We start from the raw sequence: 72089 nt of genomic DNA, 5'->3' as shown, positions 1-72089 counted from the left end.
GCACAATATTCTAAGACACACAGAGAAGCTGTTAACAAAATATGACCCTAACAAGATAGTGAAGGCAGAAGATCATCTAGAAATGTTATACCTACATTTGCAGACACTCGAGGTACAATTTGAAGATGTTGCATTTAGACTGTTTCCATGTACCTTGGATGGAAGATCAATCATATGGTACCACAACCTTCTTGTGAACTCCGTTTAGAACTAGGGGTGTTCAAAAGAATTTTCCATGAGAAGTTTGCTACCATGTTTCTAAAAGAGTTGGGTAGTCTCAAGACGAAGCAGAGACAAAAAGTCAAATATTTTGACTAGAGGTCTAACCCTATCTTGAAAAAGTTCACAATAGACACCAAACATCATGACTCCATCACTTTTGACTACTACATCTCTGTACTTCTAACCAGCATTGTGTAGTTCATCAAGCGAGCTGCGAAACCAACACTACTTGAAAATTTCCAAGAGAAAACTTTTGTGGAAAAAGACATGCATGCTATTGGAGTCATTGTAGATGAATCTACTAAGGACTTGAAAGACACAGGAACGAGGTCTTACACTACTGTGAGTAAGCCAAAGGAAAAGAATGTAAATGAAATCGAGAGCTTTACTTGTCTCGTCTAGTCCTCGACAATCGAAGTTTCCAAAATCAAAAAAAGGATGACCAAGACAACCATGAACATTAGACCTCCTAGGTTTCCACAGAACAAGAACACAAACTCAAGTAGCAGCAATAACCACCCTACCAAATCTACGCACAACTCAAATCTTGTACTCAACATGGATGTGATTCTGACAGATCATTACTGCAAGTTTTGTAGCAAACGACATTTAGAAAAGACTTTCCCATGATGGAACCAAGGAATGAGAGATATAGCTACACGGTTGATCGGCCAATTCTCAGCCAGTCAAAAGGCTCAGCGCAAGGATGAAGATGAAGAAGAATTTGTTGCATCGAATGAAGCTCCAAGCATTGGGCATGTAATCAACACGTATCAATGTGCTCGCACTACCTAGATGACAACCACCGAGAAGGAGCCTCTAAGTAATCATCTGACCCCAAAGAAAATTAATTGATATAAATTAAGAAGTTCATCAGGCCCCAAAGTGTCTTAGATACAAAAGAAAATTTAGACAATATTTGGTCAGATTGGTTTATCTATTGACCAACTCAACACAGAAAATGAGTCAGAGAAATTCTGGGAAAACTGCTACAGAAAAAAGTACGTGCATGAACAACAAAGAGAAGAGCATCCCACTACACAAGACGAACACCAAGTCTACACCCAGATATCTCAGTGAGTCTTCCTGCTCTGGACTAGAACATTGTTGAATACATGAAAAAGACCCATGCGAACATCTCTCTGTATGAATTAACTAAGATCACAGGTCAGCAAGGTATTCTATTTCACGCATTGGGGCAAACCTACACATATAGTGTTGCCTCTTCTAGCAAGGGACCAAGCAAGTCTCCTGACTCACTCGCATCCGTGCTCAACATGCTTCTCATGGAGGAAGAAAACTCGCTTTGCCCATCGTTTATGTTGTCATTAGAAATACTTAACTTGAATGTCCACAACCATTTAGTTGATTTTGGTGCATTAGTCAATGTCATGCCACTCTCCATTTCTAAGAGGATAAATTCCCAATGGAGTAGCACAACTGCGTAGAACATCCAACTTGATAGAATATGTGTGACAACCATTGGTGAACTCCTGGATGTGATCATCTGATTATCGTCCGGCAAAAGAGTTCATCAATGCACTAACATTGTGATTGTGGACATCCCTCAAGCATATGGCTCACTTCTTAGTAGAGATTTTTCCAACAAGCTGCAAGGATACTTTTCTATGGATTGGTCACTTATGGCTTCCACAAAAGGGCAGAAACAACCAGATATGGGTGTTTTCAGAAGTTACGTGAAACATAGCTTTACTCCCTTGAATGGTGAAAGTGAAACATTGGCTTTCACAAAGCTTATGTTTGACAATTTCTTTCTGGAAACATAGTTGGGGTTTTACCTGACAAAGCTAGCCCCATCCCCACCAGACACACAGTTGGGTCTTCTTCCTTGCCCAACTGGAGAAAATGAAACCTGTACCATAGATTGTAACAATAATAGCAGTAGTGAAAATAGTACATGCACGCCAAGCAATCCTTGTTAAGATAATATGTCGACCTTATACTTTGACGGATCCAGGGCACAAGAGGGTTCTATAGCTTGTTGTGTGTTAACAGACCCATTGCAAAGGAAGCACTTAGTCTTAAACTGCTTGGAGTTCAGGTGTACAGATAACACCATCAAGTATGAAGCACTCGTTTTGGGCTTATAGAAAGCCATCAACCTCAATGTCGTTGTGCTTAAACTGGTAGGTGATTCAGATATTGTGGTGCGTCAGGTACATAACGCCATACACTGTGTTTCACCCCATCTTAAGAGTTACCAACAAAAGGTATGGGGACTTATATCTAACTTCCAATCTTTCAATATTATTTTTGTACTATGAATGCATAATGCAGCTGCAGATGCTAGGCAAATGCAGTTGCTAGGATGACACCACAAAGGGATAGATTTTATGTTGAAATTTTGTATAAGAAATCTATCCCTGATAACATCACTAACTTACATGTTTTTGATGATGATCAATGGATAATGCATTTCATGGCTAACACTAGCATCTTCAATGTCACAGTAATAGATGAAGATGAGGACGAGAAGCCTCTACAGAGCACAGCTAATGACAGTAAAGGCAACCTCATCCCTAAGGGTGTGGTATCACTTGAAAATATGTATGACCCATAGAACTACTTTCAGGGGCTAGTCAATGCGAAAACCCACAGTTCTAGAATGTTGTACAAACAAATCAAATTCAGAACTGAAAAACATCTAAAGTTTGTTAATCTCGGTACATGTTGCACAAAAGAAGAGTGACAATATTTTTTCTGCCTGTTCAAACAATACCATGATATGTTTGCATGGACATATGATGACTTGAAAACATATGAAATGTGATTAATCCAGCACATCATTCCAATCAAGGAAGGGGCCAAGCCTTTTCAGTAGAAGCTAAGGAAATTTCATCCATCACTTGAGCTTCTCATACAAAAAGAATTAACTAAGCTTCTCGATGCTCGAAGCATTTACCAGGTTCACCATTCCATGAGGGTTTTAAATCTAGCCCTTGTCAAAAAGAAGTTTGGGGAAATCCACATGCACATTGATTTCAAAAATCTTAACCATGCCTTGGATAAAGATAACTACTTACTACCGTCTACGGAGCACATATTACAAATAGTCTCTAGAGCAAAGATGTTCTCTTTCCTACAGGATTTCTCAAGATACACTCAGGTTTTGGTAGTAGAGCCTGACAAACTGAAAACAACATTCCTTACGAAGTGGGGTACGTTTTCTTACTGTACAATTCCATTGCGGCTGGTAAATTTAGGAGCTACATTTCATTGCAAAATGTACATCACTTTTCATGGGCTCATTGAACAAAGCATAGTGGTCTACCTCCATGATTTGACAGTCTTCTCTAGACACTGAACAGACCACCTGCACCATATTAAAAAAATCTTTGAGCGATGTTGGAAGTATAGGATATCCTTGAATCCCAAGAAGAGTGTCTTCGAAATGTCTAAGGGTAACCTCCTTGGCAACATCATTGCCAAGAGTGGGATCAAGGCAGATCCATACAGAGTCTGGGCCATCACACAAATTCCTTATCCTGTGAACAAGAAATCTATGCAATCCTTCTTGGGGAAGATCAACTTCCTCAAAACGTTCATCTCTTATTATGCACAGATTGTTAAACCCATTCAAGAGATGGCCAAGAAGTACACATTGTACAGTTGAGGAAAAAAGGAAAACGAAGTGTTTTTCTGGATTAAGCAAGCTATAGTAGAAGCACCTGCACTATACAATCCAGACTTCAACAAAGATTTCTTGCTTTACACATTTGATTCCGACACTTCACTCGCTACTATGCTCACTCATAAAGACAAGTTGAACAATGAACAACACATCTCTTTCATGAGTGTGATCTTGAAAGGACCTGAACTAAACTATCCTACCATACACAAACAAGCATATGTAGTATACAAGGTGATTAAACACTTCAGACCCTACCTCTTGAAAAATCATTCCATTGTCTTTGTACTGTACCAACCAGTCAGATCACTTCTTGTTCAGTGAGAGCTAGGTGAAAGACAAGTGAACCAGATGATAGGACTACAACAATATGATCTTGACATGATGCCATTTCAGACCATAAAGGGTCACGGTCTTTGCAGATTAGCAACTGAAGCAATACATGCACAAGAGGAAGAGGCCATTAGGGGAATTTTGAGGTCTAAAATGGGCCTCCTAAGAAAAATTTACAACGAAAATAAACATTACAAGAACCAATTGGATTCAATACGATTATGTCAACCATGGGGGTTTATTCACCGTTTTTGGAGTAAAAGTGTAAAAAGATTAAAAAATAATGAAATAATAAAACTACTTTTTCAAATCATATTTTCAACTTATCTCCCTAAGGTTTTACTCAAATTTCAAGCAGGACTACTCGTTGGATGCAAAACTTAATTCCTCATCCAAATAGTACCCATGTTACTTACTTTCAATGGACCCTGCTACATGAGAAATGAGAAATTCATTATAAAACATGAGCGCAATCACACTTTCCATGTATTTATTATTTCTTGTGTAGCAGGGTCCATCGAAAGTATGAAAAATTGGTAGTCCTTGGATGAGGAATCAAATTATGCATCCAACGAATGCTTTATCTTCAATGTTGAGTAAACCCATAGGGAGATAAGTTGAAAACACGAGTTGAAAAATTAGTTTTTTCTTTTTTCCCTATAAATTCTGATGATGTGTTCTAATGTTATTTTATTATTTCCACTATTATTTTATAATTTCCTTAGGAGGCCCATTTCAGACCTAAAAACTACCCTAATGAGAGCTCATTAGCTGGGAGCAAGAAATTGAAATGTATAATGTTGAGTGAGCCCCCTCCACTTCACACAAAAAGTCTGTACATAGGTGTGCGTCAGTACCTTGAGCATGGCACCATTCCCTCTCACTTGTCTATGCTGAAGAAGATGGCAGTATGACTGAAATATTTATCTTACCAATGAGTGCATGGAATTCTTTATAGAAAACATCCAATGATGTTTTTCTCAAGTTCTTGGACGCATAGGATTTAGAAAGTGTGTTACGTGATCTCCATGACGGACCAGACAGGGGTTACCTCGCGGGACACACAGTAGTTAACAAGTTCATGCAAGATGGTTTCTACTCGCCTACATTATTCAACGATGCACACCCCTATGCCCACAAGTGTTCGGTCTTTTAAAGATTCGCTGGTAGAAAACAAAGGTCAGAAGCCCCACTACAACCTGTTGCAGTGGACGAACCATTCCAATAGTGGGGCTTCTACATCATTGGGGATATTTTCCCACATTCATCAAAGCAACACCCCTTCATATTAAATGCTACACAGTACTTCATGCGGTGAACATAAGTAGTTCTGCTAAAATAAGTGATTGACTAGGAAGTCATCAGCTTCCTAAGACAAAACATCATCTCGAGGTTTGACATTCCTGTATTACTTGTTTCTTACAATGAAATGTACTTCTCTTCGTTAAAGCTTTATGACTTTTCATCGTAAAATGGTATTGTGTTAAAGTATTCTAATAACTACTACCTACAGGGAAATGGTCTTGCAGAGTCCACAAACAAAAACCAGATCTACCCCATAAAAAAAACCATTTACTCTAAACAGTGAAACTGGCACTCCAGTCTAGTGAATGCTTTATGGGCTGAATGAGTCACACCCAAACCATCTCTAAATAGCCCCCCACCCACACTTCTTAGTATACGGAAAGGAAGCCATCCTCCCATTGAGTATCTACTTTCGTGCTCTCTAGTTGTCCCAAGAATCCCAAGGCAAGTCATGTGTATTAGTTCAGCATAGGATGGAGACATTACACAAGCTACATGAATAAAGGGTGAAAGAAAAAGAAAATTTTACAATTCACCAGAGTTGTATCAGGATATGGCTTGACAGCAAATCTCCAGTGAGTACCAACTTCACTATGGATGACTTAGTATTGAAGTGAGATAAACCCCATGAACACAAATGCAAACACACAAAGTTTCAGTCCCTGTCAATTGGCCCATTCACTGTTCATGAGAAGCTTGGTCAACACACATATCATTTACAATCGCTTGATGGAAAGATTGACACTCTCCCTTCAATTGTGAATACTTAAAATATTGTTTTCAATGATTTGGAGCCGTGCCCCACACTATGTACGTACTTCTTTCATTGTTTTTATGTCATTTCCTTTGCCTTTTCTCCTTTGCTTTATAGTTTTGTTCTTTTCTTTGATGATTTTCTCTAATTTGTTGTTTAGTTATTTTTTTTTGTAAATAAACGTTGGCGTCTGAACGTGCATGTTGTTGAACTTCAAAGAGTCTTGTGACACTGCAGCGCTTGGCCAGTCCTGTGTCCATCTTCTTTGTGCTTGGTTGTAAATTTTGCCTCATTAAGTCTTGACAGAAAAGATGATCTGTTTGTAAGGAAAGCTTTGGTCAAACCATGAACCTGTGTCTAGTCTAGGAAACCTCATGCTTGTACTCAATTTTCGGCTCTATGTGTTAAAGCTTATCCAACTAGTTGAAACAAAGAAGGGGAAAATCTAAACAAGAAAGCCTGAATCAAAGGGTCTTTACATGATTCTTTGAAGGAAAAACCTCTTCTACTCTCAATAAGTCAAGATCCCTTTTCCGCCCCAAAAATAAATAAGTTCCTATGCATGGTCATCTTTTAAAAAAAATAACAAAGGCAAAAGAAGAGAAAGGCTTCTTGCGTAGAGAGGTGAAGTGAGAAAATCCATTGGGGTGTTGTCCAGGCTCACTGGTAGTGGAGAAATGTTTGTGTTCCTGTGTGACTCCACTGGGGTACTGTCTAGGCTTGCTGGCAGCAGAGCAACACCAGAGATGAAAAATTATACTCTAAAAATCTTAATCTCGCAAGCCAAATTACCCTTCCTGCTTTGAAACATTCCGATTTAGCTAAGTTTTGTGTTGTGTTAAAATGAGTCTATATAAGGAGAATAATTTCTATCCGCAGGGGAGTGGGAAGCTGAAGTGATCTGCACAACGTATCAATACTCCGCAAAAGGCCAAGGTCGAGCATTGAAAACTTACCAAAATAACGAATTTGGTATCTAACCAGTGTGTCACCAAGTGTTGTAATAGCTGCAACACACTCCAAAATTTTGGCTTGCATCTAAACTTTAGAGCCTTCCTTTGTTTTCCTTTTGATGGTTACAAACACTCGAGCTCACCTCATTATCTCTTGTGAAGTCTTTTCACCATTTTTCTTGTTTGAAGAATAGTTGTCTTTCAGAATGTTGATTGTTTTTTCTTGCTTGTGATCTTATTTTAGTGAGTTTGAAGATTTGTATTTGTGTGTTTGGGTTGTCTTTGCTATGTGAACACCCATCACAGTCACACACAAAGTTGTAAGAACTGTCATACAAGTGTCATCACAGTCGTCTGAAGGTCTATCAAAAGTGTCGCACTTGTCGCTCTCAACTCCAAGATAGTTTCACTGAGGGAATGTTTTGTATTATTTTCATGGTGGTGTATTTTATCTCATCATCAAGTATGATAAGTGTATGACCACAGTCGCAGCCTTCACAAGTTCACTTGCTTTGGACACACAGTTATTTTCCTAAAAATATGCCTGACTAGACAACCCTGTTCTACTAGACCCCAATAGAGCTACACTGCGCGGTATCATCCCTCAGTGACCCTGATCCACTACCAAGAACTGCACAGTGCTTGAGGTTGTCCTCTAGGTCAGCTGCGTTACACAATATCAGAGGTGATAAGCCTATCTATCTCCCAGAATTATAGAGAAACTACCTCCATGTCCAACTATACTGTGTATTTCTCAAGCATACTCATCAACCCTCCTTATTGCCTGTCAAAAGCCTACACTGCCCTAAGACATGGGTCTACACTTTTCCCCAAAAATGTGTGGACATGACCAACTACTCCTCCCTTTCCTTTCTATGCATTGTTCTAAGAAATTGCACAAAACTGCCCATATTACCCTTGCTACATTTCTCAACACTACCCGTAGAAATTGCTACCTGTCTTGAATTGATCCGAGAAATTGGGCAATCATGCTCATCAGGACCCTTTGCATCCGTTATCTGTCTTCCCTCTAGAAATTGTGCAGTCATGACCAGTAGTCCTTCTCCAGCCCTACTCTATCCTTCCTTTGGAATCTGTGCAAAACTTCCCAACCATCCACATGAAACTCTGCTTTGTCCTCCCTCTAGAAACTGCACAGAAACTGCACCCCCTGAGGGTCCCACCTTGTAGTTGACATTGGTGGCTTTCACTGCCCAGTTCTACCTCCCAATGATCACTGGGCCTTTTTTCTCGACAGTGCATGTTGTTTTCTCGGCATGCCTCATTTGAGCCTGAGTTGTGCTCTATGCTCCCTTAGTGAGTTGTCCTCCCTCCCTATCACCCAGAACACGATAATAATGCATGATGCTAGACTAGGATGTTTTGGATATAATGTCATGTCATCATGACTAAATTAAAGTAACAGGTACATAGGTAGATGATGGCGAGACGACGAATGGGATGAAGAAGGAGCACACATGCTAGAAGACATGCTTGTAGCTGGACGGACGTACCAAGAATATCAAGCATCAAGCAAAATGAACACAAGCATTGAATCATCAAGTAAGACCAAGACCATCAAAGACCCCACAACACTATGCCATGTGGAGGAGACAATAAAGCACACCAAAAGTACATTGATCTCTCAGCAATGCAACATCATGACATGGACACCACGGTTAGCTAGTACATGTTAGCAGTGTCACCTCGAGTTGTCTCATGAGTTGTCTCGACCACATCACCATTATGGGCCATATCCATTGTAATTTAATGTAATTTAAAGTGAAATCCAATGGATGCACACAGAAGTAAAAAATTCATGGGAAGTTGAACTGTCACTAGGGTGCTCCAAGAGTCACAAGGGTCAAGCATCACCCTTGGCTATATATACCCCTCCCATTATATGAGCAAAGGAATTTTTCATCTTGGCTCCTCCCACATAGCCTTGACAGTCTATAATCTATTCTTTTAGGAGCGAGGAGTGGCTCCAATGTCCCACTATTGGGACTAGTGATGTATGGGGTAGAGGTGTGTCTTGGGACTTTTTCTTAATTTAGAAGCCTCTTTAGGCCAACAAATTTTCACAAATGTTTTGTAGATGTTCATGAGATTACTCTTTAAACATTTGTAATGGATGTTTTCTTAACCTGTACTAAGATACTTGAACTAATTTGGTTATTTTATTACTTACATTTTTGAATATGTGTTATGTATTTTACCACTGTTGTCTCGTTCGTGTGGACTACTCCATGTGACATTATATAGAACATTCTTGTTTTCTTGGTTATAACGACCATCACCTCCATGTGGACTACTCTTCAAGATGGTGTACGTGTTTTCCCTTTAACTTTGGTTGTAACGATTATCGCATCCACCGTGGACTACTCCGATGGATGTTGGACAGACCCTTGTTGATTCATGTGTGTATCTCCCTTGGTGGTACTACTACCTCTCATCTAGAGGCTCAGTTTTACTCTCTCCCTCTACAATAAAATAACCCAGACAAAATTTACATTACACACTCACCAGGCATACTCACCTCATTTTTTGAAGATATAAGCATAACACTCTCATGCGTTGGACAACAAGATCTAAGGCAAATCTCTAAGATAATGGAAACCGAGCCATCATATCGGATGGGACTCCTATACCAAAGGGTGTGAGGTCTAGTTGGTACTTCATACCAGGGAGATACCCTAAATGTTGGTGGGTTCTACATCATCAACACAACTTCAATTAGCTTGTCTTGAAAATCATGGATTCTCTACGACCCTATGTATTCATGGACCAATTTTTTAGTTGATGTTTCATGTTCTAAATTTCTACTTGTTTCATTTTTGTCTTCAATGTCAATGTGAATGTTTTCATTTGGATCATTTAAAGTATTTGACTGTAGGATTCTATCCAAATTTTTATTTAGGGTAATTTTTTCAACTTTATATAGGTGTCAAGAACATAGTTCTTTTAATGCTTTCATGATATTGTGCACACAAATTTTTCCTATTGGAAATGAATTTCTATATACTAATCATGTTTTAAATGCAAGAATGACTGTTGTTGGGTCTTCCATAGATTGTGGCAATGCATTTTGAATGATGTCTATTTGGAAAGGAACATTGATAGTTTATCTTGCTAACCCCATTTGTGATCATTTATGGCCTCATTGTCTTATTTGTGCAAATGTAACTCTTAATGCTACAAGACACTCCTCAAATTTTTATAGTCTAGTTACAACTGGAAATAAGTTGTTTCACCTAATCCTCTCGGGGACAACAAATTGTGGCAATTTTCCATTTTGAAGTGCTTTTTTGAAAACTTTGCATATTACTCTCATATGAATATTTCTATGGCTTTCAGATAAATTTACATGTGTTTGTTCCAAGTATTTTCCAATTCTTTCCATATTCTTTAGAAGGTACAACTATTTACATATTGGACATTTCTTTTCAAGTCTATCTTTTATCTTGGCTAGGTATATTGTCAAAGTATTTTTCTTGGATAAGAAACAATGTTGACTTTGCAATTTTTGTTTCTATGATTGTTTATGTTTTTCCTTAAACGCATTAGTTGTTTTAATCTATTGAAATTGATCTTACTATTTTTATGTGTTTTCATTATCAATACAATATAGTGCAATTTGTCTTCATTCATATGTGCATTTGTTGGAATAGGTGAATGTTGTGTCTGCAAGGAGGTTGTTTCTATTGGAAACATTTGATAATGTATGTTGTATATATTTCTACATTCATCTATTGACAAAGGTGCATAATGAATATCCAATGTATTTGTTTCAAATGACATTATATTGTCTATTTGGCTTGGACAACTATTGCATTGGAAATAATTGACAATTCTTCTAGTTAAAAAGGATTAGTATTGTATGTTTACTTTGAATATTATTACTGGAAATTACAAACAAAATGACCCACCTTCAACCCCACCTTTGTCATATGGAATTGCGAAATTAATAAGGTATGCTTGCCAATTTAAAACTTTTTGTTATTTATTATGAAAAAATTTGATAGATATTTTTGTGAACAATGCAATGCATCTTGTGCATTGCACGTTATCGAATTGAAAAATGATTGGAAAGTGTAAAGTCTCAAGGATTCTACATCAAAGTCAAGTGATATCAAATGACAAAGTGTAGAGAACATGCTATCTCCAGAAATGGATATAGTATTTGTTTCTTTATTAAATTCATGGGTTTTCATTTTTTTTTTCATTGTTTGGCAATAGCCTTGTATATATTTGCAATAAGAAAATTATTCATTGTGTGTGACAATGGCTGAATCTATTTTCATGTACAACAATGGTTCATAGTTCCCGTTAAGAGGGATCTCCTCATGGAACAATATATTCAATGGGTTTGTTAATTTTTTTAGTTCAACAACAAATATATTTTTTTTGTTATGATCGATCATATCTCTGTTGTTAATTTCAACCATTTGACCAACTAATGTATGCAAAATGTATCTCCTCATAGTCCTTGTTCATTGTTAGTAGTACCATTTAAAGAAAGGAGGCACATCCTTCACAAATATGTTTCAACGTCATGAATTCCATGAAGATGATACAAGAAATTAGGTTCTAACTCATAATTAAAATATTCTATTGCTTCTATGTGCCCTTATTCAAGGCATATTAAGAAGTGGTCAATTGTGGCATTTCAGAATTCAGTGGACATATAACGAAAATCAAAGTCACTTCAATTGCATTGAAAATAAAATCACCCGAGTATATGAAAATGCTTGAAGTCTAAAAATATTATTTGTGTTCAAGACATCATCAATAGTCACAACATCATTGCATTGCTTTGTCGATTGTGAACTGTTGATGTCAATTAGTTCATCTATATTTGTATAGTTGTTTGGTGAAATTTTTTGTTGTAATTGGTTAGCTAAATTCAATTTCCCTGTGGTTGCAAGATTGTAAATCTTGGAAGAGGAAGGACAAATTATATTTTCGGAGTAATAGAGAAAAATCGATGGTATGATTCAATGCGTAACTAACATGAATTTAATATTTTCATATATTTGCAAATCACCTTTGCAAGAGAAGATAAAGCAGTTTACATATGAGTTTCTATCTTTGAATTGATTAACTTATGTCCTACAAGAAAAAATAAATAAAATTCAAGGAAGCATAATAATCACCAGTGAATGGACTAAGCCTGTCATGCCTTCCATAGTTTGTGTTCCCTTGTAGATTAAAGAGATGAGTACTTATTTTCAATTTCTGATCACATTTGTAGAAAGGTGTAATTCCTAGGAAATTCAACTTTATTTATGGCATAAGTTTTTTTTTATGTTTTCCTATTTGTGGATAATTATATTTTTCTATTGTTCACATCGATATGGATATGTATGTATAATAAGCTGGACACCATGAATATATTCTAGTGGTGTTCTTTGTGGTATATGAAATTAACTTTAACGTTTTCTAAAAGAAATTTAGCCTAAATATGCATATTATTTCATGCTCACAATGTTTTTTCAATGGAAGTGCAACATTCAAATTAAAACAAACATGGAAAATGTCTCTAGTTAGGAGCTTGAATTCAAGCAACATAGAACAATGTTCGAATTTTTTTTTTAAAGAACCTGCTCACCACTGGAAGAAAGTTAGACGAATTTTCATACTTCTTTTTATATATGCAAAGAGGAGAATGCTAGCCAATGTAGCCAGAAGAAGTTGACTAAGTACAAGCTCAAGCCCACATAGTAGTTTTATATCTACAAATTAATAGTTAATATATTAGTTTCATTCTTAACATGTCACATCATATGTATAAATAAAAATAATGCTTACTAAAATAATTGAACATAACGCACATTCCATAGATGTAGTGAACTAGTGTACCCTATTGTATATGAGTCAAATGAATTATTGTTTACATGAAATTATAGAATCCTTTATCAGTTCATCTGTGGTGGCATGGGAAAAAAAGTATGTAAAATGTCGAAAATTATAGAATGTGACGGGAAATTTACATGAAACCCAAGAAAACTAAATTTCAATCACAATGCTTTAAAGGAAAAACCGAGAAACTTGAATAAATCCAAATAGAAAATGATAGAAGGATTTCATATGGCATACAATGTTGATCAATCCAATGACATATCATTATAATTATTTTGAAAGTAAAAAGCTTGTTAAAAATTCCATATTAGTATTTATGTTTAATGTTGCCCCTTAGATTTTGAACATGATGGACAATATTTTAAGGCCAACCAAATATAAATTTGACAAAATTTCTAAAGTCTTATTATTTTTCTGCTTATAGTGGAAAGAATTCCACAACTATGAAGCAAAACAATGAAATTTCACATAGACATATTCTTCACATCATACAAGAACCATAAAGACAAAAAAAAAGAGGTGAAAATGATGAATAAATGATCGACTAAAAATTTAGCACCCTTTCATATTTAGAAAAACCAAACAATTAATCATTTTGTTGTTGTTCAAAAAACCTTATTGACATTGTATTTGAACCAAACAAATTCAATTGTAGTAAATTTCCCATCGTTCATGTTCTTTGAAAATCCTTTCTACAAGCTCCTTCGGGTGTTATGAACTCACAAAAATAATTTTTGAAATGCTATCCTGAGTATTCACTATCGATATGATTATAACAGTCATGAATGTTTGGAAACTTATGATTTGGTTTTTTTTGGCAACAACTTGGAAAACTTTATCAATTGTTAAAGGTGTAAGTAATTTCATTCAATGCATTTTATTGCATAAAATTTAGTGAGAACTGCAGTACAATCCGGACTTCAAAAAAATCGATATTTGTTCATTCGTATTATTGTAATTATATTATTATATTTTTTTGATTTCTTGTGGGTGTCCCTAAATAATAAATTCTTAGTCATATGAATAAGTGAAGATATGAACCTACAAAATTATAAAGTTTTCCTCATCGCACTAAAATTACAATGTTTACTTCATTAGTTAAAAAACTATTTAGTATGTGAAAGTGGTTGTTTATTTATTTTTCAAGTTTGTTTTTTCAATCAACTAAAAACATGATAATGAAATTGAAAGTTGTTTCCTTCAAAATAATTAAAGGAAAACAAAATAATATAAAAAACACAAAAACATGGTGGAAAAGGATTTAAGCCAGATTTTATATTTCATAAAGAATGATGATATAATATATATACATAAAGCTATGTCTCAAGATATTTAGTCTATCTTGGACATGCAATTTCTTGGCTCAAAGGAATATCTCAACCACACACTAATATAGGAGGCTAACTAGGTGCAAAGAATCTCTCAACCAACTAGACCTCAACAAACACTCAAGTATTAGGAATAGATTCATTATATAATTGATGAGCACATCAAAATTAAGTAGGAATTATATTTTCCATGTTTCATCATTTTATTATTTTGGACTTATTGATTGTGAGTATGATGCTAATATTCCCCCCATCAATCACAAGCTTAGCATAATAACCTAGTACCATCACCAAGTCTTCATGTTGAAACTGTTGCGCTGAGCCTCAATGAAAAACTGCCTAAAAAATGGCCAAAACTAGATGCCAAAAACCCCAATATGAAGAGAGAGAACCAAGAGAAGTGAATCAGCTGCAAGTCTGAGGCATCCCTAAAAATGATTGAGAAATCAATCTAATGCCAAGATGTAATTAAAAATGATGTATTTATCTTTTGTTGGGTCTAATGACCATCCAAGTGGAAAAAAAATGCCCACAATTTCTCTCAATCAATGTCCTAATCACTTTTCCACTCACAAATTTTGATTCCCCATGGAGAATTGTGTCATTGTCGAAACTTTCAGTCTGATAACCATCAAAATCAATTCAATTTCAATTTCATCATAAATTCCCCCCTTTGTCAACTAAAAGGAGAGACCATAGCCATATGCATTTGTTAAACTCACCCTTAAGACATAGGAGATTTTCACTGTTGTACTCCCCCTTTCAGGTGCATGAGAGTACCATCTTTTCACTATTGGATGCAATATTTGTCTTCATGTGATATTCAAATTTGACGTAAAACATACACAATCATTTTACTGTTGATACCCACTCGCAAGGATCAATCCATGCATAATTAATCTTCAATTTGGTTGGTTTTTTTCGTTTGCATCATCTCTTTGATGAGTGATTCTTATTGCCACAATGGTGACAATGATGGAGATCAAAAAAATGATCTTCCATATGCCTTGTTATTTGATAATGTTGGAATTTTTGCTTTTCTTCAAATTTCTCATTGACTTCTGATGTTGTTTGATCAAGAAATCATCCACTGATGAACTTAATTAGTTTTAGATAATCATGAATGTGAAAATTGTTGTCATATTTGTCATGTCCTAAACCATGTCAATTTTTGTTTCATTAGATTTCCTCCCATGGTTTAATGATTGGCTTGGACTAAGAAAGTTAAACTTGCTAATGCATAACTTCTACACTTGAAATTATATCACTAAGTGACTTGGAGTCAACATTTGAAGTTGTATTGTTCAATGGCACAAAAGCATGACTATTCTGTTGTAGCTCATCACGTTGTAGTTGGGATTCACGCTGGCGAAATTCAATGGTCTCATGTGCATAATGTAGATGCCTTTTAATATTGCTGATTTTCATTGTGTCGTTAGCAATAGATAGTATCAGTTTGTTAAAAAACTTTAACAATTTAATGCTTTTCTACATTTAAAATTACTCACTTGAACTCACACTCGCTTTCTCTTAACACTTGCTTGATTTTCATGCTCACTTGATTTCTTCTACTTACTTTCTTTCTTTTTATGTCATCTTAGGGTGTCAAATACCACCGAAAATGCACCCAAGTTAATGATTTTAGAATGAGTAGATGACATGTTCAAACGTATTATTTGAAAGAACTCAAACCCTATCAATTTTGACTTATTAATTCAATCAAGGCTTGGGTGTCAGGATCAACCGATAGTGCACCTTTATTCTTACAACATGACAATGACATATTCATCATTTTGAGTCTTTACTTGACCTCAATTTGACTCCTAACATTAATGACCCTCAAATACATGACTTTGACTCTTTCTCGATTGACTTATTTTAAATGTGTGCTCCAAAGAAAATGTTTCAAATTTTATTTCATAAAATTTGGACTAGACTTCGATATATTTTTGACTCACACCTTATCACTCCAAAATTACAAAAATCACTAATTACTAAAAAAAACAAAAGAAGCATTTATCACTAAAACTACTATTAAAAGTCACACCTTATCTCTCCATTAAATCAGTTTTAGATACTCCCCATTAAAATAATTTAATGTTTTTTTTCTGGTTAAATTACTTCATAAAAACTAATTTAACGAGCTTTAAAATTTTAAAACTTTTATGCATGTAAACGTGAAACTTTTATCTACTCACAGTAGTGCCTTCTGTAAAAGAAGCATGTGAGGACCTTGTCGAAGATTTTTTGTGGATGCCAGTGAAGATGAGGTTGAGGTTGGCTGGTCCTCTATGTCTTCTCGCAACTCCAGTGGGCACTCCTTTTTTTGAAAATTTTCATGCTCTTCAAACAAATCTACGAGAATCACATCATCTGTTGGCTACCAAATATGCATAATTTCTATGCATCCATATGTTTGGATCCTTCCATGTTTTCAATGTAGATCACAACCTCTCATCCACAAAGAAATGTTGGATTTTGTTGTCACGCTCTCATCTCAACTTGTTCCATGGTTATATGATCATCTCACCCCCCATGTTCATTAACAAGAAAATAAACGCATATAACAAATTTTGTGTTATGTGAATAATTGGATAAATGGTTTTTTTGTAGGAATAAGTCATAGTAGGATTGATTGCATTTGCAGAGAAGACACATCAATGCCCAATAGCAACAAAGAGGACACAAATATTAATACATATTTAAGAAATGAGTGACCAATTTCAAATGATTCAACAACGTTGAGCAGTGGAACTCGCTCTTCCACCACTCCCATCCAATCAAAGAGATAGAATGAGACTTGATGCCCCCACACAATGATTTTTATCATGTAGCTCCACACAGATTGTGGTGATCTACAACAATCTTTCACGCATGAAAATTATCACAAATTTCACAAACTCTTTCAACAGGCTCCAGTGTGATCAATACTTGCTCCACGCAGGCAGGTCTTTTTCCAACGTGGCTTCCCTAGACCATATTAATGTACCCTTCAAAGCAAAGATTTTCTCTTGGAAATGATTCTTTCAACATTTTTATTTGATTTCTAATGACTCTCGTTCCTTAAAGGAAACAAATCCTCGACAATGTTTCATGAAGGAACTTCGAAGCTCGATTCTTCAACGATGCTCTCAAAATAATTTACAAGATATAGAGGTATAAGGAGACGTCCTTGTTCCACAATTTTTTGGGTTGTCACATTCCCTACGGTAAAAAAAATTAGTGCCTCCACTTGAACCCGAGTTGTGCAATCACCATATTGCCACACTTTCCAACAATTAATTGATATTCGAATGCATTGTAGTAAATTGAAGGAGAATGAGTTTTCTCTGCAACAATTATGTCAAAACATAATTCATTTGAACACAATCGGATGGATAGTTAGATTTTTTTCACACAGTTATTAATCCAGATATGCAGAAATTTATAAGCAGAATATTAAAAGAAACCAAGACACATTCCTCAATCTAATCCTCAGCATAGATTCTCGTAGCTTACAAGCGAGCTTACCACACAACTCTTAGCCTAATAAAAATCAACCAATGTTGCAACAATCTTGTAGACAACAAACACATATCCAATTGCTAACACACTACACAACTCCATGCAATTATTTCTCTACATTCTTCCTGTTAACAACTATTATGTAAACGAGATTCAAGCAAAGAGAATATCCCCTCAATTTCCAATCCACCCAGCGATTCGTACAAGGGATCCTAGATGGGGAAGAGAATTGTTCATTTTGATGCGCACCTAAATTCACCAAACCAGCATGGTCATTTTCCACTGGTCACTAAGTTATCTCCAACCTACTTCGTGCGCGGATGGAGGAATCACCTCAACACTGAGTTTTGGTTGACAATGAGTCTTGTCAACCACTCATACGTTATTCTCGAAGAGCATACACGGGCGTCAAATCACCTTTTGTTGAGTTATACAAAAGATACATGCAAAGCTCAGCCTCCCTATTATGAGTTATCAATGGCCTTACTAGACCGATAATATGTATATTTGTGGTCAACAAATTGAGATACTTCAACTCATTGTGTTGCATTTTATCAATACATGCCCTCACCCTGTCACGTCTCAATCAAGATATAATTATTGCGACAATAAAAAAAGATAAGAATGCATAAAGAAAAATTCATAAAACTTAAAACTCCACACACTATCTCTACATGCAATACATCTTTCAAAAACTATTTGAGCCCATAGCTGTGATACAGTTTGAAAATAATTAAATTAAAAAAAAATAATATAGAGAGGCAAAAACATGGTACAAAATGTTTTAATAGTGATTGTATATTTTACAAAGAATGATGATACAATATGTATACATCAAGTTATGCTTCGAGATAGTTAATCTATTTGGGACATGAAATATCTTAGTTGAGTGAATATCTCAACCACACACTAATCTAGTAGGATAACCAGTTAGAGAGAATCTCTCAACCCACTACACCTCAACAAACTCCCAAGTATTAGGAAGAGACTCATTCTAGAATTGATGAGCACAACAAAGACAAGTAGGAATTATATTTTCCAAGTTTCATAATTTTATTATTTTAGACTTATTGATTGTGAGTATGAGGCTCACATTCCTAAATTTGGGAACATCTAAAATCTCATAACCAGGGTACACATAATTCACTATGAATTTCACTCCCTGAGTTCTTGTGCCTAATTGCAAGTCACGAATCACCAGTGAAATTGCTGAATAGAGAAAAGTCGTGACTGCTGACTTGCTTTAGGCAATTGTGCTTGGGCGATTAATATTTGTTATCCATGTGAGAGTGTGAGTATCGTCAAATACTGTTCACTCGAGCTTGTGCATTAATGTGTTTTCTAAGATTGATTTGGTTCAAACATTTATGTTTTCACTACATGGAAAAACCAAACAAAATAAATGCAAATATTAAAGCACGAGTAGTAGAGAGGTGTTGTAATATTAAATATTCGTGGGATTTTTTAAAAACAAATCATAATGCCTTGATGAATAACATGGAGTGTGTCATTAATACAAAGAAAGCACAATCAACAAAAATCCAAATGGCACTCGCCAACCTTACAATGGGGTTTATATGGCTTTCATTTAGTTTCTACCTTACTCAACGGAATTTTGATTTGTTTCATCATCCAAGACATATTCACTTAACATTTGTAAAATTATTATTTCCTATATTAATAGCCTTAAGCAGGAAAAAAGAGAGGCTAAACATCACAACTTAACATATTTTTTTATCGCACTTAACATATTTTTATCGCGAAAAAGACGATCGTGACCCGGAGGAAAACCCTGATCGAGAGATAGCCATGGCGTTCCCTCCTCAGCACCAGGAGACACAACCAGGCTTAGAGCACTTGATGGAGCCGAGGCCCGTATCAGTGGCTCCGCTTTACAAACCTGCAGAAAAACTGAAAGGAAAAGAGGCTGTGGTGATGGGCGGGGATCCGGGCATCAGGAGAGCGGTGTGTCACCATTTAGCTTTGGAGGGTGCCACAGTTGCCTTCGTCTACCTTTCACCCGCCAAAGAAGTAGACGCAGAAGAAACTCTGCAGAAACTCAGAGAATACAAGACTGCCGATGCCAAAGACTCCATGAAAATCCCAGTTGCAGATTTGGGATACGACGAGGCTTGCAAGAAGAACGGTAGCCTGGACCAGCTGCCATACGGTAGAAGTACCGATAAGTCGCCGCTGGATTGGCCTTCCAAACTGAAGATTGCGTTCGGCGCAGCTCAGGGCCCGGCATTTCTGCACGAAATTTCACCTGTTCAGATCGCAAGCGAACTGTTTGACGAAAGGCTTAAACGAGATGTCAAGAAAATTTTGCTTGCGGAGGAAAACTCTCCTCCCTACGCGCAACAAGTGTTTGACGAAATACCACTAGCAACTACAACACTCCTCCACATGCAGCAGCAGTATTGCCAGGATTTGGAGCTGACTCTATAGTCCCGCAATCTCACTGTTTCAACCCCGACTCCTCATTCAGGCAGCCGAGATCCTATTCATCTCCAACAAGTGAATTTTCAGATTCAAATAATTCTTTTGACAGGAAAAACCCTGCTCCTTGGGGTCCAGCCGTCTTGCACAGTGCGCCATCTCTTAAAGATACTTGAACAGAGGCTGGGGATCCCTTCCTCCCTTTTGCGGCTCCTCTTTGCAGGTAAGCAGCTTGATAACAATCTACCTCTTTCCTTTTATAACATTGAAAGAAATGCCACAGTGATCCTATCACTTTGACTAAGGGGAGGTGCAGCTGGGCAATCCTCTGCCTCCAAAGGTTTTTCCTACAAAGATGCAGTACATGCACAGCCTGCCAAGAAGTCTACGCAATCTGTCGAGGCTCCCAAGCCTTTCTTGGTGGACAAAATGGAGGAAACCCCTGCCATTGAAATCTCTCATCCATCTCTGGATGATAATTACCAGACATTTGCAGAAACAGCCCTCATCTGCAGATTTAATGGCCTATGGCCCCGCACGGCTGATCTATACCAGTGGATCCATTCCAATTGGACCAACAATTGCAAAGTCTTCCTCTGCTCGAAAGGCTTCTTTATTGTAGCCTTAGCCTTCAACGAAGATTACCAGAAAGCCTTAACGGGAGGCCCCTGGTTCTGGGGATCAGCCGGACTCTTCCTCTCCCCCTGGTTCCCAGACTTTGACCCCTCCACTGCAATCATCACCAAACTTCCTATCTGGGTCAGGCTTCCAAATCTCCCTGAGCATCTATGGCATTTTGCTGTCTTTCAAGGAATCGGGGACACTCTAGGCCGCTTCCTGGCTACAGATACCTTAAGAGCGGAGAAAGGATTATACACCTTTGGCAGAATTTGTGCAGAAATAGACATTAGTAAAGGGTTGCCAGATCAGATCATCCTCAAAGTCGGGGACTTCCATTGGACGCGAACTTTGGACTATGAGAACACAGCCTTCAGGTGTCGCCATTGCCATCAGACGAGGCATCTCCAGAACTCATGTGCATCGTTCTTGGACAAAAAGAAGAATATCAATCGCAAATCCAAATCCAAGAGTTGGAAACTTTGTGATATACCCCCTATGGATGACATCGAGTCCTCTAGCTCTGATGAGGAGGACATTGAAGTGGAAGAGGAGAACTTGGAGATACCGAAGGACGTGCCCTCAGCCTGCGCCGATGTTCATTCTGCGCCTCTGTTCTCGCAGAAACGTTCACATGCGTCTTCGTCATCTGATTCAGACAAGGAGTCTCCTCCTTTAGCACAGAACAATATGCAAGTAGTTTCGGTCCAGCCAGATCAAAATGGTTGGGTCAAAGTCAGCAAAAAGAAAGGTAAAAAATGTAGATTGGAAGATTCTTCCCATGCTGGGTAGACTCCCTAGACTAGCTCATTCCTTTTGTTTATGCCGTGGTTGCTCTTTGGGACCGAGGTTGATATCATATCATTTCCGGCTCCCTTGCTCTTTAGCTTCGCTTCTCTAGAAGCTCTGATTGTACCATATTTCTTTTATTAATAGAATTAGTCTTTATCGAGAAAAAAAAAACATATTTTTTTATCGCACTTAACAGGTTACATCAGGGACACTCTCTTGACCAGGTCTATAAGATCACAATGGTGAAAATCCCATGTTATGGACTGTGATGGCACATTAGGAATGCTAAAAAAAATAATTATTTACTAGCTTTTAGGTGATATATTTACATGAGGGATTTTGTATCGAGCTGATGGTGGAATGTACTCTCTTGAATAGGGCACAACCTAATGAGACGAATTGATTTCCATCAAATTTTTGTTGAACTTTTTGTCACTAGGTGCCTTAGCCTATGTAATATGCTAGAATTTACTTAACAAGGTGGCATATTTCCTAAGTTGTATGCCCTTTAGGAGTCACCAAGTTATTAGTTGCATGTATTTGAAAGATTTCTTGCACAAACATGCCTAGAACTGCCTGTCCCCAACCAAAAAATGTTTATAGGCTGAGAAATTTACCAATGCATGCCTATCCATAAGACTCACACCAATATTTGAATCTTGAAGAGTTTTCCCCATCCTCTTTCCAAATGCCAGTATTCATGTGGCATTTTCTATTCTCTGAGAACCCCTTGGGCTATGAAACAATGGTCTTCACTTAAGATCTAGAGGGACAGCACTGATGGGTGCTTTGGATAGCCATTATGACTTTAGAAACATGCCTGAAAGGGTCCAGCTAATTGCAGAACCACTGCAGCCAAGCCATAGATAAATACATGCTGCATGGTTATAGTAGCCAAGCATAAACTAATTCCCAATAAAAGTCACTAGGTCTCATGGGGAAAAATATAGGTGGAAATCAAATCTTATAGTTTTAATTTGATAAGGGTTATCCATCTCACCTTACAATGATCTAGTCATGGAAACTCTAGATTTGACACTTAGCAATCACCCTATCACTATGCGACAAAAGAAGAAGTGTTGTGGCTAAAGGTAGATTTCCTGATATCAGTGGATGAGAAAATCATGGTGATTTGAAGGTAGTAAGGGTCGAGACTGGCCACAAGTAAATGAAGTTGATGTACCAAGCAATAGGACTGATACCGACTAGGTCAAAGCTTGTGGGTTTGGAAAATAAATAACAAAATTGCATGGGTTGACTAAAAGAAATTGCAATGTTGACAATAAAGTGTCATGCAAAAGTAAGTCAAGTTGTTACAATTGAGGCTCAGGCCTACAAATAACAACGATGGGTGTGTGAATGGATGGGGTTGACCCTGACTGCCTTTTGACCTGACTACTACAACCTATGCCACTGACTCTCTTCAACATGGGAGATGAACCATCTCGTATTATATATTAATATATTAAATCTAGTCGGGGTCAGGACTACACCCACAAAACACATAAATATGTACAAACAAAGTTGATTAACCCTGAATATGTTGTAGGTTGGGGGTCGAGCATAGAAATAACAAAATTGTATGCACAAATGGATAGGGCCAACTCCGAATGGCCTTTTAACTGACTACTTCCACCTGGACCACTAAGTTTCTCTCATATGGTAGATTAACGTTGTTGTTAAAATTCATACTGTCACCTCAGCGACCAAAAATATGCAATGTGGGATATATATATATATATATATATATATATATATATATATATATATATATATATATATATATATATATAACTGTTATATATTAATACCTTAAATTTAGTGGGGGTCGGGATTGCGCTAATGGATAGGGTCAATCCCAACTAGCCTTTGTGATGACTACAACCACGTGGAAGATAAATAGTGTTGTTAGAATGTTATACTGACACGTGGGCTAAGTCACTACCAGATGGTTTGTTTGTATATATATATATATATATATATATATATATATATATATATACACACACATTAGCGGAAATTTCAGCCTAAAAGTACCCATGAAAGTTTCATTTAATTTCCATGTCATAATATGTAATCAATCAAAATGTTTCAAGTTTGAAAAGAGGTAGATACAAATATTTTGGATGGAAAAGAAGAAAAAACTACTTTTTTTTTAATTGTATTTTTGGTTTATTTCCTTATAGTTTTACTCAAATTTGAGGTGTAGACACTTGTTGGATGCAGAATTGAATTCCACATCCAGTGAGTACCCATTATGTATACTTTGGAGATGACCCACATTAATAAAAATTGAAGATACATTAAAAAAGCATGTTCCACACACGTTTTTAATGTATCTTCAATTTTTATCAATGTGGGTCATCTCAAAAGTATACATAATTGGTACTCATTGAATTCCACATCCAAAAATTCTATACAATTGAAATTTGACTAAACTTACAAGGAGATAAGCTAGAAATACATTAAGAAAAGTAGTTTTCTTCTCTTCCCTCCAAAATTCATAACTATTATTTTATTATTTTTTCTTAGGAGACCACTTTTAGGCCGAAATTCCCTGTAATGTCTATATATATATATATATATTTTAAATTTAGTCAGTGTTGGGACTACACCGGATTAAAGCAGCTTATAGTAACAACAAATGAGACCAAAACCAACTAGGTACGAGGTCGAACATTGGGAAAATTGGCCATGTTGATGGATAGGGATAACCCTGACTTCCCACATGACCCACTAAGGTGTTGTGAAACTAAAGAATTCACATTGGTCCTTGAGCTGACCACAACCACCTCGGTCACTGAGTCGCTCCCACGTGGAACATAAACGATGCTGTTACAATGGTATGATAGCACGTGAGATCAATCACTTCCACATCGTATATATGTATGTATATAGAGACTTTTGAAACTGTATGTATATTAAAATTTTAAAATTAGGCGAGGTTGGGACTGTGCCAGGCTTAACCAAGTTGAGGTATCAATGAAGGGACGAACCCTAACTAGGTCAGAGGTCAAGTGTCAGAATAAAAAGTATTTGAAGTGCCACCATAGTTTGGTCTGACTTCTAGTAAGGGAATAATCTGATCTGAAGTTCCACCATAGTTTGGTTTGACTTCTAGTACAGTAGTAGTTTGAAGTCCCACCATAGCTCATGCCAACCTACAATAATGTGCAGAGCACAGAAATCAATATTTTATTTATTGAAATGTCACACAATCATAAAGTAAATTACCTCAATTCCCTTTCAAACAAAAAATTTGGTGGCGCCCTTCAATTCTCATTGTAGATGGTATATGATTGTAGATGGTATATGATTGCAAAATAAGACTCAAGGGCTCTCAATGAATCACAACGTAAATGAATATAATTGAAAAAAAAAAATTCTCTAATGTTTACTTCAAAAATTGCTCGTTTAATTTTTTGTTAACCAATGATTAGTTAAAGGGTCAACGCACATTGAATGCATTATACCCTACCAGCGACAGTGATGATAATAAGTAGAAAATTGGAAATCAATAAATAAAATAAAATATAAATAATATTTTAACAGTGATCTAATTTCAATATTGTAAGCTCATACTTTTTTTCACTATAATGTTTTTTAATAAATTTATTCTTGTTATACATTTTATATCCATTAATATATAATGATAATAAGAAAAAACTTTTACAATATTGATAATGACTAATTAAGTTATTCTTTTATTTTTTTTATTAGAAAAATATTTTCCCAATCTTATTATTATCTTGTCGTGCTTCATTATATATGCACAATCTTAGAAAACCATATTATATATACTAAGAAAAAACTCTGACGTTTCCCCTATTTTTTATGTAGAAATAATTTATATCTATATCATGTGATCTATTAAAGTATTTAATGTCCTATCTGTTTGAACATGTCTACATTATTTAGTCAATTTTCCTAACATGTTAAGTGGTTAAATATAATTTTGATAATGTATAATTCTCCTATTACTATGTAAATATATGCTAATAATGTGGACTAAAAACAATAAAGCCATAGTGATTTTACTATTGTGTCATACATGTCACTTCCTCCAACATAAAATAGTATTAGAGTAGGTTCATAAGACTCTTTAAAGAGTACAGGGTATGTATCTCATGTAGAATATGTGATTTTTGTATTTGAGTTCAACTTATAATAGGATAGTGTAAGGTTAAATAAAAGTTAATTTTATAGGCTACCAAATCCACAGTTGAAAATGGGATTTTCTTCTAAGATTGAGGTTGAAGAAGGTAATTCTTCCACACATTTCACATGATTTCTTGGGAAACATACAAACAATTTTGGAAAAGATTAAAATATTTATATTGGTCTACTAAGTGGAGTGCTCAATGTTGAGAATGTTGTGTTGTTGAGGTTGACAGATGAATTTTTGTAGTACACCTGTGAGCTACAATATCTTTGGATAAACTTATTATTTTTGTGAGAAGAATTTGAGAAAAAAAATGTCATTATGCTATTCTGAGAGAATATGAATTTCACAAGGGTTTGGATGATAAATAAAGTACCCCATAATCATTCTATATTGGCACTGGGTTAAATGTGAGAATAGTTTGTACAAGGAGGAGAAAGCTAAAGGATAAAAAAAATAAGACTTGTCCCCTCTTTCACCTAGAATGGAATTTGAGAAGCCACAACAGGTACATAGTTCAAAAGTATGTGTTTTTTCAATCTTCACTACACAGACCATCATTAGGATTATCATTTTTAAGAATGAAATCGATCACCTTGGTATTGCATGTCTTTTCGAAATGGATTCTACAAATATTTTGGGGCAAACACAAGGAGGGGAAAGCTATGCATTCTAATTTATTGGATGGATGTCTTCCTACAACTTTATGAATATTGGGAACCAATTGAGAATGGATTCTTAGATCCCAATCAAATAGTTCTGCAACCTATGTGTAATGACCAAAAACATCTAGTTCCAAAATAGGAAAGAACGAAGAAATTGGATTTAGAATTTAGTGTATCAATGAAGATTTTCCATAATAAAAAAAATCATGTATTCAAAGAAATCCTAAGATATATTGGAGTTATCATATGAGGTTAATTATAAAGTGAAATAAATGAGGCTTCATATCCGAAGGGAGTATTAAAACTTTAGGATTAAGGAGGCTGAGACCATTGACTAGCTCATGACAAAAGTGATGGAAGTTATTCATAAACTTAGTATTCATTGAGAGAATATTAAATATTATAAAATTGCTAAAAAAAATAATAGAAAATTTCCTGAGAGATTTGAAATAGTTTCCAGTGCCATAGTGGTGCCCAAATACTCGTTTAAATTTATAATAAACAAACAAATGAGTTATTCTTTATCTAGTTAATCAAGAATCAAAATGGAAGAGGTTTCATTGGAACATTCCTTAAATACTTGGGAATTCACAAGTAAAAGTAAAGGAAAAGGTCAAAGAGAAAGAGCTAATCATAAAAACTAAATTAACCTAAACACTCTTAGAATTAGAGTGCTAGAGGAATAAAATTGATAAACAAATATTAAGTTCAACATTGCCACTACAAAAGGTGTTATACCTCTGAAGATAATTCTAGGTTAGGAATTATGCTAGAGCATCTATAATATTTTTTTGGTTTTTAAAGTTCTTGGATAACCAAAGCTCTAAACTATTTAAAGAAGTGCAATTTCTTAACTACTTATGATTTATTAGAAGGGTCGATTCTTCACCTCTAAGAGTAATTTAGCTTTTATAATATATGTAAGGTTGAAACTTTAGAAAATATGTGATTTTTTAAACATCAAACAAATTATTTAGCCAGTCATATACAATGGATGCATGTAAAATACTTTTACAACTAAACAATATATGTTTGAAACTTAACAAAAAATGACAATTTAGTGATGTAGATGAGTAAAATAAAACATACAGTTTAATTAACTACTATCTGTAAAGGATTATAATTGCATGGAGGAATTCAGATAAATTGAAACTCAATATTATCATAACCAGAAATCCCATAAACTTCAAACATATTCAGATTAAAATAGAGTGAAATTATAATGACAAAGAATAACTTACAAGGACAAAATTTGTTTTGAAATGAATGCATAATCCTTTTATTATTTCAGAAATAACATTGAAGGATACAAGTTTGCTCAAAAGTCTATCACAATGGTTCAACCATTTCTAAGTCCTTATTCCAAGTACTTATAGAAACATTTACACATCATATCAGAATTGAAATAAAATACATTTGCAAAATAACATATGCCTAAAGATATAGACAGAAAAATAAGAAAATCTGCTGAAAATTTGCTACATTATTGAGACTATGTAACAGTCTGGTGATGATTATTGCTACTTTGCTAGAAATGTTGTTCCTTTAGTTATACTTCACTCGATTAATTCTAGCAACTACTTTCCCTTTTCTTCACTTGGGATAGAAAATCTAACCATCTTTCTGAATTTTTCGTCCACCTCGGTGTAAGTGTCAAAAGTTGGTTTATTTACAAAAAGGCAGTGCACCTCATTCTGGATATTTAAATCAAACTATATTCGCTGTATGAATTCTTCCCCACCGATAATTCCTTTAGATTTTTAAAACTTAAAAGCATCAACACCTATGTTACATAGTTGCTCTTCTTAGTTTTCTAATGGGATCAATTAGCCATTACAATTCCTGAGAGTAAGCAAGCCTTTTTCCTGTAGCAATGTAAATCTTATGTTGAACCTTATGGCTTGTAACTTAAGATATTTTCATTTATATTCCAACCATATCATTAGATTCTTTTTTTCAAGATCCTCTTAACCTCCATGAAAGTGGTTGCTCTGTCTAGAATGTTCAAGTCTTCTAGTTCCTCCTTGGTTTTGGAATTTAGCAGAATCATGATATTTTGTGCTTATTCTGGCCTGTGCTCCAAATCTACCTTCGTATTTTCTATTGGTGCCTTAACTTTGTGAACAAGTTATTCTTGTTCAAAAGTAATCTGTATTGAAACCAACTCACAAAAAGATAGAAAAGATACATCAATGCCTTAGAATTCTGCCTCTTCGAGGGGGCAACCTCCTTTACATTACACAAATGAATGATTCTTTGATGATTCAAATGACAAAACCTGCTTTCTATATATAGGAGTCTAAGCAGTCACAATATAACCCAACCGACCTGAAAATAATAATATAAAGGCACAAAAATAACAATAGAGGGATTCTATGGGGCACAGTAATAACAATATGGGGACAATAGGGGCACAACAATGTTAATAAGGGATACAAGTACAATAGTAATGGGGTAATCACTAGTATTATAGGGACCTAACATGCCCCTCTCCTCCAAAAAAGTGTTGTCTTCAATGCTTGAGTAGTTCTGGATGCTTCTGTATAAAATTCTCATCTGCCCATGTGGAATTTCCAGTGGATAAGTTCTTCCACTTGATGAGATACTCTGAAATTGATCGATTTCGTAGCTGTCGGGTTCTTGTTTCTATGACTGCTTCCGGTTCCAATATAACTTTTCCTTCCTCATCAAGTTCTGGCAATATTGTTTGAACTGGGAGCTTGTTGCCTATAACCTTCTTTAAACATGAAACATGGAAAACTAGGTGCACTCGAGAAGTTGCAGGAAGCTCCAATTTGTATGCCATATTACCAATCTTTTGCAACACCTTGTATGGACCATAATACTTCGGTGTTATCAGGAAATCTACTGTCTATTCAAAGCTGCTAGTCCCAATAAGACGGGTAGCTATCTTAGAAACAAACAGATTAAAGTAACTTGTTTTTCCTTCACGAGAGAGAGATGAGAAAGAAGCAGAGAGTACCAACCTCAGTCTTCCGCTTGGCTCCTTGCTTGTTTCCTTTCCCCTTTGACAGAATCTCGCCACTGCTTCCTTACTTGTCCAGCTTCAAAGAGCACCTGTAGATTAACAACAGCATAATACCATCAAAGCATAGAGATCTTTCACTGTAAACAATATAGGATCAGATATATATTGACCATATAAATGCATATAACAACACAATGTTCAGAGATACACAAGAATATGGAGGAAAACTCAGATAACTTTATTAGTAAAAGTCGTAGAAGAGAGGATTACAACCACTTAGCCTGACCCAGCACCATCCTCCTAGCTTGAAATCCCTCTTCACCTCACACAAAGAAAGATCACCCAACAATGTCTTCAAAGAGAAACTGGCAGCACCTCTTTGCAAAATAACAAATTCCAACCTTTGGATCTCTTGGATGAGGGATCCATTTATAGATATTTGCAGAGGGGTGAGTCAGCTTCTGGGATTTTGATTAGTGTCATTTCTTTGATAGTTCTTAGTTCCACATGGAGATTTTAGATCTCTTACTCATCCTTGGGTGAACTCAGAGAGGCAAGTGTCAAATGAGCAGTTTCTAGAAGATTCTTTGGGTTTCCACCTAGCAAACTGCTTGTGCCATTTGTCTGCTCTCACTCATCGCACCCTACAGAAGGGCTTTTCAGTATGCATCGCACTTTTTGCATGTGGCCGGTGAGCTGCATCGCACCTTTGCGTTGGGCAGTCTGTATGGTCCTGCTTTGACCAGTTCTGAGTGCTTTTTCATGGAAAATTTCTGTGAGATGATGTAATCAGCTGACCTTGTTCCTTTAGCGTACGAAACAACACTTTTAGGGACTTAGAAGCCCTTGGCTTATGGACATATGTGATTGGGGTTGCAGTGCCCAAATATGTCTATAACCATTGCCCCCTAAAGCATGAGGTCGTAAATCTTTTGATGTTGGGTGAAATGCTTTATAGTGAGGATCCGAGGTTTTTCGCATTGGAAGGTGACCTGTAATAAGATATAATACAATACATTATCTTAATAATATTTTCATGATATAGCTGAGGCGAGCATTCCCATGCTCAGCTTGATAAATTCATTTTCATGTACATAGGACAAACAACTGTCTGTGTGCAGACTGATGATTCTAGTAGTGTTATCATCCCTTAGTTTGGATGATTATCTGTGCATCAAATGCACATTTGATGTCTTTATTTTCCTGATTATATCGCAGCCCAGATGGATGAAACTAGATCCAGGGTCTTCAAAACTCGTTCAATCTTCGCCTTAAAGTACAAGTCGATCCATGTGAATAAGATGTTCTGATGTCGAACATGGAAGGACATCACCTGATTACCAGCCAATGATGTAAGTTGTTAACAGACGCGAGAGGAATCACTGATGATGATGATGACCCTCAAGGTACTGCAGTACAATTCACGTGGTGTGAATACATGAGTTGATGTCGAACACCACGCAAAATCTTTCGGTCGAAGGCCATTAGTGTAAACCTATTTCCGGAAGTGAGAAACTTGCCATTGAGGCATGCAAGCTTCAAAGTACTGGAAGGGTTGTCCCTAGGCCGGCTTCTCGAATAATGAGCTGATGTCGACAAGAAGTGACCCATCATAGGAGGGCATTAATGGATCCCACATCTACGACACGGAATGGAGCAAATGATTTTGTAGAGGTGAAAACGATCTAATGATACAAGGTTCAGGGTGGTGGTCATGAAAGAATGAAGCACGAAGGTATTGTAGTGGATGAGACACAAGCTATGTAGGCGAATTCTCTGAGCGACTTCTCTTGAACATATCAGCGACACTAAAATCGATTGGTAGCATTAACCCCAAAAGTGGATGGTACGGTGGAGCAATGCTGATATGACCGGTGAAAGGAATAACCCAACCTGACCCAACCATGGTGATGGAGTGAAAGTGTCATGTTCAAGAGCGACCTGCTACCAATAAAGTTTCTCCAAGTTTTCTTCCCAATTTTCCCCAGTCATTTCTGACCAGTACCTCTTTATTTTTGTGAAGCTTGAGGAGGATAACATATGCTTGCTCTATAATTTGCCCTTCGGGCAAACCCGTCGCTATGTTTTAATGAGCCTAGCAACAGTGAAACTCGTTCTTTTCTGAATGGACAAGTTTGTTGCTATTGTTTTAACGAGTTTAACGACAAGGATAACTCAGTTATTTTCAATTTTAGAGAGTCTAAAAAGAGACGGAAAGAAGACTCCAATATTCTTTTTTCGTAACATAATCCCTTAAGTTCGGAAAAGCATAAAACAATGTGGAAGGGATGACTTTTCGATAGTTTTAACGAGCCGAACAAGACAAACGCTCGATCTTCTTGTGTAATAATCTCTCAGGTCCAAAAAGATTAAAATCTAGAGGAGGGATAACACTTCCAATCACTTTAACGAGCTGGAGAGGCCAATCACTCAAAATCTTTTCATATTTTACGAGTCAGATGGAAAGAGCTTAAAGGAGACTCATTTTTTGAGGAACGAGTGATGTTTTCAGATAGCAGCTACTTCCAGGTAAGGTTTGGAACTTTCTAATCACGGCAGTGTAAAAACGTGGCTAATAGGCTCACTCATCGTAGTTGTTCCTCAAAAGGGGTAAACAATCAAAAGGAGGCGAATGATCGGCAAGAACAGAGTGGAGGTGATGGTAAGAACATGACCAAGGCTCAAAAGCTAATGAAAATGCATTCACAATGGTTATTTACCAGAGGTGGGTTCATTTTTTAATGAGCTCAAACTTTGGTGGAACATATGCTCATTGCTAGGTTTAATTTTTAATGAGCTTGAACTTCACATAAGACTGCTCGTGCCAGTTGTATAATAAGGATGTCTCATCGATAGGTTCATTTTTTAGGGAGCTTGCACCATTCGAAATTATGCTCCGACTCCTTTCATTATGTAAGCTAGGAACGACCAATCCTACGAGTTTAAAGAGTTAAGAACCTAAAAAATAAGAAAATAAATGGTCACTTTTCACTTTCACACAAAACGTTTGCATGCCCCTAGGTATAGTGAAGTAGAGTTTCCAAGGTTACCCCTCAATTTGCATACAAAACATTTGTTCTATCGGGAAACGCCTACCTTTCCAGGTTAACATTCAATTTACAGACAAAGCATTTGTTCTATCGGGAAAGGCCTACCTTTTAATAGAGGTATCTTATTCCAGTCTAATCCCATTTTCCTAAATGGATGGGTGTGTCAGACCAGTCATATATCCTCTGCAAAAACCTACCCTATACCTGAAGTTTCCCTGCCAAAGTAGAACAGGGTGCATGCCCCTGGGTTTCAGTCACAACCACCGAATCACTCACGTTCATCAGGTGGACGAACTGGAGATTGATGAGACATTCCTTGTGCAAAAAGACCTGTTAGGGATGGAATTTGACTATTAGCTATGTGTGAACCAGGGAATGAAAGCTGGTCTATGAGCTGGACCACTCTGCCTTCATGCGGAAAACACATTACTCGAAAGAGTGAGGAGACGATGGCTCCCATGCTATAAATGTAGTCACCCACCCAAGGAGTAGATTGTAATCTAAAGGTCCTTGGACTACCATTACATTCAGATAAACGGTTTTCCTTCTCAAAGTTATAGGCAAACTTGGAAGGATCCCTAACGGCTGACTGGTTCCTTTAACGAAGCCTATTAGATATCGCATCTCAGGAAAAAGCGATGGTGAACCAAGTGCTTTCCAAGTAGTTGAGGAAAGGATACTCATAGAAGCCCGTTCATCTATGATCGTACCAACCATGACCATTTTGTAAGTTTGCACTATGATTCAAAATGGTACATTAGATGGTAAACGGGGTCTGCCTAGTAGATTCCAATCGAAGGAAATGACTAGGGTGCTTGGAGGTGGGACCGAATAAACGGCCGGATACAACTTCGATGAATTTCCTTCCTGCGGTAAAGGAATGGGTAGATTTCCCCCATGTTCATCGGAGTCTGTGTTTACAAAAAGAATTTGAACGGTGTCATTCTCATTCTCTTCGGTGAGTGTATCATTTGAAGGTAAATATTCTGAAGTTAAGATGGGGTCAACTGCCATCTCGACCTGTTGACTTTGGTCCGATGTGGACTCAGAGGGTCTATCTTCAATGATAGGTGCTTCGACTGACTCCAAAGGTGGGTCAGTCGGATTTTCAACTAATAATGGATTCGGAAAGAGTTTCTTGTACCCAGGAGGGAGTCACTGCGGTGATACAGGATGATTATCCAAGACTCTTTTAGCTTCATCAAGGAAGGGACAATGGTGGAGGGCATGATTTCCTTCACACTGTATGCAAGGAAATTTAGATTTCCCTTTCTATCCAGTGACTTCGCTTTCACTAGTTGACAGAGTACTTTCAACATGATCGTTAGAGGTTGACGACACCGGATTGTGCAAGCGGGGAGACCAGTCCCTTAGGTTCTATGGGATGTAAGGAAAATATTGGTGATAGTGGTCTCCTTTGCAGATGACACATGGAGATTTAGGTTTGGATGGTGCAGTGTGTGAATTTTCGCTAGATGATGCACGGTTGCCCCTTTTTGTTGTTGGCTCCTTCTTCTTCTTCTTCTTCTTAGTTACTTGGCTTTTAGTTTTACTATCTTTACCAAGCGAAGAGGAAGAAGGAGAGGGAGAGAAAAATGAAGTATAAGGTTGGGGGTGAACTCTGGTATCATCTAGTTGCTGATTCGATTGTTCAGAAATCACAGTGCTTTGAATGACAAAGGTCGAGAAAAGCCATACCAGCAGGCCAATTGTCAGTCCTGGAAGGGACAATGTGGCCATATGAGGTGCACCAACATCTCCCCAAGAGGAGAAAGGACTAGGACTTCCCCCAAGGGGAAATCCTTGGTTGGTGGACTCCATTTTCTCAACTTAAGACCAACGAGGGAACAGTGATGTTATTTCGATTAAAATAAATTTAGATGCTTTGACACAACTTTCTTTTTCAATTTTTAAGAGTCGAGAAAAAGCTAAAGATGACTCTAGTCGCCTTCAATTTTTAATGAGCCTGAAGTGACAAGTGCTCAAATGGACCTTTTCCTTTAAGGAGTCTGAAAAGGAATGAAAGAGACTGCTCTAGAAATCTAGACAGAGGGATTACCAAACCAATCACAAAACTGCAGAATACTTTTTACGGTACGACAGTCAATATTCCCGAATACTGTGTTCAGTGCATTGCAATCGATAGGGCTGTAGACACAGCTTCCTAAGGATAAAAGATATAGCTTATTGTGGTATCCCAATATATACTCGACGGTACGTGGGAGCACAAGTCCGTACTAGCACTTATCGTCTCAAAGAGGAGGAATCACCCAACCTACGATGAAAGCGACAGTTACCAGGCTTTACGATGCTAGAATACGTCTATAGCCTAGACTTCTAGATGTTGTGCGTTAGGTTCCAAAGCGTTTTTATGTTCATTAAATTTATTTTACAATTGATCTTTCTTAAAAAGTTTTCCTTTAAGGTTCACCGCGTGATGTGGATATACAATTCCTAAAATGCAATCTAAGATGATAAATAGTCGTTTAATCTTCTTTTTGCAATGAAAATCCTAGCTACTAAGGAAAGAGAAATGAAATCCCTTCAACATAGAGCAGAGAGCACACACTAGATGCACTGTCCTAAATCACAATCAACAAGCAGTCTAAATGAAAATGCACATGCATGCATTTGTTTTCCGCTTTCTTAATGTGTGAATAAAAAAAAGAATTCTAAGCACAAATTTGAACTATTCCTTCTTTCAAAGTGACAATAGTAACGATTTTCTTTTCAAAAAATGAAAAGGAGACAAGACAACACTTTTATGATTTTGAATTCAAAACTGCTTTTGACACTTGAAATACTACTAATTCAGATCAAATACAATAGTAACATTATAATCGACTATCAAGAACAATGGTATTCTTTTCTTTGACTGAAAATGACACTTGTGACACTTCCAAATCAAAAGACGACAGTTCGATTAAGCTACTTCTTTGTAAAAGAGAACTGTAAACGGCACACAATACATAAAAACATTCACAATTCTTTGTACAATAGAGGTTGGATGATGCAAAGAAGGGGGTTTCACCAGTGGTCTACTGATCATAGACAACAAAAATTCCTGAATAAAACTGAAGACAGTGAAGAAAAAAACAAAATCTAGAGGCAGATCTAGTCTTGTCTGATCATCGCACTTGTATCACAGGGAAACAGGGATGCATCCCACCTACTACACATGGGAGGTGTGATGCATCCAGATTTCCTAAAGGAGAGGGTGCGATGGTCAAGGAACAAGAATTTAACTTGGTTTTTGGTCACAGTTTGTAGTTTAGTTCAGGGATTTGGGCCGAGAAAATGATAGTTAGTAACTACAAAGTATAGGGCTGATCTAATAAGGTTACTCAAGCTACCTCTAGGGAACTTAGGATGTTTGCAAGTCAATTGTTCAGTTCATAAACAAACTTGGAGATTGACTGAAGCAGCGTTGATCTACTTTGCACTTGCATAGCAAATGCAGTTCGAAGGCTAGCTGGCTTAACTTCAGGCTCCGTCTGTGGTTTATGAATCAAATAAATAGAGACAAGCAATCAAACTAATCGCTCCCTAGTAGATTCAGAATTTTGTTATTTGGAAATCTAGTGTCTATTCAAAGTTGCTAGTCCCACTAAGACGGGTAGCTATCTTAGAAACAAACAGATTAAAGTCACTTGTTTTTCCTTTACGAGAGAGAGATGAGAAATAAGCAGAGAGTACCAACCTCAGTCTTCCGCTTGGCTCCTTGCTTGTTTCCTTTCCCCTTTGACAGAATCTCGCCACTACTTCCTTACTTGTCCAGCTTCAAAGAGCACCTATAGATTCACAGCAGCATAATACCATCAAAGCATAGAGATCTTTCACTGTAAACAATATAGGATCAGATATATATTGACCATATAAATGCATATAGCAACACAATGTTCAGAGATACACAAGAATATTGAGGAAAACTCAAATAGCTTTATTAGTAAAAGTTGTAGAAGAGAGGATTACAGCCACTTGGTCTGACCCAGCACCGTCCTCCTAGCTTGAAAGCCCTCTTCACCTCACACAAAGCAAGATCACCCAACAATGGCTTCAAAGAGAAACCAACAACGCCTCTTTGCAAATTACCAAATTCCAACCTCTGGATCTCTTGGATGGGGGATCCATTTATAGATATTTGTAGGGGGGTGAGCCAGCTTCTGGGATTTTGATTAGTATCATATCTCTGATAGTTCTTAGTTCCACATGGAGATTTTAGATCTCTTATTCATCCCTTTGCGAACTCAGAGAGGAAAGTGTCAAATGAGCAGTTTCTAGAAGATTCACTTGGTTTCCACCTAACAAACTTCTTGTGCCACTTGTCTGCTCTCGCTCATCGCACCCTACAAAAGGGCTTTTCAATATGCATCGCACTTTTTGCATACGGTAGGTGAGATGCATCGCACCTTTTGCACTAGGCAGTCTATATGGTCCTACTTTGACCAGTTCTTAGTGGTTTTTCATGGAAAACTTCAGGGAGATGATGTAATCAGCTGACCTTGTTCCTTTAGGGTATGAAACAAAACTTTTAGGGACTTAGAAGCCCTTGGCTTATGGACATATGTGATTGGGGTTGCAGTGCCCAAATATGTCTATAACATTTGGTGATAATTTATTATCCTTCTTAGCTTGCTTGAGGGACATTTGTTTATATGGTTGTAGCCGTAGGAATACTCAATCACCTTCCTCAAAACTTCTTTCACTGCAATGTTCATCTGCCTGTTGTTTCATTCTATTCTACGCCAACGCGAGGTTATCCTTTAAGAGTTGGAGGACTTGTTGTTGATGCTCGATGTGATGTTCCACTGCTTGAACCTTAGAATTTTCTCTTAAATATGATGTGATGGATGGTGGTTGATATCCATGAAGTGCCATAAATGGGGTCATTTTTGTTGCTATATGGAAGGAAGTGTTATATCACCATTCAGCCAGAGGAAACCATTTGACCCATTGTGCCTGTTTATCAGATACAAAGCGACGAAGATATCCTTCCAAACATTTGTTTATTATCTTAGTTTGCCCATCAGATTGAGGATGATAAGATGAGTTATGAGCTAACTGAATACTGAGACAAGAAAATAATTCTGTCCAAAAATTTCCAGTGAAAATGGTATCTCTGTCACTTACAATAATCTTTGGGTTTCCAGGTAGCTTTTGAATTGTTTCCATAAATGCAATAGAAACTATACTGGCTTTAAATGGATGTGATAATGCACAAAAGTGTGCATACTTGGTAAGTCTGTCAACCACCACCATGATGACACTCTTTCCCCCAAACTTGGGTAAACCTGTGATCAAATCCATTGAAACCTGCTCCCAGCGTTGGCTTGGAATGGACAAAGGTTGTAATAGACCCGAGGTCTTAACTGTTTCAACTTTATTTTGTTGGCAAACCAAACATTCTGCCACAAACTTTTGAATATTCGATTTAAGGCCATCCCAAAAAAATTCCTTCTTAACCCTGTGGTAAGTTCTTAAAAATCCTGAGTACCCTCCTAAGGGAGAAGTGTGCAATTCCATAAGAATCTTTTGTTTGAGTTGGGAATTCTTACAGAGGTATAAGCGATCTTTGCACCATCACGAATCATTTTTCTAGCTAAATGTATTAGATTTACTAGAATCGTGTTGTAACTTTCGAATAAGTGCCCACACTTCTTCATCATTATTCCATTCCTTCCTTGCTTCATTTATCCAATCTGGTTGGATAATAGAAATGGTGCACAACAATGCTTCCAATCCTCATCCTTTCTTGAGAGTGCATCTGCCACCACATTTTGCTTCCCTTTTTTGTAGATGATTTCAAAGTCATAACCCAACATCTTTGTGACCCACTTTTGTTGCTCTTCAGAGGATAATCTTTGTTCTAAAAGGTATTTAAGGCTATCATGATCCGTTTTACCTTGAAGTGTCTTCCCATTAGGTAGGGTCACCATTTCTTAAGTGCATGTAGTATTGCCAACATTTCCTTCTCATAAATAGCTTTGTGTAAAAACTTTCCCTTGATTGGATGACTTTCAAAAGCAATGGTCTTTCATCTTGCATTAAAACAACACCAATTCCATTTCCTGAAGCATCACATTCTAGAATAAAGGTTTTTGTGAAGTCCGGTGTAGCTAAGACCGGTGCTTGGCACATTGCCTCTTTAAGATGTTCGAAGGCCTTTGTTGCTTCTGGAGTCCATGAAAATGCATCTTTCTTCAATAATGTTGTTAGAGGTGCTGCTATTTTCCCATAATTCTTAACAAACTTGCCATAATACCCTGTCAACCTGAGAAATCCTCGCAGATAATTTATGGATGTGGGGATTTTCCATTCCTTAATGGCTTTAATTTTTCTAGGGTCTGCCTTAACTCCTTCATGAGATACAATATGACCCATATATTCCACCTCTTGTACTCCAAAGAACATTTGGATCTTTTTGCATATAATGACTTCTCCTCCAATAGTTGTAGCACCCTGTCAACATGTTCAACGTGATCCTTCCAAGACTTGTTGTAGATTAGTATATCATCAAAAAATAGTAACACAAATTTTCTAAGGAAGGGTTTGAAAATGGAATTCATCAAACCTTGAAATGTAGAAGGTGCATTGGTAAGGCCAAAAGGCATGACCAAAAATTCATAATGACCCTCATGAGTTCTAAATGCTGTTTTCGAAATGTCTTCAGTCTTCATCCTAATTTGATGATATCTTGAACAAATATCCAACTTGGTGAAGTAAATTGATCCATGCAATTCATCCAGTAATTCATCAATGATAGGAATGGGATACTTATCTTTAATGGTGAGCTTGTTGAGCTCCCTATAATCCGGACACATGCACCATGATCCATCCTTCTTGTGCACCAATACTACTGGAGCAGAGAAAGAACTTTGACTAGGTTGAATTATACCAGCCTCTAGCATTTCTACAAGCATACGTTCAATTTCACTCTTTTGGGCATAGGGACATCTATACAGCATGATGTTTGGAGGAAAACTTCCTGGAGTCAGATGAATAGCATGATCATGATCACGAATAGGTGGGAGACCTTTGGGAGTCTCAAATATCTTGGAATGATTATCCAAGACTTTTTGGAGATCTGGAGAAATAGATGATTTCGATGTGGAAACATTTAGCGAACATAATTATGCAATTACACCTCTTTGTTCCTTTTTTAGAACCTTTGTCATACCATTAGAGCTGATTATGTTTCCTAGTTTCCCTACAATACCCCTTAATTCAACTTCCTTTCCTTCCACAGAAAATTTCATGAAAAGTTCTTGAAAATTAAAAGCTATTGTACCCAAGGATTGTAGCCATTGGACTCCTAGTACAACATCAACACCTCCCATTGAAATGGAAAGCATTGCGCTAGTCAATACATATTCTCCCATGGATAGCTTGATATTATGGCACTTCCCAGAGAAATTTATTGTTCCTCCATTTGCAACCATCACTTGACACTCTGGTGCTCGATATAGGAAGCAATTCAATTCTTTTGCTACCTTACAATGAATAAAATTGTGGGTACTTCCTGAATCAACCAACACTATTACCTTTTTCTTCTTGATTTGTCCTTCTATCTTGATGGTTTGAGGAGTGGTAATTCCAACCAATGCATTACAAGATATGGTCGGATTCATTTCTTCTTTATCTAGGCTTTGTTCCTGGAGTATATCCTCTCCTTTTGCCCTTTCACATTGAAAAATACATACAAGAAACGAAAGTCCATCCTCTTTCTGTAACTTCTTATGAAATTTCAATCCGATGCTCAGAGAGAAAGTTATGATGATTTTCCCCAGGTCACCTGTTTGAAATGTAATTCAGGAGTCTGCAAAAAGACCAACTTCCTTAGATCATATCTCCGCAAATATAGTGTGAAAATCTCTGAAATTTGGACCCGAGGTTCAATGCGATTTCATCTCAAATGAGTTTTTTTCTTTGCTTCTGAAACATCACAGAAAAAATTTATAGTGAAAATGCGACGATGACCTATTTGGAGCAGCGAAACCCTAGAATCCAAAGCTCTGATACCAAATGTTATGAAACCAACTCACAAGAAGATAGAAAAGATAGATCAATTCCTTAGAATTTAGCCTCTTCGAGGGGGAAACCTCCTTTACATTACACAAATGAATGATTCTTTGATGATTCAAATGAAAAAACCTCCTTTCTATATATAGGGGTCTAAGGAGTCACAATATAACCCAGCCAACTTAACAATAATAATATAAAGGCACAAAAATAACAATAGAGGGATTCTATGGGGCACAATAATAACAATATGGGGACAATAGGGGCACAACAATGTTAATAAGGGACACAACTACAATAGTAATGGGGTAATCACTAGTATTATAGGGACCTAACATCATCAAATTCTTTTTTGTCAAGATCCTCTTAACCTTCATGACAGTTGTTGTTCTGTCTAGAATGTTCAAGTCTTCTAGTTCCTCCTTGGTTTTGGAATTTAGCAGAATCATGATATTTTGTGCTTATTCTGGCCTATGCTCCAAATCTACCTTCGTATTTTCTATTGGTGCCTTAACTTTGTGCACAAGTTCTTCTTGTTCAAAAGTAATCTATATTGAAGGCCACATATATATTATGTTGGCATTTATATTCAACGAAATATTGGTCTTAGCCTCCACTAGCATTTGAATGAAAAGGGAGTGGTCTTCATATTTTTGTATCTAGTGCATGAGTTTATAGTTTTTCTGGAGTTCTGAAAGATATGCATTGTCATTTTTAAGTTTATTCTCTTCCATATTAGCCAATTTTGCCAAATTGTTTTCTTTTTTCTAACTAATCTACTAATAATTCATCTAGATCTCTGGTAAGCTCTTATGTAGATTTTGAAATTGTAGTCCTTACTTAAGTTTCTACCACTATGCCTATGACTGTAGATGCTCTTGCTACGTCCCGCTATTACTTTTCTTTCAATAGTGCTTCTATGCCCTGCTCCATATTTTGTATATGTGCATTTTTCTCAACAACTATAGTAAAAAGTTTTTCTTTCTCCATTTCTATATTGCCCACCTCCTTATCCTGAGGATGTTTTATGGAGGGTAGCTTCAGTTACTTCCTCAATGCCTGTGTTGGAATTATGATACAGGTGTTGTCCTTGATGGCAACTCACTCAGATGAAAGATCACAGTACAACAGGTTAACAGCAAAGAATTACAGATCAGACTACACAAAATGAAGAAAGAGAGGTATACGCAGGTTCACCTTGACCAAGCTACATATACATGCATATTCACTGACCACAAGTAACATACATGTACACATGCACTTTCATAGAAAGAAAAGCTCGTATACCTTGGAAAACTAAGTGTTTGGTCCATGGTATTTTGATCCATGGGATTGGTCCAAGGTATTGGTCCAAAGTGATTTTGGTCCATGGTATTTTGAAAGGCCTAAAACTAGAAAGGGAGGAGAAGATCATTAGGCCAAGTGTGCAAGTATCGAATATCTGATGAAGTGTGAGATCTAGTATGCAGGTTATTGGCTTATAGTGTTGTGCTTGATCTCAACCAAGGATGTACCTTAGCGGTTGATGAAAGATAAGATCTAATGATGGTTCGAGATCTTAAGGCTTGAAATGAATTATCATTATGTGGTTTGATCATGTATAGTCTAGATCTAAATACTGACGCATGTGTTATTCTATAAATATTATGATCTAGGTATAACTAAATTCTGGAATAGCTGCAGAATTATGAATTAATATTTACAGATGTATACGCTGGTTAGCTTTGAGAAAAGCACATATACACGTAGGTTCGACACATGGAAGTAGAGTATACCTTATAAAGTATGTTTCAGCTGTTTCTGTTTGTTGTTGCAGAGTTCTGGATTCTGGTTTGGGTTTTGGTTACTGTATTCTGGTGACAGGATTCTGAATGATCAGATTGATTGTGGTTTAACGTTGGGTTGTCAAAGTGATTGATTGATTCAGTTGTGGTTGATTCAAAAATTGATGATTGAATCTTAGTGATTAGTTGATGCACAAGTATTTGTTACAGTTATGAAGTAGTTGACAAATCCAGTCTGAAAATTTATGAAATGTGGTTCCTAGAGGAAGAAAGAAGGTTGTGGCCTTTTGTAGGTCAGTGCTTACATACTAGTAAACATATCAGCTAGTACAAGATCTAGGGGGTTTTGGCTCCCTTCCAGTAGAAGCTAGAGAAGGAGAGAAGTTTGTAACCTTCTGCAGGTAGAATCCTGCGTACTGGTATGAGGTTGCACTAGTACAATGTTGTAAACAGATTTTCTTATTATTAAAATAAGACAAAGATGATAGCAGCGAGTGGTTTTCACCCACATTGGGTTTCCACCTTATATGTTGGTGTTCATGTGTGTTGCTTATGTGTGATGCTTTATTCTGCCTTTACTGCATTGTCTAATAAATCTCTGATATACTGGTTAAATTTCAATTCATGATAAGTTGGGTAAATCAAAAGTTCTCTGCATATACGCTAGTTGCTTTAAGTACAGTCACGTATACACACTAGTTCACTTCGTTGAAGTAGCGTATACAAATCTATTTGGGAAATTAAATTATTGATATGATAATACTGATTCACCCACCCTCTCAGTATTATTTCCAACAATTGGTATCAGAGTAGGTCCTTCAGAAGAAGTTTGATCACTTGAAGGGAGATCCATCATCATGATTAATCAAGAAAGCATGGGATCCATCAAACTGCCAATATTTGATGGGAGTAAATTTGTTTATTAGAAGATAAGAACCACAACCTATCTACAATCACTTGGAATGAATGTCTGGGAAATTGTGGAAGGAGGATATACATTTCCATCAACAATTCCTACAGATGCGGCAGGTAAAAGGAAATATGAAACCAATGCCAGGGTTGTCAATACATTATTTGGAAGTCTGTCACAATCAAAGTTTGTCAAAGTTATGTAGATCAAATCAGCCAAAGAAATATGGGACAAAATCGTTCTAAGCTATGAAGAAGACTCTCAAGTAAAATGTGCTAAACTGCAAGATCTCATAATTCAATATGAAACTCTTAAGATGCACAATGATGAAAGTATAGCTAGTTACTTCTTACGTATAGCCTGTTAATTCTATGAAGAATCTGGGTGAAGAGATAAAGGAAGTTACATTAGTTGAGAAAGTTTTAAGATCCTTGTCTGCTAAATTTGAATCAAAGGTATTTTCCTTATAAGAAAACAAGATCTACAGACTATCACTATGACACAGCTACATGGAATCTTAACTACCTTTGAGATGAGAAAAGGAGGCCCATTAGATATGAGAGAAGCTGCATTTAAATCTTCAGCAAAAGGAAAGGAAGAACTCAATGAATCAGGACATATTTAAGAAGAAGAAGATGAAGTAAACTTTTTCAAGAAGCTTCAACGGGGTTTTGGAAGATTTAGAGGTAAACTACCCTTCAAATGTCTTGCCTGTGGTAGAGTCGGTCATTATGCTGCCAAATGTCCTCATAAAGATAAATATGATAAAGGGAAGAAATTTGCAAAATGGAATATAAAACAATGTGTAAGTAAAAAGAGCTACTATACTCATGAAGATAGTGATGGTTTATCAAATAGTGATGAATATGAAAATAGTAGTGACTATAGAATTCTAATGGCTTATGACAATGATAATTTTTGGCACGATTTAGAGGAAGATGACCTTCATGAAGAAATCTCTAAACTAAAAATCTGTTTAGAAGAAAATAATATGATTATAGATACCTTGACATACCAACTTGCTAAAAAAGAAAAACACAATGAAAAACTAGAATGTGAAATTGTGGGTCTAAGAAAGGATCTTGAGAAAACAAAATCTCTCAATCTTAGATTTGCTAAAGGATCAGAAAATTAAATGAAACTATTAAAGTGCAACGTTGCCCTCTGATAAATACAGGTCTTGGATATACTGAAGAAGTATCTTAATCACAGAAGCTGTAAAACTCCACTAAAATCTATCTTGATGTAGAAAAGAATAGTGAACAGTATGACAATCGTCAGCGAAGGCATAAAGCAGATCACCAGGTAAATCAGGCTCAATTTGCTTCAAGCATGAATAGAAGGCACAACCAACCTCAGTTAAATCATACTCAATTTACTTCAAAGATGAATATAAATCGAAACTACAATCACCAGGTCAATAGATTCGATAATCATAGGAACTTCCTTAATGGTCAATTTTTCTCGTCATAATTTTGGACACAAAGCTACTCAATATGTTGCTTACAAAACCATCATGACTAGAGAAGCACGAAATCAAAGGAATGTGACAAGGATCAAGAAAAATTCCTATAATGACTTTTCTCTTCTTGAAAATGAAATAGAATGTTCAATATGTAACAACTTTGGCCATGAAGAATCTAAATGCAGGAGAAAATTTCGACAAACACCTCAAAAGGAGAAAACTCCAATAAATCAAAAGATATGGAGAAGGAAAGAACCTCAAACAGAAAGATGTGGTATAGCCTTGTATGTAGAAGGAAAGGAAAATTAGTGTTACATCGACAGTGGATGCTCAAAACACATGATAGGTGACAAAGAAAAACTTCACTCATATAATGCCTTAGAAAAGGAAAAGAATGTCTCATTTGGAAATGACACTCCTGCTATCATAAAAGGTAAAGGCTCTGTTTTCCTGAAAGAAAAGGTTAAAATTGGAAATGTTATGTAAGTACACGGTCTAAAGCATAACCTGTTGAGTGTTAGTCGAATGTGTTAGTGAAGTGGTGTTTCGATCAAATGGATGTGTTGTTTGTGAGCTTGATACAAGAGAAACCATGATCAAAGGTACAAGAACTCCAAACAACTTATACATACTCAAGGGAGGACAACAACAGTGCTATCTAAGCAAAAATGATGAAAACTAGCTATGGCATAGAAGGTTGGGACATCAAAGCTTTTATCAAATAAGAAAAGCATGCAGATTCCAGGCTATTCATGATCTTCCAGATATCAACATTCCTAAAAATACAATATTCAAACCATGTCAATTCGGTAAGCAAACTAGATCTCACTTCATTGAAAAAGAAGTGTCAGCTAGTAAGCCTCTTGAACTTGTTCATACTGATTTATGTGGACCATCAAGGAAAAAGTCACCTCGTGGAGAAGAATATTTTGTTCATTGATGATTTTTCCAGAATTTGTTGGATATGTCTTCTAAAGCATAAATATGAAGCATTTGAAAAGTTCAAAGCCTTCAAAGATTTGGTTGAAAATGCATTAGATAGCAAAATCAAATGCCTCAGATCTGATCGAGGAGGGGAATTTACCTTTTACTTTTGTGAACAACATGGAATAAAAAGGTAGTTCTCCACAGCAAGGACTCCACAGTAAAATGGAGTGGTATAAATAATGAACAGAACTATTCAACAAATGGCTCGAGCTATGCTAGATGAATTTGGAACTCCTACAACCTTCTGGGGTGAAGCTACATTCACCACCATAACTATTCTCAACCAAGCAAATGTTCGGGTAAACAACACTCATACTCCACATGAACTTTGGTATGATAAGACTCCTATTGTAAAATACTTTAAAGTTTTTGGAAGCAAATGTTGTATCAAAAGAACTGATGAAAAACTTGGTAAGTTTGAGCCCAGAGTAGATGAAGGTATTCTTCTTGGTTACTCTTCCTGAAGTAAAGGATATAAATGTTATAATAAAAGACTTGGGAAAATTGTTGAAAATATTGATGTTGTAGTCAATGAAGCATTTAAAAATCCAAAACACATAAAAACCGAAGATTATGAAAATGAAGTAGATGGGGATTATTTTCCCACATCAAATCACAATGATTCTGAAGAAGAAACCAATGAAGCACCAGAAGAAGAGATAATGGTAGAAGAAAAGACTCCATCCAAGTATGTTCAAAAAATTCATCCAGAAACTCAAATTTTAGGTGAAAAAGAGGCAGGTGTACAGACAAGAAGAACTATTACAGAAACCTCAATCTATCTAGCATTACTATCCTCCATTGAACCTCCAAACGTAAATGAAGCATGCAAAGATGAATGTTGGGTAAAGGCCGTGAATGAATAACTTGAGCAAATTGAAAAGAATAATACTTGGGAATTATTTCCTAGACCTCATGATAAAAATATCATAGGAACTAAATGGATATTCAAAAAAAAGCTGAATGAAAATGGAGAAGTTATTAGAAATAAGGCCAGACTTGTTTGTAAACGGTATGCTCAACAAGAAGGTATAGATTTTGCAGAAACCTTTGCACCTATTGCTAGACTTAAAGCCATAAGGATGTTTCTTGCTCTTTCTAGCTTTCGTAAATTCAAAGTATACCAAATGGATGTAAAATCCACATTCCTTAATGGATATTTAGAAGAAGAAGTCTATACTGAACTACCAGAGGGATTCATTCTTGGAAATGATGCAAAACTTGTATGCAGACTCAGAAAGGCTCTCTATGGTCTAAAATAGGCTCCAAGGGCTTCGTATTACCACCTTGACAAATATCTACACCAATAGGGTTTTTCAAAATGGTCAGCAGATAGAAATCTATATACAAATATTGACACTGATAAATTTTTAATAATTGTTTTCTATGTTGATGATATCATTTTTGGTACCAATGAAGAATCCATGAGTCAGAATTTTTCTTCAATAATTCTGCAAGAATTTGAAATTTCCTTGCTTGGTGAACATACCTATTTTCTTGGTCTACAAGATCAACAAAATAAAGATGGTATTTTTCTTTCACAAACCAAATATCTCAAACAGATCTTGAAAAAGTATGGCTTGGAAGATTCTAAACCTATATGTACCCCAATGGTAATAGGATGCAGTCTCAGGTCAAATGATGAATCAGTAGCAGTACATCAACCAACTTACAGATCCATGATTGGCAGTCTACTTTATCTAACAGGTACCCGACCTCACATCATGCATGCAGTAGGAATAGTTGGAAGATTCCAAGAAAATCCAAAGGAATCACATCTTCAGGCGGTCAAAAGGATTTTCAAATATCTTCAAGGAACACAAAACTTTGGTGTATGGTATCCTAGATATATAGATCTTACTCTTCATGCATATACAAATGCATATTGGTCAGGAAGTGTTGATGACAGAAAAAGCACTAGTGGTGGTGCATTCTATATGGTTCCAAGGTTAGTGTCTTTGTTCAACAAGAAACAAAGTTCCATTGCGTTATCTATAGCTGAAGCAAAATATGTGGTTGATGCATCTTGCTGCACACAACTACTTTGGATGATGCAAACATTGCAAGACATTCAGATCACATGCACTCCACCCATCTCCATTCTATGTGATAATACAAGTGCCATCTTTATTTCAAAGAATCCAGCCATGAACTCCAAGAACAAGCACATACCCATTAAATACCATTTTCTACATGAACAAGTGCTTGAACAAAAGATCAAATTGGAATATGTTCCCTCCAAAGAACAAGTTGCTAATATATTCACCAAACCACTACCCAGAGAGACATTTGAATATCTCATACAAAAGCTGGGAGTATTTGCTGCATCATCCTGCTGTTAAATCAAACTTTTGAGAGAAAGGTGATTATACGTGTGTTTCCTAAAGTGAAGTCACGTACACATGCAGGTTTCTATGGGTCAAGGAGCATATATGATTTTTAGGCAAGAAAAATAGTGGAGCAGGCTTTGATATGGGTGCTCTAACTGATATTGATGATATCCTATGTTCATTAATTTTATCTAACTAAAAAGATGTCTTGATCTTTGCCCTATTAACAATGCATAGGTAGCATTGATTCAGGGGGAGCATTAGCATTCTCGTACATCCAACATTGTTGGCATTATGGTTGCTGAGTCCAGCTATGACTTTAGATATTTATACCATTTGCTGCTGAAGTCATGTAAACGTATAGGGTGCGATATGTCTTCTCATACAATTGAATGGGTCCTCTTGGAAAAAGGATGTAATTTATATCCCCACTTTACATGGGATGGATGATGTAATGTTTCTTATTTTTGTCATGTATAAACAATTGGTATATCCCCACTTGGTTGGGAGATGGATGTATGTATAAGTCATTGGTGATAGGAAGGTCGTTGGTGATGTATGTATAAATTCATTTTATTCTTTTAGAAAATCCTTTTGCAGACTTTGCTTGTGCTCAGGGGGAGCATGGCCTCAATCATGGGAGCTCAATTAGCACACTTCAACATATCAGAGAATTCAGCATGTACTCAGGGGGAGCATGAACCTTTTCCCTTGATGTCAAAGGGTGAGAGTGACTTGGTGTTGTTGTTGCCATCAAGTCGAAAGGGGAATATTGTTGGCATTATGATATAGGTATTGTCCTTGATGGAAACTCACTGAAATGAAAGATCACAATACAGTGGGTTAACAACAAAGAATTACAGATCAAACTACACAGAATGAAGAAAGAGAGGTGTATGCAGGTTCACCTTGACCAAGCTACATATACATGCAGGTACACTGACAACAAGATCATTAGGCCAGGTGTGCAAGTATCGAATATCTGATAAAGTGTGAGATCTAGTATGCAGGTTATTGGCTTATGGTGTTGTGCTTGATCTGAACCAAGGATGAACCTTAGCAGTTGATGAAAGATAAGATCTAGTGATGGTTCGGGATCGTAAGGCTTGAAATGAATTATCATTACGTGGTTTGATCATGTATAGTCTAGATATGAATACTGACGCATGTGTTATTCTGTAAATATTATGATCTGGGTATAACTGAAGTCTGGAATAGTTGCAGAATTATGAATTAATATTTACAGATGTATACACTGGTTGGCTTTGAGAAAAGTGCGTATACATGCAGGTTCGACACATGGAAGTAGTGTATACCTTATAAAGTATGTTTCAGTTGTTTCCGTTTGTTGTTCCAGAGTTCTGGGTTCTGGTTTGGGTTCTAGTTACAGTATTTTGGTGAGAGGATTCTAAATGATCAGATTGATTGTGGTTTAATGATGGGTTGTCAAAGTGATTGATTGATTCGGTTGTGGTTGATTCAAAAAGTGATGATTGAGTCTCAGTGATTCGTTGATGCAGATGTATTTGCTGCAGTTATGATGTAGTTGATGGATCCAATCTGAAAAATTATGAAACGTGGTCCATGGAGGAAGAAAAAAGGTTGTAGCCCTGTGTAGGTTGGTGCTTACATACTAGTAAACATATCGCCTAGTATAAGAGCTAGGGGGTTGTAGATCCCTTCCAGTAGAAGCTGGAGAATGAGAGAAGGTTGTAACCTTCTATAGGTAGAAGCCTACATATTGGTATGAGTCTGCACCTTGGGTTTCCACCTTATATCTTGGTTTTCATGTGTGTTGCTTATGTGTGATGCTTTATTCTGCCTTTACTGCACTATCTAATAAATCTATGATATATTGGTTAAAGTTCAATGCATGATAAGTTGGGTAAATCGAAAGTATTATTTCAAAGAGCCTGAATATATGCTTCCTTGTTTTTGATTAGCTCTTCTAATGCTTTGATATCCTTAGGATCATGTCCAAGCTTTATGATCAAATGTTCGAGAGATTTGATCCTGTTATCCTTAGAAAATGATTACATCTTTTCAATCTTTAACTGAGAATTCATGTTATTCAAAGATGAATTTAACTTGGAAGCAATCATTGTTGAACTGACGAGTGATGAAAAGATCAGTTCTCTGGTTTGTTTATGTAAATCAATCTCATCGATCTCATCTATTTTTTTGGTATAAATTGAAAAAATGGAGGCTTTATAGTCTTCAGCACTCTTGGGGAATGACACTAGAGATTCCATGAAGGCCATATGGAGCTATCATTTTTCTGAATCAAATGCATAAAGTAATCTTTGTTGAGTCTTAGTTGTCTACTTCCAAAACATAGAGTAGGTGGAAGCCTTCGAAGCCTCATTATTTAATTTATTTCCCTGTATCTTGAAAAGATACTTTGCTGAGTTGAAATTTTTGAACTGAATGATATTGGAGATTGGATTGTTGCCTCTATAGTAGGTGATTGTACTATTTTTTCTTCTTGAGTAGAAGTAATGATAGGGTTTGCTGATAAAATAACTTTGGTTGGCTACTCTGTGTCCCCTTCCTTTGGAGTTTCATCTCGAACAGTGATCACTTGAGGATGGATTTGAGAATCTGACTTCTGAGTATTATTATGGTCCTTGATCTTTTTACTTTTGAAAACAAGAAATTGTGCAACCTTAGAGTCATTTGGGGACATATCTTCTTTATCCCTTTTGAATATATTTTCTTTAGAAATAAGTGTTTGCATGGATGACTGAGTGACCAGTTGTCCTTCAGCTTCTTGTAAAGTATCCTCTATCCATTCTTCCTAATTGAAATATTGTTCAATCTCACACCTTAGTGTGTGTGCATAACAAGTACCTTTTTGTTCCATTCTAAGCTTTGAAATGGTGCCTTGAGGATCATAAGACCAAGAAACTGAGTTTGAATTTCATTTGACCCAAACTTTCATATATTTCCTTATCTGCAGCTTTGGTGTTGATGATGAAGGGCCCTATATGAGATTTTCATTTGAATTTTGCTTTCTTCTTTTAAGAAACAAAATACACTTCATCCATATTTAATATTTTCCTACAGTATTCCAAGGCAAATATCCTAATAGGTACAAAAGCGGACAACTTGTAAGGAGGAAATTCTAATCAATAAACTCTAATTTCAATGTAGTTATGGTATAAATATCATTCTCCAACTTTGGTGTGTTCTGACAAGTGTAAAAACTTCTTTATCTCTGGTGAAATCCTTGGGATTAAATCACTGCTTAGAAAACATAGTGAAGTATACAAAAATTTATCGACATAATTAGTATAAGAATACTCCTCTGAGTTATTTCTAACCAGAGAAGTCCAGTGAATTACTAACCAAGTGTTCCCTTCGCTATCTATCTTCTATAGAGGGAATTTAAATTTGTCTGACTGATAAATGACATAAGGTAAACTAGGACTGGCTAATAGTTAAAGACACCTTCTACTTTCAAATTGACAAACTGGTCATGGATTCAGTTGGCCATAACATGATTATAATTGAAAAGGAGGGAGGGTTGTTTGCCAACTACAACAGTAGATAAAAATCATACACTATATTCTCTACGCAATGATCATTATGGTACCCAGGAAATCAAGTTACCATAAAAATCACCTGCTTGCACATTTCATGGAAAATTTAAGCTTATATGGGGGACTGGTCCTGGGTAATTCAACATTTTCGGGAAGAAAATACTCGAAAATATGGGCTCTCTTAGGGAATGTTATTTTGTTATATAATTTCATTAAAATATCATTAGAAAAAGGATGACGAGAGGCTTGATATTCAATTTGGAAGGCTTTATAGATGGTTTCAAGGGAAATGGAGAAAATGACTTCATTGTTTTAGGAAATGACTCCCCTTTGAGTTGGCAAATATCTGAGGTGGAACTTAGGAGAGAAGTGAGTCTGAGGGAAAACAAATTGTGGGAGAAAGGATTCCCAAACAATTAATTCATCACTTTTGTCCAGGTACTTCTGCTTTTCCTAGTTATGGAGCTCATAGAGGTCAAATTCAGACAAAGTTTCTACAATTTTGTATAGGGTGTCTATTAAGGAGGATTTACCAAAATGTAATACTAGGGGAATGAGGGGATTTGATTTCTAGCCTTTCCTTTTCCCTTGCAGTTCGACATTTTAGAAAATGAAAAATAAGGAATAGAAGGACAATACTAGATAAAGGAAAGATGGATTGAAGAAATATTAAAGGACAGGGTTACCCTTAAAATTGTTGATTGTATGCAATGAATTAACTATTCACAGTTGGCAGATGGTAGAAGTTTCATTCTTCATCCTTCGAGATCAATGATAAGAAAAAAAATGAAGTAATGGCCCTAAAAGAGCATTTATAATAGTTAAATCAGTTTGATAAAGAGAAGTTTAACAACTATGGAGTGAAGAGGATTTATTGGTAAAATGCGTACGGCACGGGAATTTAATAACATAATGTTCAATTAGAAATTGATGTAAATTTTGGACGTTGAATGGGAAATGAAGTGGACGAGGTGTGACGTTGTGAGACATGTGGCAGAAATGAAGAGGGAAGGGGTAACGGTTGTATGGCAAGAGGTGAGTAGTGGATGGATGAGTCATTGGCAACAGCACGAAGGTGGTGTTTTTGGGGGGGAGTGGGTGATAAGTGGAATAGGGGGAGAGCTCCTAAAATGGCCCAGCAGTTGCGATGTCATGGTCAGTAGTTTCAGAAGAAATTACTTTTCACCCCTCAACCATGTTAACTTTTGGGAGCGCGCTAGGGGGCCGAAATTTCTTGGCCGCCGTAGATCTGCGTGGAGTAAATCAATGTTGTTGGTTCCAGTGAAACCTTTATTAAAAAAAAAACAAATACCTTTGTCGCATTATCCGATATAAAATACACATAAAACAATAATCAAATAAAGCATAAAGAGTAAGGTTTTAAACCTTATAAAAAATCACATTTTTTCGAATTAAAGTGCCATTCCAATTTTCTCACTAGTTTTATTTTCTAGGGATTCATTTCTTTTTGAAATTTTTGTTATTTTTGTCATATTCATTTTTTATCCCTTTATATATATATATATATATATATATATAAATAGATAGATAGGTATGTATGTATGTATGTATATGATTATATGATTCTTTTTTTTCTTTTTGACATGTAAATGTAAAATACAAAAGAATGTTACAACAAAAGGTGTAGTCACTATCAAAGTGAAAGCATCGTGAAATAGTTATATATGAAAAAGGGAATAGCTAATGTCTCGAATGCTTTGAATGGAACATCTAAATCAATTCCATTCATCCCAAATAACTAAAGTGTCCTTCATTTTTAGATATTTGTTGCAACAATCATATGACATGTAATAAATATTTTTTCTCTATAATTGATAGATATATTAAATGAAAAAATTATTTTGGAGTCGATTACCAAGTGAAGGCCTTAGGTAATGATGTCGCATCAATATTTTTTTTTTTTTCTGAGTAAAGACTAATTCTATTAAGATAAGAAAAGTATAGTACAATCAAGCTTGCATGCAAGCGAAGCAGAAAAGCAAGGGAGCCACAGGTGATAGGCTATCCACCTCGCTCCTTAGAGACAATCCATGAAAGGGCTAAAGAAAACAAAGGAGAACAAAAAGAAAGAACTCAGCTAAGAGAACTACCCCGAGGGGTCATTTCCAGCCACACGACATTTTTTGCCTTTTTTCTTGTTTACTTTGACCCACCCAGTGGAGTTTGGCTGAGCCATGACAAGCTGTAGACTATTCTGCACTGGCGGCGGAATATCCTTATCAGAATCTGAGGATGAAGAAAAATGAGAACGTTTCTGAGAAAACTGAGGGTCAGAGGGGACTGCTGGAGCACCCGAGGGAGTATCCATCGGAATCACATCATTCTGCACATCTGCTTCAGTATCCTCATCATTCTGCAAAATAGCTTCAGTTTCCTCCTCATCCGAACTAGAGAAATCTAGATCGTACATTGAACGGGGAGGCCCACAAGGATTCCAGCGCTTGGATTTGGGTTTGCGATTCATATTCTTATCTTTATTGAGGAACTGAGTACATGTACTCTGGAGGTGCCCCGTTTGATGGCAATGGCGGCATTGGAAGGCTGTGTTCTCATAATCCAAGGTTTGAGTCCAATGGAAATCTCCAATCTTGAGATTAATCTGATCTGGTAGTCCTTTGCTGATATCTATTTCTGCACAAATTCTGTCGTAGGTGTAAAGACCATTTTCCTTTCTTGAGGTGTCTGTAGCCAGGTAGCGTCCTAAAGTATCTCCAATGGCTAAGAAAACAGATGTATGCCATAGATGAGCCGGAAGATTCGGGAGCCTGACCCAAATGGGAAGCTTGGTGATGATTGTTGTAGAAGGGTCGAAGTCTGGAAACCAGGGGGTGAGAAAAAGCCGAGCCGCACCCCAAAACCAAGGGCCTCCCATTAAGGCCTTCTGGTATTCTTCATTTGAGTCAAAAACCACAATGAAGAATCCTTTTGAACATAAGTAAATCTTGATTTTTTTAGTCCAAGTGGAGTGGATCCATTGGTATAGATCTGCTGTGCGAGGGCAAAGCCCATTGAATCTGCATATGAGTGCGGACTCTGCAAATATCTAGGAGTGATTTTCAATCTCAGGATGAGAGAAGTTGATGGAAGGAATCTTCTCTAATTTGTCTACCAAAAATGGCTTTGGAGCCTCATTTGGAAGGGCTGCTTTCGAAGAGGATTGAGGTTGGGCAGCGTCTTTACGAGCTGCATCTTTATAAGAGAAAGAAGGGGCAGAGGAAGTCTACCCAAAGGAACCACCTCTTAAATGAAAAGAAGCCCCGATAGAAGCGTCCTTATGAATGTTGTAAAAAGAGAGAGGAAGGGAATTCATAAGTTGCTTACCCTTATATAACAATCTAAGGTAAGAGGAGGGGATCCTCAACTGGCATTCGAGTTTTTGCAGAAGATCCTGCAAGAGATCTGTTGCTCGAACCCATTGCATCCTCGTTTTGCCCATGAGTTTGACTTGGATCTGAAATGTCTGTGATCCTTCAGACAGATCTGGCTGTTTCAAGAGAGGAACCTCTGCAAGCAAATCTGGCGAGAATGAGGAGCAGGTTCGCAGCTTGCTTCAGGCAGAGAAGGAATCTGGAACATTCCGGACACGGAGATTGGATGAGGAGGAGACAGAGATCCCGGGCTCCCCATCATCCTCACTAGGGCTCGTCTGGTCAATCCGCGGCGCGGCATAACCCGCACTAGGGTTCATCTGGGCATACCCTGGCGCAGCAACAACAATATTATAATGCGGGTTAAACCCTACCTGAACGATTTGCCTTTCCCTTTCAACTTTGATCTGCCTGACCCGAACAATTTCCTTCTTCGTTTCAACTCTGATCTGCCCGACGCGCATAACATTCGATTGCACGGTGGATTTGACGTTACCGGCGTGACGACCAGTCCTTTGCACCACCACTTTTCCGTGCCCTACCTGAGCACTAGGTTTTTGCACCACCACCGCTTTGTTGTGCCCCTCCTGAACAGAAGGCTTCTACATGACGGCCTTACAGTGCCCCGCCTAAGCAGTGGGCTTAGATAGATGCAGACACTGTAGATAAATGGTTAAATCTGCTAGAAGGGTATTTTTCTATTCATGACTTTTCCGCCGGAGAAAAGATTACTTTCGCTCTTCTCAAAGCCACTCCCCATGTCAAGGACTGGTGGGAAAACTACTGCGTGTAGAAGGATGAAAGTACGACCTCATTGTTTTTAGCTACAACCACTTTTAATTCATTCCATATTTCCATCAAGGAGCAGTACTACCCTGTCAGAAGCTATGAACATCAATACATAAAGTGGAGCACGCTGCCACAAGGAAGGGACCAAGACGTGTCAAATTTTACCAATATTTTCCATACCCTTTGTACAAAGTTGGGTATCAATGATTCACAGCAGCATTTGGTACTCAAATACCATGGCTACATGTACAAGTACATCTAGGAAGAAATAGAATTCCTAAACATCTCCTTCCTCGGCATGGCATACCGATATATGCAGACACTGTAGATAAATGGTTAAATCTGCTAGAAGGGTATTTTTCTATTCATGACTTTTCCGCCCGAGAAAAGATTACTTTCGCTCTTCTCAAAGCCACTCCCCATGTCAAGGACTGGTGGGAAACCTACTGCGTGTAGAAGGATGAAAGTAAGACCTCATTGTTTTTAGCTACAACCACTTTTAATTCATTCCATATTGCCATCAAGGAGCAGTACTACCCTGTCAGAAGCTATGACCATCAATACATAAAGTGGACCACGCTGCCACAAGGAAGGGACCAAGACGTGTCAAATTTTACCAATATTTTCCATACCCTTTGCACAAAGTTGGGTATCAATGATTCACAGCAGCATTTGGTACTCAAATACCATGGCTGCATGCACAAGTACATCTAGGAAGAAATAGAATTCCTAAGCATCTCCTTGCTCGGCATGGCATACCGATATGCCGTTAAGGTCACCCAAAATTTTAAACAGAAGAAGTGAGACTTTGGATCTGTGAATCCGAAGCAAGGGAAAGGTGTCCCCAAACCACAAAACAAAGGACAAGGCCAAGGCAAGGTGGCCCAAGACAACTCGCCAAAGCTGCAAGCAAAGAATACTTCTATAAAGTCGAAAAAGGACACAGGAAAGTGGTGTGAGTACCATAAGAGCTGCACTCATAGCACAAGTGAGTGTTGGGCCAAGTAGTTACTGGTGGTTGAGCTAAGGGTTTAAAAATCAGATGCATGTTCTGACTCTGAGTCAGAACCCAACAAGGGGAGTGACAAAGGGAAGTAGGTTATCGATGCAGAGCCCAACGCCACCATTGCCACCACGATGATCCAGAATGAGGAACCTAAATATTTAGAGGAGGAGGAGCACCTCCTCCACTCCCAGTTGTGGGTAAATGGCTCCCTGTTATAGTTCATTGTCAAAAATTTGAGCCAAAAGAACCTCATTTTGGTAAAGGTCGTGAAGCAGCTAGGCTTACTGACCACAACACATCCACAACCATACACCATCGGCTGGCTTAACCAAGGATGATATCTTCTCGTAAGCTAGCAGTGTTGCCTTCTATACAACATCAAGCCCTTCATTTCTGAGGTGTTATGTGACAGTGCTCCCCTTGATGTTTGTGGTGTATTATTAGAACAACCATACTTGTGGAAGCGACATGTTGTGTATGAATCAAGGCCCCATGCTTTTATTTTTACCCTGGGAAATAAGTTGTACAGGATACCGGAGCTAGCACCGCCTACCGCCATCTCTTTGGTTACTGCAAAGCAATGTTGTAAGCTCATTTGCAAAACTGAGAAATTTTTTTTCCTGATGATATGCACTCAAGGAAAGAAGAAGACGGTGGCCATGACCTCCAGACAGGGCCTCTTTGCACGACAACTACAGATGAAAAAGGTTGTGGAGGAGTACGAGGACATCTTCACCTCCCACTTAGGGGTTCCGCTCCATTGTCAGGTCAAGCACTCCATCGATCTAACCCTAGCTGCACCGCTGCCCAATGGACCATTCTATCAGTGCTCTGTTCTGGAGAATGATGAAATCAATAGGCAGATTCAGGAGTTGTTGAAGAAAGGTCACAGACGTCCGAGTTCATCACCTTGTGGGAGCCCGATCATGTTGGTACAGAAGAAGGATGGGACTTGGAGACTTTGTATTGATTATCAAGGGCTGAACAAAATCATTGTCCATAATAGGTACCCAATCCCACGGATTGATGACCTCCTAGACCAACTGAGGAGGGAAAAATATTTTATCAACATCGATTTGAAGTCAGTATATCACCAGGTACCAATCGAACCCTTTGATGTGTGGAAGATTGCCATAAAAGCCAAGGAGGGCCTATTTGAATGGTTTGTTATGCCTTTCGGATTGACAAATGCTCCTGCATCTTTCATGAGGCTAATGGATGACATCATGCAGAGATTCACCAACTCGTTTGTAGTGGTATACTTAGATGACGTCCTGATCTTCAGCTAGAATTGGGAAGAGCACCTCCACCACATCCGATAGGTTCTCCAAACACTGCAGCAACACAAGTTATGTGCCAATTTGGAGAAATGCACTTTTGGCATGACCCAGGTTCAGTATCTGGGATACATTATTGATGAATGGTTGGTGCATGTGGATCCAGCCAATATCAAAGCCATTCAGGATTGGCCATCTCCAACCTCTTTGACAAAGCTCCACAACTTTCTATGTCTTATCAACTTCTACCGCAGGTTCATGTTGGGATTTTCTCATATCACTTGGACCTTGAGTCAAGTCACCAAGGGAGGAGCAAAAGCAAAATTATTTTGGTATGAATATCAACAGAAGGCATTCACAGAGTTGAAAGATCACCTCTGCTTGGCACCAGTGCTCACATTACCAAACTTTAAATAACCATTTGACGTTGAGACAAATGCCTCTGACTATGCTATTGGGGCAATCCTTACTCAACACGGGCATCTAGTGGCATATCACAGTGAGACACTTGCAGACACAGTCTGGAAGTATCCCACTTATGAAAAAGAGATGTATTCCATTATGCAAGCCTACCGACAATGGAAGCATTACTTTTTGGGGATGGAAACGGTCATCCACACAGACCACCGACCCCTGCAGTTCATACAGACCCAAGGGAAATTGCAGAATGATCACCATTAGAAGTGGTCCACATACCTGCAACAGTTCCATTTGAGTATCAAGTATAATAAGGGTAGCACCAATAACGTTGCAGATTGCCTCAATCGACCATTGGTCATGGCGTTAATGATGCAGGAGCATAAGGCTTCAAGACAAATTCAAAGAATTATTCCAAAAATACCAAAAAAATTACAAGCAAAGGAGTGGGATCCTTTAGCCATCAATTTCCATGTTTTTCTAGTTAAGCATAGAGCTAGAATATAGGATTTGATCATGATGTAATAAGTTTTAGTTGGTTAGTTGTAGTAGAGATTCTCAAGGAGAATGCCTCACAGGACAGATAGGGTTAATAAATTTTAGCCTTTGAATTAGGATCTGGTTGTTAGGATGAAATAGTACTTATGTAATTTTCACACTATTGTAAAGGTGTTTTGACTGTTAAATAAATTTGGCTTCCCTGAAGCGAATCCAGTAGCTTGGAAAAATTTAGTTTCTGTGTATGTGAATGATAAATTTCCTGTCAAATCCAGAAGGATAATCTCCTTCGAAACCTTTGTGTTTATTGTGCAATTCCAAGGTAAACTGACATTCTATGAGATGGAAGGAAATGGTGTTGACTGTGTTAAACTTTGTGTTTTTTAACTGTGTTTTTCGTGAACTCTGAGTGTGTGGAGTAGATGGTCAAGATCAGTGGAGCAGATGGTCGAGATCAGTAGAGAAAACCCAAGGACACAATGCATGAATATTTGTTTTAGACCATTAGATCTTGGTCGAGATAGGTCAACGATGTTTGGGCGTACAAGTTAACCAACAGTTAACCAGCCAAAGCGGTTGGAGATAACCACAAGTGGTTATTGGGCGGAAGAAAGACCGTAAGTGGTATTTTTTTATTTTCTCCAATTCCATACACATCGTGACACATAGCAGAGAGGAGAAAGGGTGAAACTGTTGGCATTATGTTTTCTGGTATGACTGTATGTTACAGATGTTGTACTTGATGGCAACTCCAGTGGCAAGGCTCTCAGTTTGTTGAAAATTAAGAAGGACGCAGGAAACCAGTTCAGGAGGTGCGTACCCGCAGGTACACCATGCAGGGTCTGCGTCCAGCGACGCTGGCCAGCCATTCCGGGGGTGCGTCCACCCAGTGCACACATTTCAAGGCAGAGAAAAAGCATGTGGGGGTTTCTTGTGTGGTATCTAGCCGACGGTTTTGTGTTTCTATGGTGTCGGCTCGTGGTATTGTTCCATGTTTTGGGGAGGAGCTTGCCTATATAAAGCAAAGTAGTTCATTTGGATTGAGTATTGTCTTTGGTTGAATATCTTATTTGGTGAGATCTAGTCCAGATCTAAGAGGGCGAATCTTCTAATGGACTGTGATCTCTATGGCACATGATCAGATCTGTAGATCTGACTGTTTGGGTTAGTCCTGAAGTCTTCATATCATTTATATCTGAAGGGACGCAGGTTCAGTGAAAGGAAAGCGCGCCAGGACACAGTGCAGAGTTTGGAGATCTGCGTGGGGACGCAGGGCAAACGAAGTTCAGGTGTGTCTGGGACGCAGCACAGTGACTGTAGATCTGCGTGGGGACGCAGAGCGATCAAGGTTCAGGTGCGTCTCTGATGCAAAAGACGCGGCGCGATAGTGTGTTCAGGTGCGTCTCTATAGCGAAAGACGCGGCGCGATAGTATATTTGGGTGCATCCCTAAAGCAACAGAACGCAGAGCAGTTAAAGGAATAGTGCGTGGGCACGCAGCGCAGCAGAAGGATATCTGCGTGTGGACGCAGAGTAGCAGAAGGTTTACTGCGTCTGGTCGCAGGCCACAGAAGGAAAAACTGCGTCTCTGTTTTCAGATGTTCTGTTGATTGAATTTCTCTGTTGATAAGGTGTTCTGGGTTAGTTCTGTTATTGCTGATCTGATATCTGTAGTGGTCTATATCCGTTATGTACTTGTTGATCATCTGATGCTTTATGAAAAGAAGTAGGGGGTTGTAGCTCCCTTCCAGGAGTAGACTGGAAAACGAGAAAGAGAGAGAGTTGTAGCTCTCTGCAGGTTGCAGCCTGCGTACTGGTAAAGGACTGCACCAGTACAAAATCATTGTAAAAGAAGTTTCTAAATTGAAAGAAGATAGAGACATATTGCAGCAGGTGGTTTTCTCCCACATTGGGTTTCCACCTTACATCTTGTGTTCTTTGGTGTGACTGTCTATTTTCTTTGTTCATGCTGATTATTTTATGGTACTGATATGCAAGAATAATTCAAAAGATCAAATAAGGAAGATTTGTTAAATTGCTAGATAATACTGATTCACCCCCCCTCTCAGTATTATTTCCAACAATTGGTATTAGAGCCAGGTTCTTCAGAAAAGCTTGATCGCTTGAAGGTAGATCATTCATCATGAGCAACTACGAGAGAGAAGCATCAATCAGGCCATCGATTTTTGATGGGACAAACTTCAATTATTGGAAGGTAAGAGTTACTGCATATCTTCAATCTCTTGGTACAGAAGTTTGGGACATTGTAGAAACAGGATATGCTTTTCCTTCAACTACTCCTACAGATCCAGCTGAGAAAAAGAAGTATGAAACAAATGCAAAAGCAGTCAGTACTCTATTAGGAAGTATATCCCAAACAGAATTCATGAAGGTAATGCACTTCAAATCAGCAAAAGAGATATGGGACAAAATGGTCACGAGCTATGAAGGAGATGAACAGGTAAAACGAGCTAAACTTCAAACTCTCAGGATTCAATATGAGACTCTCAAGATGTATAATGATGAAAGTGTGGCTAATTATTTTCTTCGGGTAGATGAGATTGTTAATTGTATGAAAAATTTGGGTGAAGAAATAAAAGAGGCTATAGTAGTTGAAAAGATTCTAAGATCATTATCCCCCAAGTTTGAATCTAAAGTATCTGCAATAGAAGAAAAGGAAAATCTCCGTGTTCTCACTATGTCTCAGCTACATGGAATTCTAACTGCTTATGAAATGAGAAAGGGAGGTCCATCAGACAGAAGGGAAGCTGCTTTTAAGGCATCAGGCAAAGAAGATTACTATGAAGCAAGCCATGTTCCAGAAGAAGAGGAAGAAGAATCAAACTTTGTCAGAAATCTTCAAAGGGGTTCTGGAAGGTTCAGAGGTAAGGTACCTTTTAAATGCTTTGCTTGTGGAAGAGTAGGTCATTATGCTGCAAAATGTCCTTATAAGGATAAAGGAAAGTAACCTGCTAGATGGAACAAGAAACAAAGTGCAAATAAGAAAAGCTACTACACCCATGAAGATAGTGATGGCTTATCAAACAGTGATGAAGATGAACAAGGTAATAAATATAAGTTGTTAACGACATTTGAAGATGATGATTATGAGGATGCTGTAGATGTGGATAATCTCTATGATGAAATTACTAGACTCAAGAGATGTATAGAAGAAAAGAATGTGATCATTGATACTCTACAATTTCAAATTGATGAAAAGGAAAAACATCTTGAAAAACTAGAAGGTGAAATTGTTGGTCTCAGAAAAGAAATTGAGAAAACAAAAGCTATTAATCTTAAGTTTGTCAAAGGATCTGAAACTTTGGATGAGATTATCAATGTGCAGCGGTCTCCTCTAAACAAGACAGGTTTGGGCTATAATGGAGAAACCTCTCAAGCATCCACCTCAAAAAGTTATCTTGATGCAGCAAGAAGAAATGAGCAGAAGAACAATGAAGATAATCAGGTAAAGCAGGGACGAATTACAAACAGAAACTATCAAGGGCAATCCATCTTAAGGGTGAACAAAAGCTACAACCAGCCACAGGTAAAATCTTCTCAGTTTGGTTCAAGAATAGATGAAAATAGAAATTACAATCAGTTGGCTGGTAGATTCAATAACCGCAGAAGCTTCTTCAATGGACAATGCTTTTCTTGCCATAACTTTGGTCACAAAGCAGCTCAATGTGTTGCATATAAAACAATCATGACTAGGGAAGCTCAAAAACAAAGAAGTATGATAGGGATTACAAAAAGGACCTATAACAACTTTTCGGCTCTTGAAAATGAAGTTGAATGCTCTATTTGCAATAATTTTGGTCATGAAGACTCTGAATGCAGGAGGAGGCTTCAGGAGAAAAAGGAACAAGAGCGGAAAGAGGAACAAGCCACAAGCACCAAAACATGGAGAATAAAGGAACCTCAAACAGAAAGATGTGGGATAGCATTTTATGTAGAAGGACAGGAAAATCTATGGTACATTGACAGTGGATGTTCGAAACATATGACAGGTGATAAAGAAAAACTTGAATCTTATTCTACTTTAGAAAAGGGAAAGAAAGTTTCTTTTGGAAATGATACTCCTGCAACTATAAAAGGAAAAGGAATTGCTCCTTTAAAAGAAAAGGTCAAGGCTGGAAATGTTTTGTATGTTGATGGATTGAAGCATAATCTTCTAAGTGTCAGCCAGATGTGTGATCAAAGAACCGAGGTTATTTTCAGATCGAATGGATGTCTTGTTCGTGATCTTGATACAGGTAAAACAGTACTCAAAGGCAAAAGAACTCCAAATAATCTGTACATATTTGAAGAAGGACAACAACAATGCTATCTAAGCAAGGATGAAGAGCACTGGTTATGGCATCGAAAGTTGGGACATCTAAGCTTCTCACAAATAAGGAAAGCATGCAAATATCAGGCAGTTCGCGATCTTCCAGATATCAAAATTCCTGACAACACCATATGCAGATCATGTCAGTTTGGAAAACAAACCAGGACTAACTTTCCAGAGAAGGAAGGATCAGCTAGCATGCCTCTTGAGCTAGTACATACAGATACATGTGGTCCATTCAGGAAAAGAACACCTAGAGGAGACGAATACTTGATATTATTTATTGACGATTTCTCCAGGTTTGTCTGGTTAGGACTTATGAAGCACAAAGATGAAGCTTTCGAAAAATTCAAATCCTTCAAAGCCTTGGTTGAAAATGAATCAGGTCACAAAATTAAGTGCCTCAGATCCGACAGAGGTGGGGAATTTAGTTCAAATGAATTTTTCGATTTCTGTGATGAACATGGCATAAGGAGAGAATTCTCTACAGCTAGAACTCCTCAGCAAAATGGAGTTGTTGAAAGAATGAACAGAACAATCCAACAAATGGCTCGTGCTATGCTTGATGAATCAGGAACTCCCACAACTTTCTGGGGTGAAGCTGCACATGCTGCAGTTATTATTCTCAACAAGACAAATGTCCGGGTGAACAGCACTCAAACTCCTCATGAGCTCTGGAGTGGTAAAACTCCTTCAGTAAAGCACTTCAAAATCTTTGGGAGCAAATGCTATATCAAGAATATTGATGAGCAGCTTGGCAAACTTGAACCTAGAGCAGATGAAGGCATTCTTCTTGGTTACTCTCCACATAGCAAAGCATACAAGTGCTACAATAAAAGACTTGGCAGAACTGTTGACAGCATTGATGTGGTGGTTGATGAGAAGGGATACATTCCTAGGCAAGTACATCGGGAAGATATCGAAGAAGATGAAGGCTACCCTCAAAGACAGAATGATGAAGAAGAAGAACCTCAAGAAGAACCAGAGGAGCAGACAAGAATAGAAGAGAAAACTCCATCCAGATATGTTCAAAAGAATCATCCAGAATCTCAGATTGTGGGGCAGAAAGAAGCAGGTGTACAAACAAGAAGAACAGTTGCAGAAGCCTCAAGCTATTTGGCATTACTATCCTCTACTGAACCACAAAATGTGAAAGAAGCATGCAAAGATGAATGTTGGGTAAAAGCAATGGATGAAGAACTTGAGCAAATCGAAAAGAACAACACTTGGGAGCTGGTTCCTAGACCAAAGGATAAGAATGTTATCGGAACAAAATGGGTCTTCAAAAATAAATTGATTGAAAATGGAGAAGTAATTAGAAACAAAGCCAGACTTGTTTGTAAAGGGTATGCGCAGCAAGAAGGAATAGACTTTGAAGAAACTTTTGCTCCTGTTGCAAGACTTGAGGCCATCCAAATGTTCCTTGCTCTCTCAAGTTTTCAAAACTTCAAAGTATTTCAAATGGACGTGAAATCAGCCTTTCTAAATGGAGACTTGGAAGAAGAAGTGTACGTTGAACAGCCAGATGGGTTCATTCTTGGAAATGATCCAAATCTTGTATGCAGATTGAAAAAGGCTCTCTATGGTCTCAAACAAGCTCCAAGGGCTTGGTACTACCGGTTGGACAAATATCTTCATCAACAAGGTATTTCAAAAGGTTCAGCAGATAGCAATCTGTATATAAAAGTTGAAAATGACAAATTGCTAATACTTGTTGTGTATGTAGATGACATTATTTTTGGCAGCAATGAAGAAGCTATGAGTCAAAGTTTTTCCTCGGTCATGCAAAAAGAATTTGAAATGTCCTTGCTAGGAGAACTGACATATTTCCTTGGTTTGCAAATCCAACAAAAGGAAGGAGGAATCTTTTTATCTCAAACCAAGTATCTCAAACAGATTTTGAAGAAATATGGCATGGAAGATGCAAAACCAGTATGTACACCCATGGTCACAGGATGTAGTCTCAGTGCAAATGATGAATCTGCAGCAGTACATCAACCAACCTACAGATCTATGATCGGAAGTTTACTATATTTGACAGGTACCCGACCAGACATCATGCATGCAGTTGGAATAGTTGGAAGATTTCAGGCAAATCCGAAGGAGACTCATCTTCAGGCAGTAAAGAGAATCTTCAAATATCTTCAAGGGACTCAAAATTATGGCTTATGGTATCCTAGAGATATAGATTTTTCTCTTCATGCTTATACAGATGCAGATTGGGCCAGAAGCGTGGATGACAGGAAAAGCACAAGTGGTGGTGCGTTCTTTATGGGTTCCAGACTGGTATCTTGGTTCAGCAAGAAACAAAGTTCGATCGCCTTGTCTACAGCTGAAGCGGAATATGTTGCTGCTGCATCTTGTTGCACCCAACTTCTTTGGATGATGCAGACTTTGCAGGATTTTCAAATCACTTGTACACCACCAATCCCCATCTTATGTGATAATACAAGTGCAATCAGCATCTCAAAGAACCCTGTTATGCATTCAAAAACCAAGCACATACCAATCAAGTACCATTTTCTCCAGGAACAAGTGCTTGAACAGAAAGTCAAGTTGGAGTATGTTCCTTCCAAGGAACAAGTTGCTGATATTCTCACCAAACCATTGCCCAGGGACACGTTTGAATACCTCAGGCAAAAGCTGGGGGTTGTTGATGCATCATCCTATTGTTGAACATCTTCTTATTGGTGGTACAGGCTCAGGGGGAGCACATAATGCATTGTTGGCATTATGGAGAAGGAGATCTTGGAAATAGCTGCAATATGTCTCTATCTCTTTCTTGGTGGATCTCTGGTTATTTGTTGCAGATCTGGAGGAGCATGAGCTTAGGGGGAGCATACCCTTTGCCCTTGATGTCAAAGGGGGAGAATGAAGCTGAAGTTTGGAAGGTTGCCATCAAGTCCAAAGGGGGAGATTGTTGGCATTATGTTTTCTGGTATGACTGTATGTTACAGATGTTGTACTTGATGGCAACTCCAGTGGCAAGGCTCTCAGTTTGTTGAAAATTAAGAAGGATGCAGGAAACCAGTTCAGGAGGTGCGTACCCGCAGGTACACCATGCAGGGTCCGCGTCCAGCGACGCTGGCCAGCCGTTCCGGGGGTGCGTCCGCCCAGTGCACACATTTCAAGGCAGAGAAAAAGCATGTGGGGGTTTCTTGTGTGGTATCTAGCCGACAGTTTTGTGTTTCTATGGTGTCGGCTCGTGGTATTGTTCCATGTTTTGGGGAGGAGCTTGCCTATATAAAGAAAAGTAGTTCATTTGGATTGAGTATTGTCTTTGGTTGAATATCTTATTTGGTGAGATCTAGTCCAGATCTAAGAGGGCGAATCTTCTAATGGACTGTGATCTCTATGGCGCATGATCAGATCTGTAGATATGACTGTTTGGGTTAGTCCTGAAGTCTTCATATCATTTATATCTGAAGGGACGCAGGTTCAGTGAAAGGAAAGCGCGCCGGGACGCAGTGCAGAGTTTGGAGATCTGCGTGGGGACGCAGGGCAAACGAAGTTCAGGTGCGTCTGGGACGCAGCATAGTGACTGTAGATCTACGTGGGGACGCAGAGCGATCAAGGTTCAGGTGCGTCTCTGATGCAAAAGACGCGGCGCGGTAGTGTGTTCAGGTGCGTCTCTATAGCGAAAGACGCGGCGCGATAGTATCTTTGGGTGCGTCCCTGAAGCAACAGAACGCAGAGCAGTTAAAGGAACAGTGCGTGGGCACACAGCATAGCAGAAGGATATCTGTGTGTGGACGCAGAGTAGCAGAAGGTTTACTGCGTCTGGTCGCAGGCCACAGAAGGAAAAACTCCGTCTCTGTTTTAAGATGTTCTGTTGATTGAATTTCTCTGTTGATAAGGTGTTCTGGGTTAGTTCTGTTATTGCTGATCTGATATCTGTAGTGGTCTATATCTGTTATGTACTTGTTGATCATTTGATGCTTTATGAAAAGAAGTAGGGGGTTGTAGCTCCCTTCCAGGAGTAGACTGGAAAACGAGAAAGAGAGAGAGTTGTAGCTCTCTGCAGGTTGCAGCCTGCGTACTGGTAAAGGACTGCACCAGTACAAAATCATTGTAAAAGAAGTTTCTAAATTGAAAGAAGATAGAGACATATTGCAGCAGGTGGTTTTCTCCCACATTGGGTTTCCACCTTACATCTTGTGTTCTTTGGTTTGACTGTCTATTTTCTTTGTTCATGCTCATTATTTTATGGTACTGATATGCAAGAATAATTCAAAAGATCAAATAAGGAAGATTTGTTAAATTGCTAGATAATACTGATTCACCCCCCCTCTCAGTATTATTTCCAACAGAAACCGCTTATTGGGTGGGTTTAAAGTGCGCACGTTAACTGGTCGATATTTGATTGAGCCGTTCGATCTAGCAGCGCAAGATAAATGGTTGATAGTTGTAGAGTAGGTTCAAGGTTAGGCAAGTATTGTTAACCATTGGATCTGGAATAGATCAATGGTGAAGAGGTGCCAACGAGATTTAGAAGGCGGATTTCAAATTTTATTAAGCCATGGTTTATATTACCGTCTGGTTCATCTAGTGGAAGTTGATCAGAACTTTGTAGTTTTTGGAGAAATCTGCTAACTTAGTGGAAGCTCTAAGGTTATATGTGGATGAAAAAGAGCTCATTGAACTAGCAATAACAACTGGAACCAGAAGTAGAAGATATAATCTCACAGTTTGGGAGACTAACACTCCTGCTTATACCTAGATCGCCATCATTAGTGGTATCATAACAACTTGTTGACACTGAATTGAATCTCAAAAGCAAGAGAAAGAAATCCAATATGGCTTTCAGAGTTGGAAGAGGATGAGGATGTGATAGAAGAGGATGACCAGTTGCAAATGCTGAGGTGATGGAATCTATGCAACAGATGTGGGCTAGATTAGATGTATTAATAGCAGGGAGAAATATAGATGATGGAGATGTTAGTGAGCCTAAGGTTGAAACTGAAGTAGAGGAGGAAACTATAGCAGTTACTCTTAAGATGAGATTCTTCCAATTAGTGTTGAGATCCCTAGCTAGGCCAAAAACTGAGGTTTCAATATATGCAGGAGGATTGAATCCAGAAGAATTGATAGACTGGATTAATGGCAGGGAGAAATTCTTTGATTATGAAGAAACAGAAGATGAGAAGAAAGTAAAGTTTGTTGTCACCAAGCTAAAAGTACATGCAACACTTTGGTGGGATGGAGTGCAGGCAGAAAGAAAAAGTCTTGGCAAGAAACCAATCAAAAATTGGAATAGGATGGTAGCAAAGCTAAGAGGTAAGTTTCTACCAAGTAATTATCCGTAAACCTTGTTCAGACAGATGCAGAATCTTAGACATAGGTCTATGATAGTGAGAGAATATACAAAGGAATTCTGTAAGGTAAGTATAAGAGCTAGACAAACTCAAGATATAGATGAGAAGGTGGCTAGATATGTGAATGTTCTTAGGATGGACGTTCAAGATGAGATAAGTATATTGTCTCCTAAAATAGTAGAAGAAGCTTATCAGGGGGTATTGAAGGCTGAATAAAAACTCAGGAGGAAGCAGTCTGCCAGTGGAAGAGGTAATTTCCGAGGAAAAGGAAGTCAAGGTGGTAGAGGAAGATCTACAACACCTAGAGATGGAGCTAGCAGTAGCTTACTCCAACATGCAACCACAGGAGGTGATGTAGGTGGCGGAGGAAGTTTTTCTAGAGGAAGAGGATGCAAAGGCGAAGGAATAGAAGTAAGATGTTACAGATGTAACAAAATGGGAAACAGAGCTTTTGAGTGCCTAGAGAATGCAGAAACAAGTCAGAGGAATGCAATTGTTGCTCAAGTTGAGGAAGAAGCAGTAGTAGCGACAAAAGAAGAAAATGTACCAGAGAGAGGAGAATCTTTGGTAGCCAATAAAGTTCTGCTCAAGCCAACAAAGGAGATAGTTGAACAATCACAAAGAAAGACTTTGTTCAGAACAATTGGTAAGGTTCGAGGGAAATGTTGTTAGATGATCATTGATAGTAGTAGCACTAATAATTTTGTCTCTGTAGAAGTGGTGGAGAAATTGAATTTGAAGACAATGAGACATCCAACACCTTACAAGACGTCATGGTTACAAAAGGGACATCAGTTGTTAGTGAGTGAATAGTGTGAAGTGGAGTTGCAGTTGGACAAATATAGGGATAAAATTGTATGTGATTTGATGCCTACGGATGTGTGTCACATATTGCTTGGGAGACCTTGGCAATATGATAGAGGAGTTATGCATGATGGGAAAAGAAACACCTACAAGTTTGTTAAAGATGGTGTCAACCATACATTGTTGCCTATGGAAGAAGAGGATGCATCAGGAAAGGAGACTGATCCAAAAACTCTATTACTAGGAGGAAAGGAATACTTACAGCAAATTGAAGGAAATGAGGTAAATTTTTCTATAATTTGCAAGCACAAGGTAATAATGACTTCTACTAAAGTTTCTGATTTAGCCTTTGAAATTCAAGAAATGTTGGACAACTATTGTGATATCATTGTTGATGATTTGCCTAATGAGTTACCACCCATTAGAAGAATTAGCCATCATATAGATTTGATTCTTGGAGAAAATCTACCAAACAAAGCAGCTTACAGAATGACTCCCACAGAAAATGAAGAGGTTAGAAAGCAGGTTCAGGAACTACTTGAAAAAGGACTGATCAGAGAAAGTTTGAGTCCTTGTGCAGTACCAATAGTGTTGAGTCCAAAGAAAGATGGAGGCTGGAGAATGTGTATTGATTCAAGAGCCATCAATAAAATCACAATCAGGTACAAATTTCCTTTACCTAGAATTGAAGATTTGATGGATTGTTTGAGTGGAGCAAAGTATTTTACAAAACTAGATCTTAAGAGTGGGTATCATCAGATAAGAATAAGAGAAGGGGATGAGTGGAAAACTACTTTTAAGACAAATGAAGGATTGTATGAATGGAAATTAATACCTTTTGGGTTGTTAAATGCACCAAGTACATTTATGAGACTCATGAATGAAGTTCTTAAAAAGTTTATTGGTAAATTTGTAATAGTATATTTGGATGATATATTAGTTTACAGTAGGTCTAAGGAGGATCACATGAGACATTTGAATTATGTGCTACAAAAGTGACAGCAAGAGAAATTATTGCTGAATTTGAAGAAATGTTCATTCATGAAAGAGGAATTAGTGTATTTGTGTTTTGTTATTTCTGCTGAAGGATTGAAGATGGATCGAGAGAAGATCAACGCAATCATGGAGTGGCCTTCACCTAAAAGTATCTTTGAGGTAAGACGTTTTCATGGTCCTGCTAGTTTTTATAGGAAATTCATAAGGAATTTTAGTAAGATCAATGCTCCTATTGTTGAGACTATAAACAAGGATAAAGAACCATTTAGATGGAATGCTAAAGTAGAAAAGAATTTTCAGTTGTTGAAGAAGAAGATCACTGAAAACCTATTTTGGTTCTACCTTATTTTTTAAAACATTTCCAAGTGAAATGTGATGCCAGTGGAGAAGCTATTGGAGGTGTTTTAAGTCAGAAAGATAGACCTATATCTTATTTTAGTGAAAAGCTGAATGATTCAAAGAAAAAGTATTCTTCTTACGATAAAGAGTTTTATGCAGTTGTGCAGTCATTAAAGAAGTGGAGACATTATCTAATGTTGAAGGAGTTCATACTTTATTCAGATAACCATGCATTGTAGTATATTATGCATCAGCCAAAGCTTAACTAGAAACATGCCAAATTGGTAGTGTATCTTGAGGGTTTTCATTTTGTGTTGAAGCATATAAATGGTGAATCAAACAAAGTTGTAGATGATTTAAGTAGGAGAAATACATTATTTCAAGAGAGTCAAATTCAAGTGTTGGGTTTTGATTTTCATAAAGAATTGTATGAGATAGATTTGAATTTTAAAGAGTCATTTGAAGCTTGTAAGAATCCTATTTTGATGGATAGGAACAAATGGTTGGATTATTTCTTACAAGATGGATTGTTGTTTAAGATAAATCAGGTGTGCATACGAAATTGTTCTATGAGGGAGAACTTAATCAAAGAGAAACATAGTGGTGGACTTGCAAGACATTTTGGTATAGATAAGACTTATGAACAATTGAACATATTTTATTTCTGGCTGAAAATGAGATTTGAAGTGGAAAAGTATGTGAAAACTTGCAAAGTCTGCCAACATGCAAAGGGAAGAAGCCAAAACACAGGTTTGTATGTTCCATTACCAATTCCAGATAGGCCTTGGGATATGGTAAGTATGGATTTTGTTTTGGTCTTACTAAAGACTCAAAGAGGAAATGATTCAATTTTTGATGTATTGGATAGATTTTAAAAAATGGCACATTTTATTCCATGTTATAAAACTAGTGATGCTACTGACATTGCTAATTTGTTTTTCAAGGAGATTTTAAGACTGCATGGGTTGCCTAAGAGTGTTGTCTCAGATAGGGATTCCAAATTTGTTGGACATTTCTAGAGGTCACTATGGAAAAAGTTGGGAACTAAACTAAATTTCAGTTCAGCCTATCATCCACAGACTAAAATTGTGAATAGGAGATTGGATAATCTTTTAAGGAGTCTTACTGGAGAAAATCCAAACCACTAGGATCAAGTATTGGCACGGGCTGAATATGCATATAATGACTCACCTAACAGGAGTACAGGGCAAAGTTCATTCCATATAGTTATGCAATGCATATAAGAGGAGTGTCTGAGTTAAGAAACT

This window comes from Pinus tabuliformis, chromosome J, assembly GCF_031772625.1.
Source record: "Pinus tabuliformis cultivar Carrire ecotype Pingquan chromosome J, CPIR1, whole genome shotgun sequence".
Lineage (NCBI taxonomy): Eukaryota > Viridiplantae > Streptophyta > Pinopsida > Pinales > Pinaceae > Pinus > Pinus tabuliformis.
The sequence above is the reverse complement of the archived record's forward strand: the minus strand, read 5'-3'. Positions refer to the sequence as shown.